Raw genomic sequence first — 72089 nt, 5'->3', positions numbered from 1 at the left:
GGCCTCTGAGCTCTGGGGGGATGGGGAGGAGGCAACTCCTCCCCTATGCTTTTTTATACTGGAGAGGGAGGCTGCAGCTGGACCCAGAAAAATCCCACATGCCAGGATTACTATTCCTCTCTTACAGGTATGGCTGGGAAACTGGGCAGACAGCTGGCCAATGGCCTCCTGGGCTGACCAACTTGTCCAGGAAACCAAGATTCCCCCCCCCATGCCAAACTGGTCTTCAGGGTCAGGTTTGGCAACTGGGCTCTGGGGGGTGGGGGGAGGAGGGAAACTCCTCCTGTATTCATACTGGACCCCCTGCAGTGGTGTCTTTTCTTACTATACTCATTTTTATAAGCGCGCTTGCGCCCGTGTGACAAATATACTTTTTGAGCATTATCTAAAAATGTTCTTCATTCTAGACGGTTCCTAGGAAAGGAAACAGAATACCAAAAATTTGGATGACAACACTCAAATAGATCTTTAAAGTCAGTCTTTATGGACGTGACTTTCTGTACTAACTCCAAGCCAAAATCACAAACAATTCATATATATGTATTGTATATAGCCCCTGTCATGTATTGCCTCTCCCCTTTCCGTGTGTCTCCTCTATCCCCTCATTTTTCAATCCTGATCCTTTATCTTCCCCTAATTTAACCCTTTTTACCCTCAGTTCCTAACTCAGTAGGCACCAAGATTGACCTCCTGCCCCAACAGACCACCTTCCAGCTCCTCAGTGAAAGACACCCTCTGGGTCCCCATTCTCATGCATCGACAAAGAACTACAACCAGCATGCCTGCTGACTCATGCTTGGTGGCCCCTCTCACCCCACTAAATTGTGGGCTGTTGCACTATACAGGAATCGGCCTCAGCAAAACTCTCAGCTCAAAGACACTATATGGTCTCGTAATGCAGCAAAGCATCTCTCAAACTCAATTTCAAGGCCTGTGAATCGAAAAGTACCTTGGCTTTTACTCCCCACAAGAATATATCAAAAGACTTAATTGGGAGTCTTATATTGCCTATTGGAAGCTCAATACCTGTATAACAATACATGTTGTTAAGATGTGTATTTCTAAATATACAAGTAGCCTCCTCCACCACTTGTTTTATTCAAATACCTTTTCTTTTAAACTCAGTTTTATTATTTGTTCTATTTTAATATATACATTTTTTCTCTATCCTTACCATTTTCGGTGCTGCTTGGTACAAAATGCCTTGACTGGGATAAAAGCTCAGAACAAAACCAGACGACAGAGACTGTGTGTGCAGCCTGTCATCCTTACTCAGAATAGCACCAGCAACAAAGTATGACACCATACGTTTTTGTATGGGCACAGTAAAAAAGGGGGAAACCAAAGACACAGAAACAAGATCTTATCTTCTAGGGATAAGAACTCACTTTTTATAGCAGAAGGGTGCCTCCCATCCTGAACATGTGTCATATGGATGCAACCAGTCCCCAGGAGATTGGACAGTGTTAGTCCAATCCCAAACCCCAGATCCCCGAGGTAGAAATGATACAACTCCGGGCAACACCACCAGGAACTAAGCTCCATTGGGAGATTTATAACACTACTCTGGCACCAACTTGTGCCAGTTTTGATATGACAACGAAGAAAGGAAAACTTAACCTAAGACCAGCTGTCCCATCACATCACCTAACTCTAAATGGAAATCAGAAGAGCTATTGTCCTTTGAACTGTGAAAAATAAGAGCACCAACAACAGAAAACTGACTTTGACAACTGTGACTGAACAGAGCCTACCTTGGGACTAATAAGGAAAACCCCACCTAGGCTGTAGTCCAGGACACATAAAAAACAACAACAACAACAAGATGTCTTATTGCAGAGGTCCAACTTGGACAACAGAGACTGAGCAGAACCTTTGGATCCTTAATATCCTAGGCTTCGGCTAAAGGACTTAACGAAAACAGGGAGCAAATGTTACAGAAGACAGAACACCACAACAACGATGGATAGGAAGCTCTAGAACCTAGAGACTCTATCCTAGACCCTGGCCTACAACCTGCTCAAATACCAAGATCGCTAGCTACAGTGGCTTTATTTTCTCACATACAACCGAGAAGAAACTTCCCTGGCATCACAAAAAAGCCTTTGGGATGGGGTAATGAGTATACATGGAGCCAGGAGTTGATCCCATGATGGTATGTTTCAAGGATGGAGAAACCCTGAATCTCTTAGGCCACGGGAATTCCCTTTCTTCTCCAATGCTTACTGTGCCTATGAAAAAAAAAAAAAGTGAGGGAACGCCAAACCCTACCACTCCAGCACCCATATTTTTTCTTGTTTTGTTTTGATTTGTTAGTTTTTGACTTTATTTTCCTTCTCTTTGTTCTTCCACTTTTCTCTTTCTTTTTCACACCTGTGGTTTATTATTTAGAGATTTATTTTTATTTGCCGGGTCCATTTTTTTTCTTTTTTCTTTTCTTTTTATCTTTTCTCCTTTCTTTTTTGGGTAGTTGTCACCAAATTTTTTTCTCCCCTTTTTCTTATCCTTTTTATCTCCAATGATGGTGGAATGGATGCTCAATCTACAACAAACTGTAAAGTGGAGACCAGTTGCACTGGCATACTGGAGGGTAGAGGAGGGAGATGTGGAATGCATGCTGGGAATAGGGATGGAGGGAGGACAGCACTGGTGGTGGGAATGCCCCTCATTCATTGTCACTATGTACCATAAATGATGCAGTGAAAGATTTGTAATGCACTTTGGTCACAATAAAAAATTTAAAAAAAGAATAGAAGTCTCTGTATTGCTGAACTATTTTATAATTATGTTTATGTTATTATTAAAAGTTAATTGTTAGAGATGAAATAGACTGTTAGAAATATATTTTACCATGTTTGCTATTCTTTTCAATTCAAGGTGACAAGCATTTCGTCAAATGCTGGGGATATAGAAAAATATTGAATCCAGTTACTGTGCTCCCCTAAAAGCCCAGAATATTGAGTCAGAGGGAAAGTGGCCATCAAATAATCCAAGAATAACACTGTATAACAGGAAATGATGCAGCATATGTGTGATATTCAAATACTTATTAATGGAGTGTCTGAAGGAATGCACCCCTCCAGAAAATTTAACCAAGAAAACATGATTCCCTTGTAGGTAGAAAATTATATCTTGTTATTGTAGACTATCTTGGAAAATTTCTGGCAAATACCTTGAAACCTCATCCCTCTATGAGCTTGCTAATCATTCCAGAGCAAAAAAAAAAAAAAAAAAGCTCTTCAGATTTATATATAAATCTATTTGGTAAGTCATTAGAAAGAAACAGCATCTGTATGTAGTCAACTTAGATGGAATTTACTAAAAATATGAAATATAAAAAAAATCTTTCTATTAAGGTTAAACAATCATGCTCAGAATAATAAACACTCATTAACAAAATTATTGGGAAATGGAGACTTAAAAATAAGATGAAGATTAAAGCCAGACCAAAAATAACTGGATGGTTACCGAAAGATTAAGAGGGTACTGGGTATTAGGAGTAAAGAAAATTAAGGTAAGATAATTCATGGAAAGGCAGCAAAAACAAAATTGTCTCTTATGTCATCTAATTTGAATTTACTATTATTTATTGCTATTTAAGGCTTATAATAAGAGCATTACAATGAAGAAATTGAGAATCATTAGAATAGAATGATGGTTTTTAATGACAACCCCTAATGAAAAGCAAAAATTTTAGGAAGAATAAAACTCAATTTATATTTACTTAAAATCTGTATTGATGTCCTGGTTCTTTTGAAGTTCACCAGCGTTCAGTATTTATAATAAAAATTATAATAGGTGCCAGAAAGATAGCATGGAGGTAGAGTGCTTGCCTTGCATGCTGAAGGATGGTGGTTCGAATCCCAGCATCCCCAAACCTGCCAGGAGCGATTTCTGAGTGTAGAGCCAGAAGTAACCCCAAGTGCTGCCAGGTGTGACCCAAAAACAAAACAAAACAAACAAAAAAGAATAATTATAATAAGAATTTACTTTGATTTCTAGCTTATAACTTAAAATTATGTTTTACATAAGAACAACTTTTGTTGGATAAAATTAATTTAATGGGGGAAATTAAAGAAAAATAGAAATTAAAAACCAAAATAATACTCATTAAAATTGATTTTATTTTTTAAAAGAAATATGTATTTAGTTTTATGTACTCAACTTGTGAGCAAAATATATGAAAATGTTGATGTATCTCTCTATGTAATTGACTACAGATACTTTTATTTAGATTTTGCAACTCCCTTGAACTTAAATGTTTCTATAATGAGTAAACATTTTCACAAATAGAAAAGTAATATAGTTTTAAAATAGACTTTCAGTTGCAATCTAGAATAAATAAATCATATGTTCAATTAAGCACCTAGTAGGAAACAAAATTATTAGCAGTAACCAGCCAGAGATTACAACAGATATGTCAAATCATACAGATTCAATAGATTTTTTCTTGAACTGTAATAATGGAATGTTTTGTAATACTGAAATTTTTTAAACATAAAATATTTATTTAAGCACCATGATTACAAGCATGATTGTAGTTGGGTTTCAGTCATAAACAGAACACACTCCTTCACCAGTGCAACATTCCCACCACCAATGACCCCCCCTCCTTCTTTCCCAACCCTTTCCTGTATTTAAGACAGGAATTCTATTTCTCTCATTCATTAATATTGTCATGATAGTTAGTGTAGTTATTTCTCTAACTACATCACTACTCTTCGTGGTGAGCTTCATTTTGAAATTCAATTTTAAGTGACCATATCATATCACTTATTAAAATTCCACACAATGTAATACTGGAATTTTAATAAGTGATATATGATCTTTGAAATTGGAATTCAAAGTGAATTTAAGTCTGATAGGAACATAGAAATTGTACTTGGCTGAAAAACAGATGCGAGTTGATAAACAAAAGGAATAATGACATTATCAAGGAATAATACTAATAAAAGAGCTGCAGTAACAACCAACAGTAATATTTACAGTATAAAAGCACTACAGGAAAGAAAATGTGGAAAGGATATGTATGTGAGTCTGAGCTAATAAGCAAAATATTGTAGAGGAGCTTCAATAATTTTTATGCATATAATAATTACACAATGTAAGAATTAATACTAAGAATCAGTATTAAATAAATTAATAATCCAATTAATATTAAAACTAATAGCAAAGGACATTAAATTGGAATGCTAACAAATAAATTGACTCATTCTTTGATTAACTATGATCTCAAAATCTTCTTGTATAGAATTTAACAAGTAGCGGGGCCAGAGCGGAAGCGCAGCAGTAAGGCACTTGCCTTGCCCGTGTCTGACCCAGGACGAACCTTAGTTCGATTCTTGGTGTCCCACATGGTCTCCCAAGCCAGGAGCAATTTCTGAGCGCACAGCCAGAAGTAACCCCTGAGTGTCACAGAGTGTGGCCCCAAAACAAAACAACAACAAATAATTTAACAAGTAGATTAAAATAATAGGAATTAGTTTATTAAATGTTGGTAGAATTGTCATTTTGGATGAAAGAAAATAATTTATATTTTTATTTTATATTCCACATCCTTTATGAGTATAGTTTAGTTATATTCTGTCTGAAACATTATATCTCATTATGAGAATTATCTTAGTAAAATAAGATCCACTAAATATAGAAATAGTGTGCATGGAAAGTCTGAGTAAACAATATTTTGGTGAGTATAATACATGTGAATCATAAGCATTTGAGGAAAATTATGTAGCCTGACTTAAACAGAATTATAGTGTAAAGGATAAAAGTAAGCAAAGAAAAATAGGTAAAATATAAAAACTTTTCAGTAGAGAGAACTATCAAAACCAGATTTGTCCCCAAAGTATTCATGATTATAGAAGAAATAATATTGAGTGAATAAACACAAAAGAATAACTAATAGAGAACAGTTCTAAATTTTATCTTTTTATAGATAAATTTATAAATAAACAACTGAACAATAGTTTATGTAAGTATTGTTGTTTCATCAGCATCAAGGAATTAATTATTGTAAACAATTCTGTACCCCAGATTATGCAAATTTAATAATGGGAATAGATTTTTTTAAATATCCATCTCATTAAAATTATTTTCATTCAATTACTCAGATCCTTGGCTTCTTTAAAATTCTAACACGGAATTATGATATAAGATGGTAGAAAAATATGTGAGAAATCCACTAAAAGAGCTGAAGTCTATCAGATGTATAGTCCTAGTTTTGGCAGAAAACAACTGTAATTTGGTGGTAATTTACTTCATTTATTCTTCTGTTACTTCATTTTATATTTTGTATTTATAAAGGTACAGGATTATCTTTAAAATTTGTTCACTCAAAAACTAATTCCAAATATATGCTTTTATCAATCTATAATATTGTCCTCTATTAAATATTTTAGACATATATTGTAGTCAATGTGACTTAATTAAGTCTCTACTGTAAAGTTTTATACTTTTCAGAAAAAGAAAGAACAGGTTTGGTAATTCTTTCCTTTATACTCAAAATACTCATGTTTTAAAATTAAAAAAAAATTAAATCACTTAAAACTGCATAAAATTGAGACTGCAAGAAGTCAGATTACCAGGTAAATTGAAAAAATTACCATGTAAATAGAACAAAATTGTTACTATTTGAAAAGTTTTATTAACTATTGAAAACATTCTGTTTGAATTACTTTACTTAGTGTGTACGTATAATGCACTTGCTTTCCTTTAGATTTCATGAATTATATGTTGCTGTCATTTGCATTTTAGAGATAGGAAAATAGATTCAGAAATATTAAATTACTTGCCCCTTCACTGCTACTAATTTAATACTTCCATTCAAAACAGGAGGCCTATCTAGGAATCAATATTCTTAATCAATACTTTCTCTGAAAATACAAAACCAAATTGGCTAGTATTTTCCAGTTTTACAAATGTAGTTAATATTCTTTTTTATTTACAAATTCATGTGGCTTTTTCACAATAGGTGAATAATGAGATGCAAGATTAATAAGGGAATTTAACTTTCAAAAATTATACTTATGATAAGCATAGTTTATTCATTGATTCCTTATATAATTAAACTTAAGTGGAATTTTTTTTGTCTTTTGGGCAACACCCATCGTTTGCTCAGGGGTTTCTCCTGGTTATTTGCTCAGAAATTACTTCTGGCAGGATCGGGGGACCATATGGGATACAGGGGATCTAACCAGGGTCTGCTGTGTGTAAAGCAAATACTCTATCCTCTGTTCTATTGCTCTGGCCCTTAAACTGACATTTAAAAAAATTACTATAATGGCACAATTTATGTACACTGGGAGGCTCGAGATATATTACAGAGGGTAGAGTGCTTGCCTTACACATGGCAAATCATAGTGATATTACCACTATCCCATACAATCCTGAGAGTATAATCAGAAATAATTTCTGAATATAGTCAGGAATTAATCCTAAGCACTGACTAGTGTAGCCCCCAAACTAGAAAGCAAATAAAAATGATAATTTATGCACACTTATTTATAATTAAATGTTTGGCAAGTATTATCATTATCATTATTATTATTATTATTATTATTATTTATAACTCCCATCCTGTATATGTCCATTCCAAAAAGTCTTTCTTATTTAGAAATTTCTTCTTACTACATCTCTAATCCTTTGTCAGGCAAACAATTGCATTCTGTCAGAATAGTGTGCATTTTATAGAATTTTAAATAAGTGTAATCAAGATATTTTTAGCCTGAATTATTCAACTTGGCATCATTTTGAAATCCATGTTTCTATATTATTAATAGGTATCTAAGTTTCATTGCAAGCAAACTTAATTGCATCGATATACTTTATTGCTTATTTATTAATTTATGTATTCACCTAGTTTTGAAATTTTCCAAATAAGTTTACTTAAAATGTGTTTATAGTATTTTATACTTTGTACATTACTTAAAATATTTATACAGTACTTCAAATATACCCTTGAATCTTTAGGTAAATTGAAGTAAGTAGCTCCTAGTATATATACATATATCAACATATATATATATATATACAGTTTTATACATATAGGTAATTGGTTTTAAGATGCTACCAAACTTTTTCAAAGTAAGTGCCCATTTTATATTTGCAGCATTAGTTTATGGCAGTTTTGATTCAAGCACATCTTAATAAACTGCGTATTTTATTCTTTTAATTTTATTTGTTATAATGGGAGTAGTAGTATCTTATTATTACTTTTATTTACATTTTACTAAGCAATTAAAATATTTACCTATATTATTTAAACACCTTGATTACATACATGATTGTGTTTGGGTTTGTCATGTAAAGAACACCACCCATCACCAGTGCAACATTCCCATCACCAATGTCCCAAATCTCCCTCCTCCCCACCCAAACCCTGCCTGTACTCTAGACAGGCTTTCCATTTCCCTCATACATTCTCATTATTAGGACAGTTCAGAATGTAGCTATTTCTGTAAATAACTCATCACTCTTTGTGGTGAGCTTCATTAGATGAGCTGTAACTTCCAGCCCTTCTCTCTATTGTGTCTGAAAATTATTATTGCAAGAATGACTTTCATTTTTCTTTTTTTTTTTTTTTTTTTTTTTTTTTTTAATTTTAATTTTTTTTTTATTTAAACACCTTGATTACATACATGATTGTGTTTGGGTTTCAGTCATAAAAGGAACACCACCCATCACCAGTGCAACATTCCCATCACCCAAGTCCCAAATCACCCTCCTCCCCACCCAACCCCCGCCTGTACCCTAAACAGGCTCTACATTTCCCTCATACATTCTCAATATTAGGACAGTTCAAAATGTAGTTATTTCTCTAACTAAACTCATCACTCTTTGTGGTGAGCTTCCTGAGGTGAGCTGGAACTTCCAGCTCTTTTCTCTTTTGTGTCTGAAAATTATTATTACAAGGGTGTCTTTCATTTTTCTTAAAACCCATAGATGAGTGAGACCATTCTGCGTTTTTCTCTCTCTCTCTGACTTATTTCACTCAGCATAATAGATTCCATGTACATCCATGTATAGGAAAATTTCATGACTTCATCTCTCCTGACAGCTGCATAATATTCCATTGTGTATATGTACCACAGTTTCTTTAGCCATTCATCTGTTGAAGGGCATCTTGGTTGTTTCCAGAGTCTTGCTATGGTAAATAGAGCTGCAATGAATATAGGTGTAAGGAAGGGGTTTTTGTATTGTATTTTTGTGTTCCTAGGGTATATTCCTAGGAGTGGTATAGCTGGATCGTATGGGAGCTCGATTTCCAGTTTTTGGAGGAATCTCCATATCGCTTTCCATAAAGGTTGAACTAGACAGCATTCCCACCAGCAGTGGATAAGAGTTCCTTTCTCTCCACATCCCCGCCAACACTGTTTATTCTCATTCTTTGTGATGTGTGCCATTCTCTGGGGTGTGAGGTGGTATCTCATCGTTGTTTTGATTTGCATCTCCCTGATGATTAGTGATGTGGAACATTTTTTCATGTGTCTTTTGGCCATGCGTATTTCTTCTTTGTCAAAGTGTCTGTTCATTTCTTCTCCCCATTTTTTGATGGGGTTAGATGTTTTTTTCTTGTAAAGTTCTGTCAGTGCCTTGTATATTTTGGAGATTAGCCCCTTATCTGATGGGTATTGGGTGAATAGTTTCTCCCACTCAGTGGGTGGCTCTTGTATCCTGGGCACTATTTCCTTTGAGGTGCAGAAGCTTCTCAGCTTAATATATTCCCATCTGTTAATCTCTGCTTTCACTTGCTTGGAGAGTGCAGTTTCCTCCTTGAAGATGCCTGTAATGTCCTGTAGTGTTTTGCCTATGTGCTGTTCTATATATCTTATGGTTTTGGGGCTGATATCGAGGTCTTTAATCCATTTGGATTTTACCTTTGTACATGATGTTAGCTGGGGGTCTAAGTTTAATTTTTTGCAAGTGGCTATCCAATTGTGCCAACACCACTTGTTGAAGAGGCTTTCCCTGCTCCATTTAGGATTTCCTGCTCCTTTATCAAAAATTAGATGGTTGTACGTCTGGGGAACATTTTCTGAGTGTTCAAGCCTATTCCACTGATCTGAGGACCTATCCTTATTCCAATACCATGCTGTTTTGATAACTGTTGCTTTGTAGTACAGTTTAAAGTTGGGAAAAGTAATTCCTCCCATATTCTTTTTCCCAATGATTGCTTTAGCTATTCGAGGGTGTTTATTGTTCCAAATGAATTTCAAAAGTGTCTGATCCACTTCTTTGAAGAATGTCATGGGTATCTTTAGAGGGATGGCATTAAATCTGTATAATGCCTTGGGGAGTATTGACATTTTGATGATGTTAATCCTGCCAGTCCATGAGCAGGGTATGTGTTTCCATTTCCGTGTGTCCTCTCTTATTTCTTGGAGCAGAGTTTTATAGTTTTCTTTGTATAGGTCCTTCACATATTTAGTCAAGTTGATTCCAAGATATTTGAGTTTGTGTGGTACTATTGTGAATGGGGTTGTTTTCTTAATGTCCATTTCTTCTTTATTACTGTTGGTGTATAGAAAGGCCATTGATTTTTGTGTGTTAATTTTGTAGCCTGCCACCTTGCTATATGAGTCTATTGTTTCTAGAAGCTTTTTGATAGAGTCTTTAGGGTTTTCTAAGTAGAGTATCATGTCATCTGCAAACAGTGAGAGCTTGACTTCTTCCTTTCCTATCTGGATTCCCTTGATATCCTTTTCTTGCCTAATCGCTATAGCAAGTACTTCCAGTGCTATGTTGAATAGGAGTGGTGAGAGAGGACAGCCTTGTCTTGTGCCAGAATTTAGAGGGAAGGCTTTCAGTTTTTCTCCATTGAGGATAATATTTGCCACTGGCTTGTGGTAGATGGCCTTCACTATATTGAGAAAGGTTCCCTCCATTCCCATCTTGCTGAGAGTTTTGATCAAGAATGGGTGTTGGACCTTATCAAATGCTTTCTCTGCATCTATTGATATGATCATGTGGTTTTTATTTTTCTTGTTATTGATGTTGTGTATTATGTTGATAGATTTACGGATGTTAAACCAGCCTTGCATTCCTGGGATGAAACCTACTTGATCGTAGTGGATGATCTTCTTAATGAGGCATTGAATCCTATTTGCCAGGATTTTGTTGAGGATCTTTGCATCTGCATTCATCAGTGATATTGGTCTGTAATTTTCTTTTTTGGTAGCGTCTCTGTCTGGTTTAGGTATCAAGGTGATGTTGGCTTCATAAAAGCTATTTGGAAGTGTTTCTGTTTGTTCAATTTCATGAAAGAGTCTTGCCAAGATTGGCAGTAGTTCCTCTTGGAAACTTTGATAGAATTCATTAGTGAATCCATCTGGACCTGGGCTTTTGTTTTTCGGCAGACATTTGATTACTGTTTTAATTTCATCAATGGTGATGGGGGTGTTTAGATATGCTACATCCTCTTCCTTCAACCGTGGAAGATTATAAGAGTCCAAGAATTTATCCATTTCTTCCAGGTTCTCATTTTTAGTGGCGTAGAGTTTTTCAAAGTAGTTTCTGATTACCCTTTGAATCTCTGTCATATCAGTAGTGATCTCTCCTTTTTCATTCCTGATACGAGTTATCAAGTTTCTCTCTCTCTCTTTCTTTGTTAGGTTTGCCAGTGGTCTATCAATCTTGTTTATTTTTTCAAAGAACCAACTTCTGCTTTCGTTGATCTTTCGGATTGTTTTTTGAGTTTCCACTTCGTTGATTTCTGCTCTCAGCTTTGTTATTTCCTTCTGTCTTCCTATTCTTGGGTCCTTTTGTTGAGCATTTTCTAGTTCTATTAGCTGTGTCATTAAGCTACTCAGGTAAGCTCCTTCTTCCTTCCTGATGTGTGCTTGCAAAGCTATAAATTTTCCTCTCAGTACTGCTTTCGCTGTGTCCCATAAGTTCTGAGAGTTTGTGTCTTTATTGTCATTTGTTTCCAGGAACCTTTTTATTTCCTCCTTGATTTCATCTCGGACCCACTGGTTATTGAGCATGAGGCTGTTTAACTTCCAGGTGTTAAAGTGTTTCTTCTGAGTCCCTTTGGAGTTCACAAATAATTTCAGAGCCTTGTGGTCAGCGAAGGTAGTCTGCAAAATTTCTATCCTCTTGATCTTATGGAGGTATGTTTTATGTGCCAGCATGTAGTCTATCCTGGAGAATGTCCCATGTACATTGGAGAAGAATGTGTATCCAGGTTTCTGGGGATGGAGTGTCCTATATATATCCACTAGGCCTCTTTCTTCCATTTCTCTCCTCAGGTCTAGTATATTCTTGTTGGGTTTCAGTCTGGTTGACCTGTCCAGTGTTGACAAAGCCGTGTTTAGGTCCCCCACAATTATTGTGTTGTTGTTGATATTATTTTTCAGATTTGTCAGCAGTTGTATTAAATATTTTGCTGGCCCCTCATTCGGTGCATATATGTTTAGGAGAGTGAATTCTTCCTGCTCTACGTACCCCTTGATTAATATAAAATGTCCGTCTTTGTCCCTTACAACCTTCCTGAGTATAAAGTTTGCATTATCTGATATTAGTATGGCCACTCCAGCTTTTTTATGGGTGTTGTTTGCTTGGATAACTTTTCTCCAGCCTTTTATTTTGAGTCTATGTTTGTTCTGACTATTCAGGTGCGTTTCTTGTAGGCAGCAGAAGGTTGGATTGAGTTTTTTGATCCATTTAGCCACTCTGTGTCTCTTAACTGGTGCATTTAGTCCATTGACGTTGAGAGAAAGAATTGTCCTGGGATTTAACGCCATCTTTATTTCAAAATTTGGTGTGTCTTTTGGGTAGTCTTGTCTTAGATTAGGTCTTTCAGTTTTTCTCTTAAGACTGGTTTTGTGTCTGTGAAGTTTCTGAGCTGTTTTTTGTCTGTGAAACCATGTATTCTTCCATCAAACCGGAAAGTGAGTTTTGCTGGGTATAGTATTCTGGGTGAAGCATTCATTTCATTCAGTCTTGTCACAATATCCCACCACTGCTTTCTGGCATTGAGCGTTTCTGGTGACAGGTCTGCTGTAAATCTCAGGGAAGCTTGCTTGAACATGATTTCCCCTTTTGATCTTGCTGTTTTCAGAATTCTGTCTCTATCTGTGGGATTTGTCATTGTGACTAGGATGTGTCTTGGGGTGGTTTTTCTGGGGTCTCTTTTGGTTGGTACTCTTCGGGCATGCAGGATTTGATCACATATATTCTTTAGCTCTGGAAGTTTCTCTTTAATGATGTTCTTGACCATTGATTCTTCCTGGAAATTTTCTTCCTGGGTCTCTGGGACTCCAATGATTCTTAAGTTGTTTCTGTTGATCTTATCATAGACTTCTATTTTCGTCTGTTCCCATTCTTTGACTAATTTTTCCATTGTCTGCTCATTTGCTTTAAGTTTTTTGTCCAATCTCTCCTGCTGTATGGAATTGTTATGTATCTCATCTTCCACAGCACCAAGTCTATTCTCAGCTTCTGATACCCTGTCCCAGAGCTTATCCATTTTGTCATTCACTTCGTTTACTGAGTTTTTCAGGCCTGTTAGTTGACATGTTATTTCAGTTTGGAGTTTTGTCATTTCTGCCTTCATATTTTCTTGGTTCTTATTAGTGTTCTGTTCAACTCGATCCATGGTTTCTTGGAGTCTGTTGAGCACCTTCCATATTGCTAGTCTAAAGTCCTTATCTGAGAGGTTGATTAGTTGGTCAGTCATTATCTGGTCCTCAGAATTGTCATCTTCATTCTCTATGTCTGATGCTGGCCTGCGCTGTTTCCCCATTGTCACATTTGTATTGTGGGTTTTTCTACGTGTTGTAGTGGTATTCATTGTCTATATGATGTAGGCAGCACACTCCTCTGGCTCCTCCCTTTCTGGATGGGCTGACTTGCCTCTAAGGGAGGGGAGTCCTCCGTGGATGAAGCCTCACACTGGGTCAAATCTTAGGCCCGAGCATGTAACAGAGAAGACAGTCCAGAGAGAAATGTTTGCTTCTGTGATATAGCGCCGTTCTTAGTGTGATTTTTCCTTCTTGTTGCAATGGAGTTCTTTCCTTAGAAAGAGTGCACGGCCGCGTAGCGAAGCGGAGCGGCCGTGCTCCTCTGAGCCTCTTTTTGCCCCACTCGCAAGAGTTTCACGCAAGAGGACAGTAGACAGACATAGACAGGTCACACTCACAGTCTTTCACAGCTGAGCCCCACTGGGCCGGTGTACTTTCGCGGATTTTCCCCGCCTGGTGTCACACACAGGGAGCCAGCTTTTGCAAAGGATAGCCGGTTTTTATGCTCTGAAGTCCCTCCCTGAAAATGGCGTCTGGGCGAGCGAGGTTTCTGGAGGCTCTTTTTGCCCCACTCGCAAGAGTTTCACGCAAGAGGACAGTAGACAGACATAGACAGGTCACACTCACAGTCTTTCACAGCTGAGCCCCACTGGGCCGGTGTACTTTCGCGGATTTTCCCCGCCTGGTGTCACACACAGGGAGCCAGCTTTTGCAAAGGATAGCCGGTTTTTATGCTCTGAAGTCCCTCCCTGAAAATGGCGTCTGGGCGAGCGAGGTTTCTGGAGGCTCTTTTTGCCCCACTCGCAAGAGTTTCACGCAAGAGGACAGTAGACAGACATAGACAGGTCACACTCACAGTCTTTCACAGCTGAGCCCCACTGGGCCGGTGTACTTTCGCGGATTTTCCCCGCCTGGTGTCACACACAGGGAGCCAGCTTTTGCAAAGGATAGCCGGTTTTTATGCTCTGAAGTCCCTCCCTGAAAATGGCGTCTCGACTTTCATTTTTCTTAAAACCCATAGATGAGTAAAACCATTCTGAGTTTTTCTCTCTCTGACTTATTTCACTCAGCATAATAGATTCCATGTACATCCATGTATAGGAAAATTTCATGACTTCATATCTACTGACAGCTGCATAATATTCTGTTGTGTATATGTACCACAGTTTCTTTAGCCATTCAATGTTGAAGGGTATCTTGGTTGTTTCCAGAGTCTTGCTATAGTAAATAGTACTGCAATGATTATAGGTGTAAGGAAGGAATTTTTGTATTCTATTTTTGTGTTCATAGGGTATATTCCTAGGACTGATATAGTTGGATCTTATGGGAGCTCAATTTCCAGTATTTGGAGGAATCTCCATATTGCTTTCCAGAAGGGTTGGGCTAGATGGCATTCACACCAGCAGTGGATAACAGTTCCTTTCTCTCCACATCCCCACCAACACTGCGTGTTCTCATTCTTTGTGATGTGTGCCAATCTCTGGGGTGTGAAGTGGTACCTCATAGTTGTTTTGATTTGCATCTCTCTGATGATTAGTGAGGTGGAGCATTTTTTCATGTGTCTTTTGGTCATTTGTATTTCTTCTTTGTCAAAGTGTCTGTCAATTTCTTCTCCCCATTTTTTGATGGGATTAGATGTTTTTTTTTCTTGTACAGTTCTGTCAGTGCCCTGTATATTTTGGAGATTAGCCCCTTATTTGATGGGTATTGGGTGAATGGTTTCTCCCACTCAGTGGGTAGCTCTTGTATCCTGGGCGCTATTTCCTTTCAGGTGCAGAAGCTTCTCAGCTTAATATATTCCCATCTGTTAAACTCTGCTTTCATTTGCTTGGAGAGTGCAGTTTCCTCCTTGAAGATGCCTGTAGTCTCAATGTCCAGGAGTGTTTTGCCTACGTGTTATTCTATATATCGTATGGTTTCGTATCTGATATCAAGGTCCTTAATACATTTGGATTTTACCTTTGTACATGATGTTAATTGAGGGTCTAAGTTCAATTTTTTGCAAGTTGCTAGCCAGTTGTGCCACCACTTGTTGATGAGGCATTCTTTGCTCCATTTTGGATTTATTGCTCCTTTATCAAATATTAGGTGATTGTATGTATGGGGAACATTCTCTAAGTATTCAAGCCTATTCCAATGATCTGAGGGCCTGTCTTTATTCAAATACCATGCTGTTTTGATAACTATTGCTTTGTAGTACAGTTTAAAGTTGGGGAAAGTAATGCCTCCCATTTTCCTTTTCCCTAGGAGTGCTTTAGCTATTCTAGAGTGTTTATTGTTTCAAATAAATTTCAAAAGTGCCTGATCCACTTTAACGAATGTCACAGGTATCTTTAGAGGGATCGCATTAAATCTGTACAATGCTTTGGGGAGTATTGCCATTTTGATAATGTTAAACCTGCCAAATCATGAGCAAGGTATGTGTTTCCATTTATGCGTGTCCTCTCTTATTTCTTGCAGCAGAGTTTCATAGTTTTCTTTGAATAGGTTCTTCACATTTTTTGTCAAGTTGATTCCAAGATATTTGAGTTTGTGTGACACTAATTTGAATGGGGTTGTTTTCTTAATGTCCATTTCTTCCCTATCATTATTGGTGTATAAAAAGGGCATTGATTATCGTGTGTTAATTTTGTAGCCTGCCACCTTGCTATGAGTCTATTGTTTCTTGAAGCTTTTTGGTAGAGCCTTTAGGGTTTTCTAAGTAGAGTATCAAGTCATCTGCAAACATCAAGAGCTTAATTTCTTCCTTTCCTATCTGGATTCCCTTGATATATTTTTCTTGCCTAATCGCTATAGAAAGTACTTCCTGTGTTATGTTGACTAAGAGTGGTGAGAGGGGACAGCCTTGTCTTGTGCCAGAATTTAGAGGGAAGGCTCTTAGTTTTTCTCCATTGAGGACAATATTTACCACTGGCTTGTGGTAGATGGCCTTAACTATATTGAGAAAAGTTCCTTTCATTCCTATGTTGCTGAGGGTTTTGATCAAGAATGGGTGTTTGACCTTATCAAATGTTTTCTCTGCATCTATTGATATGATCATGTGGTTTTTATTTTTCTTGTTGTTGATGTTGTGTATTATGTTGATAGATTTACGGATGTTAAACCATCCTTGCATTCCTGGGATGAAACCTACTTGATCATAGTGGATGATTTTCTTAATGAGGCATTGAATCCTATTTGCCAGGATTTTGTTGAGGATCCTTGCATTTGTGTTCATCAGCGATATTGGTCTGTAATTTTCCTTTTTCCTAGCAACTCTGTCCGGTTTAGTTATCAAAGTGATATTGGCTTCATAATAGCTATTTGGAAATGTTTCTGTTTTTTTGATTTCATGAGAGTCTTGCCAGGATTGGTAGTAGTTCCTCTTGAAAGGTTTGAAAGAATTCATTAGTAAATCTATATGGGCCTGGGCTTTTATGGGGGGGCAGACATTTGATTACTTTCTTAATTTCCTCAATAGTGATGGCAGTGTTTAGATATGCTATATCCTCTTCATTCAATTGTGGAAGATTATGAGTCCAATAATTTATCCATTTCTTCCGGGTTCTCATTTTTAGTGGCATACAGTTTCTCAAAGTAGTTTCTAATTACCCTTTGAATCTCTTCCATATCAGTAGTGATCTCTCCTTTTTCATTCCTAATACAAGTTATCAAGTTTCTTTCTCTCTTTCTTTATTAGTTTTGCCAGTGGTCTATCAATATTGTTTATTTTTTTAAAGAACCAAATTCTGCTTTCATTGACCTTTTGGATTGTTTTTTGTGTTTCAACATCATTTATTTCTGCTCTCAGCTTTGTCATTTCCTTCTGAATTCACATTTTTGGTTCCTTTTGTTGAGCACTTTCTAATTTTATTAGCTGCATCATTAAGCTATTCAGGTATGCCCCTTCTTCTTTCCTGATGTGTGCTTGCAAAGCTATAAATTTTCCTCTCAGTACCACTTTTGCTGTGTCCCATAAGTTCTGATTGTTTGTGTCTCTATTGTCATTTGTTTCCAGGAAGGTTTTGATTTCCTCTTTGATTTTATCTTAGACCCACTGGTTATTCATTATTAGGCTGTTAAACTTCCAGGTATTAAAGTTTTTCTTCTGTGTTCCTCGTAGTTCACATATAATTTCAGGGCCTTGTGGTCAGTGAAGGTAGCCTACAAAATTTCTATCCTCTTGATATTATGAAGGTATGTTTTATGTGCTAGCATGTAGTCTATCCTGGAGAATGTCCCATGTACATTAGAGAAGAATGTGTATCCATGTTTCTAGGGGTGGAGTGTTCTATATATATCTACTAGGCCTCTTTCTTCCATTTCTCTGTTCAGGTCTAATACATTCTTTTTGGGTTTCGGTCTGGTTGACCTAATCAAGTATTGACAATTGACAATTGACAATTGAGGTCTCCCACAATTATTGTGTTGTTATTGATACTATTTTTCAAATTTCTCAACAATTGTATTAAATATTTTGCTGGACCCTCATTCGGTGCATATATGTTTTGGAGAATGATTTCTTCCTGCTGTACATATCCCTTGATTAATACAAAATGTCCATCTTTGTCCCTTATAGCTTTCCTGCATATAAAGTTTGCTTCTTCTGATATTAGTGTAACTCCACCCTGGATTTAGGTGTACCTATCTGAGACCTGCCCATTTCTGGGAGGGGTCTTGGGAACTGAATATTAGGTGTGACCTTACCAGCAAGACCCCACCCATTCCTGGGAGGGGTCTTGGAATAGGTAGATAAACCCTTGAGTCAGGGGATTAGCTCTCTCTGACCTGCTGCGCTCTCTGGATTTTGGGTAGTTGCCTCTTTTGGTCTTTGACCAGGATGGAGGTCAAAGGAAGATGGCTGAAAGGAATTAAGATGCAGGGTAGCCTAGAATGGTTGAATGCTTAATTGGTTATGATATTGGCCACACATGTGGTGAATAGGGCATGAATAAAGCTGATGCTTCCTGATGCCTGCCTGTGAGTAAGTCTTGATTCCGCCTTTCACCTGGGCCTGGGACCTGCCGGCTGGATGGGGGTTGCAGAGAGCCACGTGGCCTGGGATGCCATCCACCTCCATCCAGCTCCATCTTTAATTATTTAATACTACATCTAGTATGGCTACTCCAGCTTTTTTATGGGTGTTGTTTGCTTGGATGATTTTCTTCCAGCCTTTTATTTTGAGTCTATGTTTGTTCTGACTATTCAGATGCGTTTCTTGTAGGCAGCAGAAGGTTGGATTGAGTTTTTTGATCCATTTAGCCACTCTGTGTCTCTTAACTGGTGCAATTAGTCCATCGACTTTGAGACAAAGAATTGTCGTGGGATTTAGTGCCATCTTTCTATCGAAGTTTGGTGTGTCTGTTGGTCAGTCTTGTCTTAAAGTAGGCCGTTCAGTATTTCTTTTAAGAATGGTTTTGAGTCTGTAAAGTTTCTGAGCTGTTGTTTGCCTGTGAAACCATGTATTCTTCCTTCAAATCTGAAAGTGAGTTTTATTGGGTGCAGTATTCTAGGTGAAGCATTTATTTCATTGAGTTTTGTCATTATGCCCCACCACTGCCTTCTGGCATTGAGTGTTTCTGGTGACAGGTCTGCAGTAAATCTCAAGGATGTTCCCTTGAATGTAATTTCTCTTTTTGATCTTGCTGCTTTCAGAATTCTGTCTCTATCTGTGGGATTCATCATTGTGACTAGGATATGTCTTCGGGTGTTTTTTCTGGGGTCTCTTTTTGTTGGTACTCTTCGAGCATGCAGGATTTGATCTCATGTATTATTTAGGTATGGTAGTTTCTCTTTAATGATGTTCTTGACTGTTGATTCTTCCTGGAGATTTTCTTCCTGGGTCTCCGGGACTCCAATGATTCTTAAGTTGTTTCTGTTGAGCTTATCAAAGACTTCTATTTTCATCTGTTCATATTCTTTGAGTAATTTTTTCATTGTTTGATCATTTGCTTTAAAGCTTTTTTCTAATCTCTTCTGCTGTATGGAGTTGTTATTCATCTCATATTCCAGTGTACTAATTTTATCCTCAACTGCTGTTAACCTGCGGGAAAGCTCATCCATTTTTTCTTTAATTCATCTACTGAGTTTTTCAGACCTGTTATTTGACCTGAAATTTTAGTTTAGCGTTTTTTGATTCATATCTTCATATTCTCTTGATACTTATTAGTGTTATCTTCTATTCTTTCTTTGAGTTCTGTGAACATCTTCCATATTGCGACTCTAAACTCCTTATCTGAGAGACTGACTAATTGGTTGGCCATGTTCTGGTTATCAGAGTTGCCATCTTCATTTTCTATGTCTGACGCTGGCCTGCGTTGTTTCCCCCATTGTCACACTTGTATTGTGAGTTTTTCTACGTGTTGTGGTTGTATTTATTGGCTATGCAGCCACGCTCCTCTGGCTCCTCCTTTTCTGGGTGTATCAATTCACCTCAAGGGAAGGCTAGCCGTCTGCAGATGAAGAAACACACAGGATAAATCAGGCCGAAAATGCTCACAGCACAGGAGACAGTCAGATAGAGGTGCTGGCATCAGATTTTCTGCAGAGTTCAGCGGCTTCTCTCTCTCTGGGCATATCAACTCACCTCCTGGGAAGGCTAGCCATCCACAGATGAAGCAACACATAGGATGAAATCAGGCCAAGAATGCAGCACAGCACAGGAAACAGTCAGATAGAGGTGATGGCATCAGAGTTCCAGCAGAGTTCAACGGCTTCTCCCTTTCTGGGTGTATCAACTTACCTTGCAATTAAAAATATTAAGTCAGATCAGAGAGTATGTAGGGTACTTGCTTTACATGTGGATAACTCAGAATCAATGCAAGACACCACCCTTTGCACTGTCAAATATAATCATCAAGCAGAGTCAGGAGTAAGCTCTGAGCACATAACTGTGTTGTTTAAAACATCTTTCCATATATATTCAATATCTCTTATTTTATTGCCTATAGTATATTTTATTTTTAAAAAACTTAGAACTTCATATTTTATTTATAGAATGTTTCACAATTTTATTTTATAACCTATTTAAATTTCTTTATTTTTTTTTAGATTTGTATTTAATCGCTGTGATTTGCAGTGCCATTAATAAGAGTTGATGCATACAATTTGTCCACACCACATCCACCACCAGAGTTTTAGCACCCCTCCTCTAATATCCCAAGATCTCCTGTGACTTCCAGACCTGACTCATTTGGCAAAGATTTCTTAGGCTGACTGAGGGTCAGTTGTCATGAGCCACTTATTTCCGTATTATTTTTCTTTGTATTTCATATATGGAAGATCATTTTGTATTTGCTCCTTTTCCTGACAAACTTTACTCAGTATACTATTTCCATCTGCATGGCAAAAAAATTGCATGATTTTATTTTTTCTTAATAGATTAGCAATTAGAATTTTATCTTTGAAGCTTAGGAAATTTAAGGGTCCCTCGTGGATCTATGTTTTTGTCATTTGGGCTATTACTTAAAGTGAGTCCCCCAGGGACAGAGAGATAGTACAGTGAGTAGGACATTTACCTTGCATGCATGTGATCTGGGTTCTATCCCTAGCATCCCATATGGTTACCAGCCCATCACATTCCTGTGTATGGAGATAGGAGTAAACCCCGAACATCACTGAGTATGGTTCAAAAGAAAAAGGTGGGGACAAAACGATCAAGTGAGGACCCAAGGATGTCATGCTGATATAATTCTGAGGTGCTGTAGCCACTCTGTGCTTGGGCTACTCCAGAGTCACTTTCAGTGGAATTGGAGAGGGGGAGGGGGCTTGAAGTCTATATCGAGGCATGACTATGAACCATGAAATGCCAAATATAGAACTGGGGTTAACTGCATGCAGCCATCAGTATATCTTTAATGGTGAAAAGTCTATTCAAATCTTTAACAAATTTTAAAACTTGATTTTTATTTTGAGATTTCAGAATGGCTTGTAATTCTAATTAGAAATCTAATATATATATATATATATATATGACTTTAAAATCTAGAATTGATTTTTTTCAATCTAATAATATATTTTGAAGGCAAAATTTTATGGGTTTTATTAAGTCTACCTTATTTTCATATTAGATAGCATATTATAGAGATGTTGAAGTAAAAAGTTTTGCCTAATTCAAGACTTTCAAATTTTCTTGTATCCTTTACTGTAGAAGTTATATAATTTTAGGTTTTGCATTTAGGTCTAAATTGTTTTGTACATAAATTTAAATTGACTTTTTATCATACTGATATCCAATTGCTAGACTATAACCTATTGAAAAATGAGTTTGTATCCAGTAACTTGTGTTTGTCGATTAAAAATGGTTTCTCATTGACCTTTCCTTTCACTAATTATATCTTGATAAATGTATCTTTGTAATAAATTTTGAAATATGGTAGTAATTTTGAAATCTGGTATTAGTAATCCTACTTTGCTCTATTTCAAAGTTATTTAGCTATTGCATGGTATTTGTTCTGTCACATATATTTTTCGAATATATTCATCACATTAACAAAAGGTGGGCCAGAGTGGTGGCATGAGCAGTAAGGCTTCTGCCTTGCTCTCACCAGCCTAAGACAGACCATGGTTTGATCCCCCAGCGTCCTATGTGGACCCCCAAGCCAAGAGCAATTTCTGAGCGCATAGCCACGAGTAACCCCTAAGCATCACTAGGTGTGGCAGAAAAAAAAACAAAAACAAAAATGAAAACAAACAAAAAGGTATCTGCTAATTTTTTGATCAATAAATTGGATATATTGTTGAAATTTCTAAGAATTGTTTTCTTAACAATACTGGCTCTTATGTATTATGAATAATAGCAAAATCTCCAATTATGATTTTAATTTCTCTGATAGATTTTTCTCTTATAGATTTTCTTCTGACTTACCCCTAAATAGTGTGTATAGCTGATAATATTCATTGTAAGTTCTATTATTTTAATCATTTCAACTTTGAATTTTCATTATTAACAAAATATATGCTTTCATTAATATATTGATTTATATCTTACAACATTAATAAACTCATATATGCATTAAGTATATGATTTCTAATTTATCTAATTTTCTGCATACAAAATTATGTTTTCTGAATGCTTCATTTCTATTATGTATGTCAGAATTCCTTCCTCATTTTCCTGTATTTTAACTCTGGTGGCCAAACCAGATGGTCAGAGCTTAATCTTAGAGATGGTCATAGCTTAATCCTAGTTCTGTATTCAAGTCACTTTGCACAGTGCTTTGAAGACCATATTTGTCACCAGCAATTGAACACAAGTTAGCCATGTGCAAGGCAAATACCCTACCTGTGTATTATTTCGCTAGGCCCCAAACTTCCCTTTTATATGGATACATATATTATTAAAATAGATTTACATTAATCTCCTAATTTTAACTTAGTCCTATATTTAAAGGCCCTATCTCCAAATATAGTTTTAATCTGAGGTAGAGGATATTGTAAATGATATTAAGCAAATAATATTAAGAGAAAACAACTCGATCCATAGAAGGGCTCCCACCTTTTCCATAAAATCTTAGAACTTGAATCATTTTGTTTGACTTCATATTTCTATGTATTTCTACAAATTGAAAAAAGAAAATAAAGTGGATATAACCTAGGGGCAAAGTAGTCTCATGAGCATTGAGTTAAAAAAAATGTCAGATTTAAATACCCAAGTCCAAGTCAACAGCAATAGATTCAAGAGACCCAAACTATAACAAGCTAAACACAAAATGGACCTGCTACACTAGTAGTCCTGTGGGCTAAGAGTGAAAGTATGGGATGCATACTGGGAACTATGGTGGAGTGAGGTCAACACTGGTGAAAATGTTCCTAATTCACTGTCACTATATGCCTGAAATACAACTGTGAACAATTTGTAATTCACAATGGTCTCAATAAAAATTTTTAAACAAAGAAGGTAATAAGTTTATGGAGATGCAAATGATATAGATAATAAAAGGTGAGCTAGAGTAGGGTCCAGGTAGCAGTGTACACCCCTAACCTAACTTAATATTAGAGTTGGGCAATAGTCACAGAATCCAGGACATGAGTATAGTAGTCCTTCAGATAGAAATGTTAAAAATTAATGCAAGCAGCAGCAGCAACAGCAACAAAGCAGGGCATTTAGTACATGTAGAAATAAGAGGGTCAGGCGTATCCATAGTTCTGATTTGCTTCAGTGCACCATAAAAGAAAGAAAATAAAGATGAAGAGGTTGAAAAGGGTGAGGTTTGCAAGGTTTTCTAGATCATGGTAAAATTATTTAGTTCTTCACCTTAGCTCATGCAGTATTATCACATAGTGCAAGCAGGAGTATAATATGGTCATATCTGAGGTTTGGCAAACTTTTCTGGAGATCATATGAAGAATGTATTGGAAGAGTTAAATAATTGAGAGTTGTTTAGAAATAAAGTACACAGTGACAGTTTAGAGTTAGTAATGATATAGTTACAAAAATCATGATTTAATTTCTAGGTTTGAGACATTAAAACAAGACAAATATCTTCCTATATCTGCCAATTATCGACTATACATACTTAATCAATAAATCTTATTCAGCATCTCTTCTATGGTAGGTAGTTGAGATAGAGCAAAAAGCAGATTAGCATAGAATTTATTTTTTTAGTACCAAACCAAAGCCTCTAAAGGTTCAAAAAGATGCACATTGAAGATAACAGAGAAAGAGGAAAATGAAGATGAAAAGAAACATGGAGACAAGAAATCTACGTTCCCATGAAGTACCAGCATATGATCTTGGTTTGATCTTTTAGGTCTTCCCTTTATATATACAATCATGTCTTATTAGTTCATGTCTATGTCTTTAAATATTTTCCAATTTTGTTTTGATAACCTTTGGGTAATATGTTTTAATTATTAATTTATTTCTGTTATTTATTTATTTATTTTAGTTTTTGGGTCCACCTAGTGACGCTCAGGGTTTACTCCTGGTTGGCTCTGCACTCAGAAATCATTCCTGGCTTGGGGACCATATGAGATGCCAGAGGATCAAATTGCGGTCTGTCCTAGGTTAGCGTGTGCAAGGCAAACGTCTCACGGATTAGGCCACCACTCCGGCCCCTGCTGTTATTATTTCCGTTTTATATTGTTTACTCTGTAGTTAGTCAAAGAAAAATAAAACCATGAAAGAGTCCCAGGTAATTAATAAACATTTTATAAAAATTCTTTTTACATTAGGGCCAAAGTGGTGTCTCAAGCGGTAAAGCATCGGGTAGCCTATGACAGACTACTGTTTGATCCCCAGCGTCCCATATGGTCCCCCAAGCCAGGAGCAATTTTTGAGTTCATAGCCAGGATTAACCCCTGAGCATCACTGGGTGTGGACCAACCCCCGCCCCAGTTTCTTTTTACATTAAGAAGCCAGAAAGTAGAACATGATCCGTGAATATAATTAATAGTCCTATTTCTGGTCATACTCAATGAAACAAGACAAAGTATTTTATTGATCAGGTAAAAAATTCAATTATAATCCTGGGGTTAACCAGTAAGCAGATCAATCCAGAAGACAATTTCTAAACCATATAAAATGTAAAATATATAGTTTATATATTCTTTTTTTGTTTGTTTGTTTTTGGTCCAATCCAAACAGTGTGCTCCTTCTGGTGCACTTGCAGGACTATTTAGAGTGCTGAGGATAGAATCCAAGTTAGCCAAGTGCAAGACAAACATCATACCTGTTGTACTAACTCTCTAGCCCCACTTAAATTGATAAATTCTTATAATCTGCTGTATAAACACAGAAATCTTTGAAGAAATATGATTAGGACTTGCTAATTATTGACAGGAAGAAAGCAATTTGAGAGTCCCCTTTTAAGATTGCAGATGTTCTGACTCACAAACTCAAATTTGAACCAAGTATTTTAAGAATTTCACTCTTTTCTTTACTAAAAATCCTCTACACATCAAAACTAAAAAGGACATTTTGATATAAAGAAAATTTAAAGTGTGCTTTTATTTTTAAGTGTGAACTTGTTATTTACAAAAGTCAGAAAATTATGGATTTTGTTTTGGAAATGTTTTTACAAAAAAATGATTTTCAGATAGTATGAACATAATGTAAGAAACTAAAAGTTGAAAAGTGAATTGGGGTCAGAGGGTATTCAAGGTAATTTTTTATGTCTAAAAGGAAGTTATTCAATACTTTTCAATTTTTAAGTATTTTTCTGCTCAGTATACTCATTATAATTTTTAAAACAAATCAGTCAAGTTTACAAGCTACATCATGGATGAATCTTTCAAACTTTATTTAGTGAAAGAAGCCAGGCACAAGCAAACACATACTATATAAGTCCATTTGTGTGGAATCCAAAGCAGGCAAGTCTAATCTATAGTGATGGCAATCAGAATGTGGTTGTTTCAGATGGAAATTGAGTGTAACGAGCCACATGGAGCCACATGGACATATAAGAGGGTTCTGGGAATGTCCTATTGCTTGTTCTAGATTGCAGTTACACAGATGGACACAATTGTCCAACTGTCTTCAAACTGAAATAAATTTTTTATTTTATGAATGTACATTATATTTGTTTTTAAAAATTTATGTTTTAGATTTTCAAGTCTTAAAAACATTCTGAAAATATTTATCTCAGCTTGATGTACACATTAGACCAAAACAGCTTAGGATTTTAAATAAATTTCATAAGTAGTATCTGTTGCATTAAATAATTAACGATGAGGCTGGATGGTGGAGGATGCCATCCAGCCAAAGGTGTAGATGTACACTTTCCTGTGTATAGGGCTTACTGCATCTATCTTTCAAGTTCCAGAACTATCTCAACCCCCTCACCCACCCATTACCCTTATCTCTTCATCCCTTAGTCTCACTCCTCTCCTTCTAGTGTCCAGCAGGATTTTAAGAATCAGGAAATTAGTTTAGCTTTTTTGAGAATTTTCAGTTATTTATAGTCTACATATGAATGAAATAATATGCAAATTTTTTCATGCTTTTTCTTATTTTACTTAGTATACTCTAAGTTTCACCCATTTTGCCTCAAAAGGCATTATTAATGATATAGTAGAATTCCTTTTTTTTGTTTGTTTTTGGTTTTTGTGTCACACCTCGCAGCGCTTAGGGGTTACTCCTTGTTTTATGCTCAGAAATCGCTCCTGGCAGGCTCGGGGGACCATATGGGATGCCAGGATTCGAACCACCATCCTTCTGCATGCAAGGCAAGTGCCTTACCTCCATGCTATTTTTCCGGTCCCAGTGATATAGTAGAATTCCTTTGAGCTTTATCCAGTAATCTGTTAATGGATATATGGACTAATTTCATGTTTTGATTATATTGCATAATGCTGTTGTGAGCATTGAGGTGCAAATATTGCTATAGATTAGTGATTTTATATTTTTATCAAGACCAATGTGAATTACAAGTCTTTCACAGTTATATTTAAGGTACATAGTGACAGTGAATTAGGGCCATTCCCACCATCAGTGTCAGCCTCCTTCCACCACTGTTCCCTGCATGCATCCATATCTCCACCCTTAGCCCTTGGGACTGCTAGTAACAGGTTCCTTTTGTTTATAGCTTGCTGTAGTTTGGATATCTTGATTCTACTGTCATTGACTTTGGATTGGATATTTACATCTGATCATTTTTTATTTCTACTCAATGCTAATGAGACCGGCTTTGGCCCTAGTACCATTCACTTTTTTTCTCAACTTGTAAGAAGCCATGTAAATATGATGCTGAACAAAATGATTCATGTCTTATGGTTATTTTAAAATTAAAAGAAAGAAAGCAAAAGAGAAAAGGGGTTTGCGCAGATATGGCAAGTTTTGTTTTTTGTTTGCTCGTTTGTTTGTTTGCATAGGCACAGTAAGTATTGGGGAAATTAGAAAGAAAATTCCCTTGGCCTAAGAGAGACAGTGTGTCTTCGCCCCTGAAGCATACTGTGGTGAATCTGACTACAGGCTTCGGACATGTTAATTGTCAAACCCCAAGATCTTTCTTTATGGTTCTAGGAAACATTTTGCTCAGTCTTGGTTGTCCAAGTCAGTCCTCTCATTATTTTTGCCCCCAAATGCACCAATAATATAATATGGTATTGTTATTTTTTACATAGGCACACTAAAATGGGGAAATCGTATATATAGATACAAGTTCTTATCTAATAGGAATAAGAACTCATAAATTTTATAATACAGGGGTGCCTTCACCCTGAACATTTGTCATAGGGACTCAACTTATACCTCATGATTGGACATCGACCGTCCAACACCAAATCCCGGGTACCAACCTGAAAACTAGCACAATTTCCTGCAGCAGCACCAGGAATCAAACTCCCCCACAGGGAGAGTCCCTAATACCGCTCTGGCACCAACTTGCACCAGTGTAGATTCATATAACACTTTGATGATAAGAAAACAGCAACAACTTGTTTTCTGATTTCATCTCACCATTACGTGATGAGGCAGGTTACCTTACCTCATCACGTAATGGTGAGATGAAATCAGAAAACACTCTATCCTAGAATTTGTGCAAAAACCAAGATTACATAATTACAGACGACTGACTACAACTGCCACTGAGCAAAACTTTTCCTGGGACCATAACGAAAGACTCTATTCTATACTTGGTCCTAGGATCTGTGCAAAAACCAAAATATCTAATTACAAAAGACTGACTTTGTCAACAGAGATTAGTGTTTTCATATTCTAAAGACAAATTTCTATGAGTGGCATCACTGGATCATGTAGTACTTATATCTTTATTCTTTTGTGAGATATCCATACCAATTTTCATAGTCACTGACAGGGTATTGGGCACTTTTCACTCCACATTTTTACCATTATTTGTTTCCAATATTTTGAGATGTGTATTTTTGAGATATTCATGTATTTATATAAACTGTGTATTGCTTCCAGAGTTTAAATCCAGAGCCTCATTAAATATAAAATGTCTATTTTATTGTCTTTGAAATACAACCACTATTACAATAGTCAGAAAGATATACTACTCTTTTTGCTTTTTTTAGTGGGGGATGGCTAAAGGACACAACCACCTATGCTTAAGGCTCATTCCTGATTTTGTACTTAGAGGTCACAATTGGACAGAATTTGGATACCATACAATTTGGTGCTGAGTATTAAATTTGATAGACTGCTTCCAACTTAAGTGCCTCCCCACAGTGATATCTCTCTGGTCCAGGTTCACTACTTTTTATAAAAACTTGCATTGTGGAGCAGAAGAAATAATCCCTCAGAAAACAAAGAACATGACAAGCAACATTATTAACCAATGCTTCTTTACTATATTCTTAGTTTTCTAAGTTGAGGTATAATGATACTAAAAGGCAAATTTACAAAATTTTCAGCACTTGATTTTTATCATTTACATTTCTATCTTGGTTAGTAAAACACACTTCTTGAATGCATAAAGTTCATTAATCATGAGCACCTATTCTTTTTTGCACTAAATAGGCATCTTGTAAATGCAGTTTACATTAGCCATTAACTAGATGTCAGAACAAACACATAACCAGCTGTCTTCCCAAGAAGCTAATAGTTTTGAGTTGACTCAGAACAAGCAGTGTAAACAGGATGGCATATAATGTGTGATACAATATACAAAGGACAAAATATGTATGAAGGGTAACTGATTAATAAAACATGGTTGTCCTTGATTTCATTTGTAAGAAACTTAAGACATTTATCAACATCTGTCTAAACCCAGTTCCAGTCTTTTGGACTCTGTTGTGGATAAGCTGATTAATAAAAGATGATGCCTTAGGAAGGAAGCTTAGATCTTTGTAAGCAATGACAAAGTGAAAGGCAGAGTTGAATCTACATATGAAAGGACATTATAAAAGTAAACTCATTTACCATTATATGCCTGGCTGCCACTTTGCTATAACATTTCATTTGCCTCATATTGGCTTAAATCTGGAAAAATAAGGAATTTTAAAAAATTAAAATTTAAATGTGGAATTAATTTACAAGACAGATTGTAGGATTGTTGTTTTTCTTTTATTTTCTTTTACCCTGTAATATAATCTGATTCCCTTGTGGCTTTCTCCTCTTAGTGTTCTTAACTTTGCAGCTTTTCGTGTTTGTTTTTCATTTGTATGCTTGATCTTTTAGTATTTCCTTTCCTGTTGGTAAGAATAAAGGACCATTATTGAACAAGTGCTTCACTTTGAGGAGGAGAGACAGTTGTCCAATAAGTGCTGCCCTCAGGAATCAATGGTTTCCACCTACTATCAGTCATTCCTTGAACCACGTTGCATAGATATGGTAAGTATTAAGCAATCAAAACTAAATAAAGGGGACTAATATTTACTTATCCTTTTAAGTACATTTGAGTTTAAAAATGCCTGTGTAGAAATTTATATCAATATGCATGTATATATGAGAGAAATGATAATTATATTCATATTTGTTCCCCGAATTAACAGTGTCATGTGAAGTTGTAATGCAGCCAATATATTATTGCTCTTTTGTGGAGGGTTGCATGTGTGTGTTCTTGTTGAGCAGTTGCTGACAGGAGCTGGGGAACTGAGACTGATAAATCTGCAGGAGGGCTGTGCAGACATAACCTTTACTATATGCAGGGAAAAACCACCATATAAAGAGAATCAAGCCAGACCAGGCAAAACTCAAAGAGGGCTGTCCGGTAATATACCACATGTGGTATTATTTAAAGCTGAATCCTCCTGAGATGAGAATAGTCCTGCTAGTGGAATATTGTGATCCATAGTGGTTGCCCTGGTGGTGTCAGAAAAAGACCACACTCTAGAGATCAGATTTTCCCTGATCGGAAGGATTTTTCATTCTCAGTCAATGTGTAAGGTTGTATGGTATTCAAAAAACAAGAACTCAGAATTAAAGCAGGGTATTCCTTACATCATATATATATATTTTTCTATGCCTGCCATATTATTAAGTTCTTGTGACTCAGACAGTTCCAAGATTTTTGCTCATACACTCATACTATGAACATATAAATCTCTTGTGACTCTTCTTATTCTGTGGGCCTAGGAGACAGTTCTTGTAGCATGTCTGGTTTCATGAAAGTATTTTGAGGGTAGTAAGAGAGAACATTGATTTGAGAAGAGCTTGAATTCTACTTTTTGTGGAACCACGTGTTTGCATTAAAAATCATATGAGGTGGGGCTGGAGCAGTGGCACAGGTGGTAGGGCATTTGTCTTGCATGCACTAATCTAGGATGAACCAGGGTTCAATCTCCCAGTGTCCAATAAGGTCCCCCAAGCCAGGAGCAATTTCTGAGCGCATAGCCAGAAGTAACCCTTGAGCATCACCAGGTGTGGCCCAAAATCAAAACAAAACAAAATCATATGATGTATAATTATCATGTAACATACTAATTTGAGGTCTATAATATAAAGATGTTATATTTGCATATATTGCAAAATGACTAATCTAATGTCTTGTTAATATCCATCATATTTACATTTGTGTAACATGTTGACAATACAGAATAGCAACGGTAGGAATAATCTCTTTATTTATAATAATTTCTAATAATAACCTATATATAATAATCTAATGATAATAACATATTATCTATATAATAATCTAATCTATAATAATCTCTAATATCTTTATTTTTCTGCTCTATGGGAAAGTTGTATTTGTCTTCAGTCTTAGGAAAGGGTACAATGATAGGTGCCAGAAAAAACAATCTTAAGATAGATTTTAATTATTATGTAATAGCAGTTATAGACACAAAAGTATTCTATGTGTGGCATCTTATATCATACTTTTCTCTCATTTCAATCTAACTTCATAGATTTTTTGGACATTCTAACTACACTCCCAATCCAGAGTCCTTGCTTAAGCTGTTTATTCTGTTTCCAACTCTTTGGCCATAGATATATACTCAGCTAATTCTCTCACTTTACTCTGATGAATGCACACGTAATAGTTTCTCATTAAACCAGCACTAACTACTTAATTTAAATGTGTGAACAACTCTTCCTCTTTCCAGCTTTCCCAATATCAACATTGCTGTTCCTTATTTTTCCCATCCTTATTTGTTTTTAAGGACATTAATCATGTTGTGATTTGTTTTACCATTAGCTTTTTTGTATTTATTGCTCTTTTATTTTTGACTCTCTTCTAGAATAGAAACATCTTGGAAGCAGGGATTGCTCCCCATCACACTATTTATATGTTTAAAGACTCTCTAAGCATGACCAGGCTCAGAGAATGTAATCACTAAATTAATACGTTGGATAAATGTGTTTTCTTTGACGATCAGTAAGAAGTTTTCAATATTGATGATTTTCCATGTTATATAATCATCTTAGCATGCTGAAGTTCTGATCCTCTGTAAATTATATGGCATCTGGCTTATAATTGTGTTCCTTCATAGGAACATAATACTATTTGAGTAAAACTTTTATTTTCATATATGAATTAAAAACTTGGGGCCGGAGAGGTGGCGCTAGAGGTAAGGTGTCTGACTTGCAAGTGCTAGCCAAGGAAGGACCACGGTTGGATCCCCTGGCGTCCCATATGGTCCCCTCAAATCAGGGGCAATTTCTGAGCGCTTAGCCAGAAGTAACCCCTGAGCATCAAACGGGTGTGGCCCAAAAACAAACAAACAAACAAAAAATACTCACTAGAAATCAAACATTTATGAAGTTAATTTGGCAAGACAAATGAAAAAAATAATAATAAAAAGGGGTCTGAGAGGTAGCTCAGCAGTAGGGCATTTGCCTTGCATGCAGCTGACCCAGGACTGACCTCGGTTTGATCTCCGGAATCCCATATGGTCCCCCAAGTCAGAAGCGATTTCTGATCGCATAGCCAGTAGTAACCCCTGAGCGTCACTGGGTGTGGCCCAAAAAAACAAAACAAAAAATAATAAATAAAAAATCTCTACCTCAAGAAAGCAAACAGAAATGTGAATAAACTTTAATTCAGCATTGAAAGGACAATAATAAAAGCAGATTTGAAGAGGAAATCTGTTGCTTTAATATAAATTAAAAGTCCTAGAGTTAGTGTAGGGATGGTGAGTCCTTTCTTTGCTAGGCCCAGATCCCACGGCCCCTATGGCCTGGCGGGACTGTAGGTTTCATGATGAGGGCAGAAAAATTTACAAAGCCGTCAGATGGAGTTCCAGGAGCAGCCAGCTTTATTTCACAGTCCTAACCTAACATATACATTTCCTCTCATGACTTCTATTCTAGCTTTTCCAAGCAGCCTCTTCTCTGCTCCTACTCTGGCTCTCTCTGCCTCCTTCTCCCTTTCAGCTGCTTCAAGGCTTTCTTGTAAACTGACTCCCTTTGCTAATGCTACTGCTGCTGCTTCTTTGCTGATGCTCAATTGTTGATGCTGAATCTGATGTTGAATCTGATGCTAAATCTAACCATCCTTCTTATCCCCACCTTCCCCCCAGTCAGCCTCCTCTACCGGTCCATTCCAGGTGTGGGTGGTTCTGATCATTCAGATGGGATAAATAAGAATTGGGAGCGGGGATACCCACAAAAGTCCAATGAGAAGAGATACATGGTCTGGGTGATGGAAATCAAGAAAGGTTTTCAAAAAGAGGTTACTGACCAGATTTTTCTAGATAAACCTGACTTTGAAGGACACATAGAATAAGGAAATCCATTTTAGAGGAGCAAACATCAACTATGAAGTCAGCAAGCAGTGTGGTGTTAATTACAGGGAATTTAAATTTAGTGTTTATATGCATCAAAATACAAGAAAATTAGTTTCTCGGCCGGAGAGATACATACAGAGATACATACATACATACATACATACATACATACATACATACATACATACATACAGAGGTAGGGCGTTTGCCTTACAAGCGGCTGAATTCCAGCATCCCATAGGCTCCCCATGCCTGCCAGGAACGATTTCTGAGCACAGATCCAGGAGTAACCCTTGAGTGCCACCGGGTGTGCCCCCCCCCACCAAAAAAATAAAAAATGGAAAAGGAAACAAAAGAAAAATAAAGAAAATTAGTTCTTTTGGGGAAAAATACTAGTAATAGCGATAGTGATAACCTAGCAGTGGTCCTCAAACTATGGCCCGAGCGCCACATATTGTATTTGTATCTGTTTTGTTTCTTCATTGCAAAATAAGATATATGCCATGTGCATAAGAATTCGTTCATAAGTTTTGCTTTTACTATAGTCAGACCCTCCAATGGTCTGAGGGACAGTGAACTGGCCCCCTGTTTTAAAAGTTTGAGGACCCCTGTGAGGGACGCCATGTGCCAAACAGGGTTCTAAATCCTTATACATCAGCACATTTAATCTTCCTTACCACTTTACCATATAGAAATGGTTATTTTCTTTTCTTTTATTGTTGTTGTTGATATGTTTAGGGGCCCACACCCAGAAGTGTTCAAGGGCTACTTCTAGCTTTGTGCTCAGAAATCACTCCTGATATGTTCAGGAAACTATATTGGATACTAGGGATCAAACTCAGGTTGGACATGTGTTGAAGGCAAACACTCTACCTGCTGTACCCGGTTCCATAGACACTATTGTCATTTCTATTTTTAAATTGGGAAAATTAGAAACAGATGGATAAATATATAAAAGTACCATGCAGGATTTAAGAAAATAAGACACCATTTTATATTTTGGTTAAAGTTTTTTTTTGTTTTCATTAAAGCAAAATTGAAATTTCTGTGAAACAAAACTAAAACTATGTTGTAGCTGAACAAAATGGATCAACTGAAAGAAAATTTTTTGAATTGTATTTGAAAATAGTACCATTTAAAACAAAAAGTTATTATTGATTGAGCATACCATCATTTCTAGTCATGTAAGTAGAAAGGACAAATATTTCTATTGTGAGTGGTAAGCCAAAAAAGTATGAATGTGGAGTGAGTTTGCTTTTTAATATTTTACAGAAAGTTATAGTAAAACATTATAAAGGCCCATTGGATATTTGTTTTCCCTCCTGTAGTAACAGTCTTAAATAAAGATAATTACTTTTAAACAATAAATTCCTTCAACAACGTATGTTGAAAACCAATAAAAAATACCAGTGGCTTGGAAGAGTTCCTCTTGGGGGCTGACTGGCATGACACAGTAAGGTCAGAGGGTGAAAGGTGGAAAGTGCAGCCTTGACTTTTGACAGAATATAAAGTGTAGACTCAGATTTTAAGTGGGCTGTATTTTTAAGCCAAATTTAGTTTTCTTTTCCCTTTTTTTCTTTTTGTAAAAGTTAATTATCCACTGACATGGACAGTCTCAAAAATCCAAGTCAATTAGAACATTTTGTGCATAACTTTTCCAAGACATGCCCTTAGCATTTATAGGTGGTGTACTCTGGATAAAATCTCTTTGCAAGGAACAATAAAAAGCTGAATAATGGAGACCATGAGTTTAGGATTGATGTAGTAAAAGAAGTTCTCAATATTTGGCACTTCCTTTCTGATGTAAAGTGTATGTTATTCTCATTTACTGGGTGATGGCCAAGTGGAATAAGAGAAGTGTGTGTTAATCCACTGCTGCTCTAAAGAGACAGTAAAAAGCATTTGCTCCATTTCCCAACTGGATTCTGTAGCCCTTTCAACTCACAACTATTCTTTTTCCAGATTAGTTATCTGCCATTTTATTTATGTCACTGCCACATTCAATTCACACATTATAGCCTGCTGTATAATGTAGTTTCTCCCTAGAATACAAATGACAATTTTTTTCATAATTGAATGTTTTAAACTAAAATCTTTCAATCCATCAAGATGTCTTATTTTCTTTCTTTTCACTACTTTATTTCTATGTTATTGAAACAAAAAGCTATGACTAATGTATATAATCATGCTCATCATTCTTTATGTATTATTTATTGTATTATTGAAATAACATCTAATTCCTAAAAATATGAAGTATACAATGTATATTTGTTTACTATAGGATCTATCAGGTATCTGTAGGAACTCTTCATCTTCTATATAGCTGAAATAATGTACCTTTTGACTAACACTTCCCATTTTCTTCACCACCATGCTTATCTTCCTCAAATCCAATCCTGAACAAGTATTTGCTTTTATAATTTTAATACTCCCACAAATCTATTTGAAACAATCTTCTTTTAACAGTTCAGGATTTTCTACATTTCAAATATTTTTTATTTTTATAAGTTTATAAGTGTATATTTATATTAAAATGTGGGTTTTGAAAACTGTTTTTGAGGAAGTATTGACAAATCAAAATGACTAATTGGATGTAGGTGGTGAAGGGAGCATTCAAGACCCATTCTAAAGTTTCTTATTTAGTCAAGTTTTATGAATGGTGTTGCTCTCAAATCCAAATAAAATGGGACTCTGGGAGAAGACTATGAATGGTAAGTTGCTAGACTTGAGGAACTTTGGTATTTTCAGAAAGAGAAAGTCAATACATTGTTGAGTATTTAACTTTGAAACTTATGAGGAAAGTGAACTGGTGATAGGTATAGTGGACATAATATTAGAGAAGTAATGGAAACCAAAGATGTGAGTAAGCTTATTTAACTAGAGAAAGGATAAGAAGAGAAAACAATATCCCAAGTAACCCAAAAGTATTGAGGAGATTAAGATAGATGGGAAGAAAAGAAAACACAGTTGAACTGAGAAGGAGTATCAAGAGAGGAAGTAGTAAATAAGCATATTATTGTTTATTGTTATCAATTATTATTTATTATATTTTATATAATTATACAAATATTGTGTTTATTATAGTATAATATTGTCTAATAATCATTATTAATAATAAGAAGCATCAAGAGAGGAAGGAGGAAAATATTTTATTCTTTTTTATTGTTATTATTGATTAATATTCATTATGAAATTATTAATTACATGTGCCAACTTCTGTTACTTCCATTATATAGCTGAAAAGAAAGGTTTTTAAAGTTTAAATAAATATGTTATAAAAGTAAAAACAATACAGCACAAGAAGATAGCATCTTTAGTTCTAGTAACATGTCTTCAAATGTCTTGCATTCCATTTTACCTCATTAATAATTAAATAAAAAAATTACCTTTGGGAGTAATGTTGAGTTTTAAAGGTAAATTTGTACTTTTTGTATTGAGTGTATAATTCATATATTTAATTTTTATTCTAGTAACAGTTGAATAAAATATTTAGTAAAAGGGGGAAAATAAAGAAGCAAAGCACCACAAATGCATTAATATCTATTAGCTATATGAATGCTACATCGGTAAATCAGATTATTACTTTACCCAACTTTACTCCTGCCAAAGAACTTAAAAACTATTTTTAATTCCATAGTATTTAGTTGTTTTATTTTAAAGTTTAGAAGGAAATTTAGATTGAATTAAAATAGAACTTATTTCTGTCCACTATTTTTCCTCCATAATGAAGCTACCAAAGTTTTCACTTCTAATATTTTATTTATATTTCCAGGAAATTATGAGAAGTAAGTCATAAGTATATAAAAAACTACAGCAGAATTTACAGCAGTTCATTGAGTAGTGATATGCACTGATTATTGAATGGCAATTTATTTTAGTACATTTTGGGGAGGCCATCCCCAATGATGCTCAAGAATTAGCTAAATACTCCAGATTTATTTTTGGTGGTATTCAAGGAACTATTTGGGATGTTGAAGATCAAACCCAGGTTGGACATGTGCAAGCCAAGAAGTAAAATAATATTTTGATCTGCTTTGCTTACATGTGCTTTGAAGGGATATGAATAAATGCCTTGAATACGCAGGCTGAAAATGTATAAATTGTGTGCCTACCCTGTGCTCAGGAATCCAATTCTCTCTAACTTGTGAACCCTCAGTTCTTCAAGTCCCTTTTGGCCTATGCATCCTCAGCGCTGAGTCTAAATAAACACATCTCTGTCCTCTTCACTGAGTGCTCTGTTCTGCAAAATTACCAACCACCTAATAACTCTCACTCCATCTGCATAAAGAGGAATTTTGACCCATTTGGAATCAGAAGCCTTTCATATCTAAAATCTAGGACCCATAATGAAAATTAGAATATGGGTTCTCATTTTTTTTTTGTTTTGTTTTTTGGGCCACACCCTGTGACGCTCAGGGGTTACTCCTGGCTATGCACTCAGAAGTTGCTCCTGGCTTCTTGGGGGACCATATGGGACGCCGGGGGATCAAACCGCGGTCCGTCCTAGGCTAGCGCAGGCAAGGCAGGCACCTTACCTCCAGCGCCACCGCCTGGCCCCGGGTTCTCATCTTGACCTCAACTTTCCACCCATCTTTGCTGGATGGGACAGATTCCACACAATTCGTTTTAATAATCTCCCCCAAAGAAGAACCAAACTGCACTTCCAGTAAAGGAACGAGAAATAAGAAATTAAAAATTTATGGAATACTGGGATTGAACTCTGGTCATCTATATGCAAGACAAATAAATGCCCTGCCCACTATACTATCAGTGTGGCTTCATCTACTCTACCTTACTAATAAAATAGATTTTAAACAAGTGTTTTAAGTCATATAAAATTGCAAAGCTATTTTTTTGGGGGGCACACCCAGTGATGCTCAGGGGTTACTCCTGGCTATGCGCTCAGAAATCGCTCCTGGCTTTGGGGACCATATGGGATGCCAAGGGATCAAACCGCCTGTCAGTCCTGGGTCAGCCATGTACAAGACAAATGCCCTGCCATGCACCACCACTTCGGTCCCACAAAGCTATTCTTGATTGAGTTTCAGGTATATAAAGTTTAAACTTTCACCAGTGTCCACTTCCCCTCACGAAAACTTCTTCTTCACCTCCATTCTGCTTCTCTGTGAGATGCTAGTTTTTCAAGAAAAAAAGAAGAAATAAATATTTTAAGTCAACTGAAAAGAAACTGGAAAGAAAGAGAAAATAGGAACTATTAACTTGGGCCGAAGAGGTGGCACTAGAGGTAAGGTCTGCTTTGTAAGTGCCAGCCTAGGACTGACCGCAGTTCGATCTCCTGGCGTCCCATATGGTCCCAGAGCCAGGAGTCATTTCTGTGCACATAGCCAGAAGTAACCCCTGAGCATCACTGGGTGTGCCTCCCCCCCAAAAAAGAAACTATTAAATTATTCTTCCTAAATACAATCTTTTTTGGGGGGGGCCACACCTGGTGATGCTCAGGGGTTACTGCTGGGTATGTGCTTAGAAATCGCCCCTGGCATTTGGGGCCATATTTACCGCTAGTGCCACCACTCTGGCCCCTAAATACAATAGTTTTCTTAAGAATTTTTCTTTGGGCTTTTTTTTCCTTTTTAAATATATTTTTATATTTATGTAAAATACTTACATTCAAATATTTATATAAAATATATAAGATATTTTATCATCAAATATCTTTTTAAAGATAGTTTTAAATGGTTTGAGATATACAGGTATAAACCATGATTTTTTTGCTTACTGTAAGTAATAACCATTTTATGTCTACATATTTAAAATATAAAGGCTTGTGTAACCTATTCCAATCAAACTATTCTATGATGAATTTTTAGTTTGTACAGTTTGTATAACATTTTGGATTAGATAACTGGAAATAGCATTAGTTGGTCAAGGAGCATAAAATTTTAAGTTATATTTATTAATGAATTGTTTTACAAATTGTTGTACTAATTTCTATAATAACTATAATATGGAAATTTATATTTGCCAGTGTTGAGTACTCTTAGTTAACAAAATTTTCGAATTAAATATGCAAATGATTGTACCTTATTGTTTGCATTTATATTTCTATAACATATTTAGAAACAACCTCCTTCTGCCCACCATGTGAGCTGACAAGCAGAAACTATGAAAGTGAATGGATTTCATGATCCCTCTGGTTATAATTAAGTCTTTCCCCATTGCCCACCATAACAAATTAAAATTCATAGTTCTTGTCTTCAAAGTCCTAGACCAATTCTAACTTCTCTTGTCTTGAAAACTCCTTTTCAATATGTAACAAGTTTTCTCATTCTCATGAAGGATCCACTTAGAACATATAGTAAACACACATATGAATGCTCAGAGTCACACTGAAAACCCCCATTCTTAGTTCTTCTTTGTGGCGCTTCACAGTATTCTAATACTCTCTGTTTTGTTGCTTCATTAATTCCCTTGGCTTCCTTTCTTACAAAGACTTTGTTGCCAGGAATAGTCAGATGAAATTTCAAGCTTACTTAGGAGAATATTTCTTCTAGAAAAATATTACACATACAAAGCAAAGAAATATTTCTATATAGTGCTAAAGTGAAAAAATACAGCAAAAAGTGATAATGATAGATTGTTTTAATCCAGTCTACATATATATTACACATTTTTGGAGAAATAAGAGCTTTTCAAAATGAGAGAATCCAGGTAGATAGATGCTCTTGTTTTCACCCTCTGTAGATGGAAATGTAAAAGTCTGCATGAAAGGATTAAGACATTCTGAGAGCCATGGAAGTAGTAAAGAATGAAGTATGACGTTCGGGTGAGACAAATCAACCTGAATGGATAAATGAGAGTTTCTTGTGTCTGGAGCTGCATCCCAATGGTCTTCAGATGGATATGTAAATTTTTTTCGTTTATCGTGTTATGGTTAAAACAGCTTCAGATGGATAAAGTACCCAAGACCTGTCATTTAGCATAGTATTAAAAATTCCATACACACACTATTTTTAAATACATATAAGATACCTATCATGGTGTTAAGTTCTTTACATCATGTGGAAAATTTAACTCTCCTGTCACCTTCCCATATGCACTGCTATGGTTCAGATCATTTTAGATATCAGTAATTTATTCTGAAGTCATATTATAGACATTGGTCTTTATTGATTGTACAAATATGTAAGCTTCTCAAATTTAGCAATTATGTCTTTTCTGAAGATAATACTCATAGGAAATAGAATAGGATACAGGGTCAATTCTGTAGCTGCTTAATACATGAAAAGAGAAATAAAGATTAACATATCTCATTTTTAGCTTCTCTAACTTAAATTTAAAAGTAACCTTCATCAAACCACCATATTTCTCTACTGTCTCTTGCTGCCTCCATTCTACTCAATCCCCAATATGCATGTGATAGTCCTTATAGATATAAGGTCTTTATTAATAATTTAATATTAATAATATTTTAATTGAATCACCATGGATACATAGTTACAGAGTTGTATTTGACTGAGTTTCAGTCATCAAGTGTTCTAGCACCCATCCCATCACCAGTGCACATTTACCAACCCGTGTCTCAAGTTTCCCTCCTCATCCATCAGCTTTCTTCTATGGCAGATGTTTTTCTTCTCTTTCTTCCTCCCTCCCGCCTCCCTACCTCCCTCTTTCTCTCTCACTTAACCTCCAACCTCCTCCCCCCTTCCCTTCCTCCATCTTTCTTTCTTCTCTCTTTCCTTCTAGGTGTTATGGTTTGTAATGCTGTTATTGAAGGGTTATCATGCATATCATTTTATCTCCTTTCAGCATCCAGTTCTTTCTGAGAATCATCAGTTCCTATTATCATTCTCATAGTGGTTTCTTCTCTGCTCTACCTCCACTACCCCCTTTGTGGCAAGTTCCAATTCCAGTTATCATAGACCAGTTCTCCTAGTCCTCACCTCCAATTTTCAGATAATTGGCAAATGCTACAATCATTAACTATTGCTTTTATTCCATTGATATACACTTTTAAAGAAACATATATTTAAAACTTAATTAATCTTATTAATCTTATATAGCCACAATTTTTGTCACTGATTGAATAGGTCAATTACACCTCTGATGATGTCTTCAGCATTTTATTTATTTTAAAACCACCACATCTTTTCAGGTCTTTGAAAATGCAAAGGCCAACTAGAAACCAAAAAGATATCTTTAAAACATACATTTTCTTAGATTGAATTAATGCATTTAGATGTAGGTTTTTGTTTCTCCTAAAAATTCCTATCCATATTCAGTGACAACAAATAGTCTTCTTTGGTCTATTTGAGGACTGGCAACCTCTTCAGATTTCTTTAAAAAATAATTGTTTTCTCCCCCCAAGGCAAAACAATACTTTTTATCTGCTTTTCAAATCATACATTTCCAAGACCACAATTTTTCTATTCTGAAATGATAGTAGTGAGGTTCTTGTGTCTCTGCTGTTGTCAGAAACTTGGGGGAAGTAAGAAAACCCACACTAGACAGGAACAAGCTTAATGACATAAAGGCACTGTTAACTTGAATAACAGCCAAGAAACCTCCCAAACTCCAAAGTGGAGATGGAACTTTCTCACTTACAGCTCCAGGATGCTAATAGAGGACTAAAGAAAGCAATCTGAATTTCCTTTCACGGGGCACAATACAATAAGTGTCTTAAAAGAAAATGTAAATAAAACTGGAGGAAATTTTAGCCCGGTGGGATGATGTCAAAGATCCTTTCCACCTCCCATAAAAATCTATAAAACTTATTAGATGGGGAACCTCATATTGTTTGCTAAAAGTTTTATTTCACACAGGCTTTCCAAATCTTAGAGCTTGCCACCAAAATACCTTAGTATAAAGACAAGACATTTAGTGCCAGAGCAATAGTACACAGGAGTAGGACACTTGATTTCCACATAACCCATCTGATTGCATTCCAAGGATCCCATATAGTCTTCCAACACTGCCAGGAGTGATCCCTAGGTACAGACCTAGGAGTAAACTTTGAGCACTGTAGGGTGCCCTATCCTTAACATAAAATAAATATTAAGACAAAAAATTGATCTTATACTTCTAAAGAAAGGCTTATTTAATGCTGTGGTCTTCTGCCAACTCTAGACTAAACCATATTTCAAGGACCATACATTGGTTTTTAAAAAGCATTGAATAGGGAAGAAAAGATAAAGCTAATTTTGCTTTAAATTGAAAAAGTATTCTATTATTTTAAGAAGTAGTATTGTTCCGGGAAGATTTACAGACACACACCCAGGAGTAGACATGACTTAGGTACTTGGCTCTAGCTCCAGTTCTTGGCTCTGTATCAATTCTTTACCTCCACCCAAATCTCTATAGTTTTTTTTTCCAGTTAAAAAACAGGCATTTCCATATGTTACACCACCCCATTTCCTTTTCTGAACCAAGAAACAACTCAAAGTTTATCTTGATCCTTCTCTCATACAGCCAGTGAGAGAAAGAGATTCTTTAAAGATTGGAATAACATAGTAGAGTGAGTATACACTGCCAAGAAAATTATTCGTTTGCTCATTTATCAGGATGTCCACATGTATCTCTGTATCTTACAAATGGCATATGTGGACATCTTAAAATACTGTTCCAAGTATCTTCTAAATTATTAAAAAAAATTAATTCAATCAATTCCAAACATATTTTTATTAAAAGAAAACCTATTTCCTTCTGTTCCATCCTTGAATTTTTGGTGTTGAAAAGAATTTAAAAGGACACTATCCTTCTTTGTTTTATAAATAAGAAAACTATGAAACCAAGCATGTACCAGTAGATGCCACAGAACTTACCAAATACAATCTAAATAATCTAAATCTTTTCTAGTTAAAAATATTAATAAAATCTTAATTTTTAGCTTTTTATTTCTAAGCTTAGTTTTTCCAGATATCTATTTTTTCAACATTTGTATGTCTCTTAATTTACATAATGTTATTTCCCCCTTGAATTTGATTTTGGTTAGCTCTGGTTCTTGGTTCTCTCTCTCTCACTGTCTCTCTTTCTTATTAGCTTCTACAATTAATTGGACTCTAAATTTTCAAATCATTTGCTCAAAAAATTTGTCTCATTTCTATTTTTCTGCACAACCTATGCTTCTTCATATACCATTTCATGTTCTTTCTGTCTATATTTTGTCCTTCAATTCTATTTCTTTTATACAATTTTAACCTTCCTTTACTTTTTGATCTTCTTTTAGTCCTATTTCAAAATCTCTCCTATGTTTCATTGTCCTTTTGAATGACATATGAGTGTCTGTATTTTTGTGTGTGTAAAATTGTTTAAATTATTGTTTCAGGGCACAAAAATAGGGGAAAGATTTAAGGAAACACCAAATATTCTGTTTATAGGAAAAATGTTTTTCATATTCTTATCCCTGGGGATGTTAATCAGAAACTTTCTTTTTTAATGCCCATTTAATAAATACAAGTTATGTACATATGTTTCCTATATAAAAGTATCCTGAATGTGTGCTGTATGTGTAAAATATTTCAATGTTCCTAAAATATTCTAAAACTTATTATGCAATTAGTTATAAGACAGTACAGGATTTCTTTCTGAGTTTAATTTGGATGTATTTTAAGTGCAATAAACACATGCTAAGATTTTTTGAATGTAACTAAATTGTTATCAACTGCATAAATGACTGATTTTTAAGTTACATTAGAGCAGCAGAATAAAGATACTCTAACAATGAAAATGCAAGAATAAAAATGCAAGAAAATCTCAATATCTATTTTATTAGTATTTTAAATGGTTTTTAATTTTTAAATACAATTTTCTTGGTGATAAATGTGGTATAGGAACACTGTATCCCTAAAATATGTGAGCATTGATACTCTTACAAATCATTGTTAGCTAAAAATACATTGAATACTAGGCTTTAAATTGGATTAATGCATATTACTAAAATTTTATTTTATTACTGAAGTACATTAAAATTCATTTTGATATAAAAATCTTTAACTATTTATAAAGATTTATTCATCTATATAGAAAAAATGTTTCTATTTTTTTATAACTTAAGCCTTTTGCCCAGCTTTATAGTTATAACCCAGTGTTGGAAATGAGCCAATGTATATATCTAAAAATCAAATTTTACTTACTGAGAACAAGTATGTGACAAAATATTTTAGATAAGAAATTATTCAAGCAATTTTGTCATTTTTAGTTTAAAAATTATAAACCATTCATAAATGCTAAAGAAAATAAAGCTATAATATGCATTTATGATATTTATGATGAATTTAAAAAAAATTTTTTTTGTGATTTTTGGGTCACACCCGGCAGTGCTCAGGGGTTATTCCTGGCTCCATGTTTAAAAATCGCTCCTGGCAGGCTTGGGGGACCATATGGAACGCCGGGATTTGAACTGATGACCTCCATGCTATGTCTCTGACCCCAATTTTTTAAAATTTATTTTAGAAAAGTTGTTACAGAAATGTTTGTAGTTGGGTTTTAGTTATAGAGTCTACACCATAAAATGTACGCTGTCGGCATTGTGAAATTTGCAGGTGTCACAGTGTTGCATATTTGGCATAACACTTTTCCTCCTTTTAGCACCCAATGCGATCATTTCTAACTAGATGCATTGGTTATCCTTCTCTGCCTAATTGCACTTCCACATTAGATCTTGAGGCTCTAGCTCAGGATATTGAAGTCTATTCCATTGATCTGAGGTTTTGTCTTTATTCCAATACTATGCTGTTTTAATTACTGATGCTTTGTAAAGTTGGGGAAAGTGATGATGATGTGCAGGGGATGTGCTTTGATTTCCTCGTGTCTTCTTTAATTTCCTGAAGTAATGTTTAGCAGTTTTATTTGTATTGGTAATTCACCATTTTGTGAAGGTGATTCTAAGGCACTGTTTTACTGAGGCTCATGTGTAATGGGTTTGTTATTTTAAAAAAAAATCATTGAATCACAGTGAGATAGTTCATGATTGACTTTCAAGCATAAAATGTCCAACATCCATCTCTTTATTTTACATTTCCCACCACCAATGTCAGTTGTTTCACTCACACTTTCCATTCTAAGACAGATATCATTTTACCTCCTTCCATCACCCAATTCATTTATAGAGTGATCATTCCCATTTATCATTGCAATGATTATCCTTTATCTTCCCTAATTGCAGAATATTCTCCATTCTCTTGTTCAGTGTCATGAAGTTTCTCAAATAATTCTGATTATCTTTTGAATATAGTGTCTGTTGTTACATCTCCCTTTCATTTATGATTGGTTTATTAGGCTTATTATATTATTTGAACCACCTCTGCTTTATCAATTTTATTTTTTCAAAGAAACAACTCTTGACTATATTCTTTACAATTGCACTAACCACTTTTGCTGTGTCCCACAAATTTTTATAGGTTATATTTTTTTAAACTTTAAACTTTGTTTCCAGGAATCGTTTTACATCCTTTCTTACCAACTGGTTGTTTAATTGTGACCTGTGTAATTTCTGGGTGTTATGAGTTATTTCTTCAGTTGTGTTTTGTAATTATTTTCATTTAGTATATTTTGGTCAGAGAAGATAGTTGAAACAATTCCCATCTTCATTTTATGAATAAATGTTTGCCAACCAATATATTTGGAGAATGTAACATGTATTTGAGAAAAAATATGTATTTGGCTTTTTGGTAATGAAAAGTCCTCTGAGATCTACTCTTTGCCTCTCTTCTATTTCTTCCATCAAAGCCTGTATTTTCTTGCTGAGTTTTAGTCTGGTTCAACTATAAAAGAGTGTTAGAGCTATGTTGAAGTTTCCAACTACTGTTGTGTTACTATTAATATCTTTCTTCAAGTCTATTAATTTTTTATGTATTTTGATATTCCCTCTTGGGGGCATAAATATTTAGGAGTGTTATTTCTTGCTGATGTGCCTATGCCTTGATTATTAAGAAATGAGCCAGTCTGTTCCTTATAATCTCTTTGAGCCTGAAGTCTATGTTGTCTGATATTAGTATAGCTGTTTTCTTGAAGGATGGTGTTCTAATCTTTGGTTTTGTGTCAGTTTTCTCTGACTATTCAAATATGTCTCTTACAGAACTAGAGAGATAGCACAGCAGTAGGGCATTTTCCTTGCATGCAGCCAATTCGGACAGAAGGTGGTTTGATTTCTGGCATCTGATATAGTCCCCTGAGTTTGCTAGGAGTGATTTCTGAGCACAGAGCCAGGAGTAACGCCCAAGCACCACCGGGTATGACATCCCCCCAAATCAAATATATCTCTGCAAAAAGTAGATCTTTTGGGCTCAATTTACTAATCCTTTTAGCTATTCTCTCTCTCTCTCTCTCTCTCTCTCTCTCTCTCTCTCTCTCTCTCTCTCTCTCCATAATATATGTCTATATATATTAATTGGTAGACAATCCAATGAACTTAAGAGTTATTTTTATGGAGTTTTCTGCCACATATTTTTCAAAATTTTTCTGGGTTTTGTAGTTGGTCTTATTATATAGCACACCCCTAGTTCTTGTAAATTTGGCTTTGAGTCTATTATGTTTCTGAGCTGTTAGTTATCTGTAAAGTTGTGCATTGTTCCTACAAATGTGATTAAAAGTCTGACTGATAAAGTATTCTTATTGAGGTATTAATTTCATTGACATCTTTCCACTGTATTCCACCACTTCTTTTAGGTTTGGAGGGTTTCCTTTGTGAATCTGTTTATCTTAAGAATTCTCTTTTGCATGTGACTTCTTTCTTTGATCTTGTTGCTTTGAGTATTCTATCTCTATCTATTTATTTTTAATATTATAATTACAATGTTTTTTAGAATTGTTTTGTTCGGATCTCTTTTATCTAGTACCCTTTAGGTATGTAGGAGATAAGTCCATGAACTTTCCAGTTCTAAAACTACTCAGCAATGACATTTTCGATTCTTGCTTTGTTCCTGATGTTCTGGAATGCTGGCGATTCTTATGTTATTCATCTTTAATTCATTCCAGTCTTCTCTTGTCAGCATTACTTTCACTCTTCTCCATCTTCTATTGTCTCGAGGTATTATGAAGCTCCTCCTCAAGCTCACCTGATTCTGTCCTCAGCAGTTGTTCCTCTGCTGTGAGTTTTTCATTTTGCCTACAAAGTTTTTCAGATCTGTTATTTTGGGTTAAAATTTTCTCATTTCTGTTCTCATAACTTTCTGAGTCTTGTTGGCTGTTAATTATATGGTTTCTTTGATTTCCTTAAAATTCTTAATCATTTTCTTATTAAAGCCTTATTAGAGAGGATATATAACCGACTGATACTAACTGGGTCTTCAGAGCTACTTATCTTCACTCACTAAGCCTGCTGGGATTGGTATTGATTTTGAATCATGTCATTTATAGTCTGAACATATTTATTTTGTGGTGTGGTGTAGCTGAGATAAATGAAGAAATGAATTGCTATGGAGCAAAATCAGGTTCTGACCTTGGTGTTAAATGATGTTTCTAAAGTCACACAGAGGACCCTAACTGCATTTTCTGACATTTTCTTGTGACATGTTTCTATGTATACCCCATTTCTGGTTAATAGAAGTCTCCTCAACTTATTCTGGGACTTATCTTTCCCTGGGGATGTTGACTTGTCTGTGAATCACAAAGAAAACTCCACTACAACTTTGTCTGCCTGCTTCAGATTTTTGGTATAATGTCTCCAAGAATCTAAGTCACCTGTCTATATGAATAGAATTGTTTATGTTCCAGGGGTCTCAAACTCGCAAACGGCCCTCCGTACAACATTGTGTGGCCCTGCCTTAGAGGAATCTTTTTTGTTTTGTTTTGTTTTAGTTGTTTGGGTCACACACCCCCAATGTTCAAGGCTTACTACTGACTTTGCACTCAAGGATCACCCCGACTTTGCCTCTTGCGGCCCCCAGGTAAATTGAGTTTGAGACCCTTGGAACAATTATTGACTTTGTGTTTTTCTTCCTGTTTTCGGCAAGATTTTTTGTTTTACCCATCCGGAGTTACTTCTAACTTTAAAGACTGCCATCTATGCAACTGTTTAAAATATGGTAGGCATTGAAGAAATTTAAAAAAAAGCTCTCATATTTATGGGGTTGGAGCAGTAACACAGCAGTAGTGCATTTGCCTGGCATGTGGCTGATCCAGGATGGACCTTGGTTAGATCTCCAGCATCCCATATGGTCCCCTGAGCCAGGAGCAATATCTGAGCACACAGCAAGGAATAACTCCTGAGTGTCACAGGGTGTGCCCCCCCCCCCAAAAAAAAAGCTCTCAAATTTAAGAAGTCAACCTATTTTTTAAAAAATCTCAATTTATATACTCACCTGGCAGGAGAGACACTATGATCATGAAGGTGGTTTCCCCAAAGCGAGGCTCATTCATTGCACTCTGAGTGTGCTGGCCCCTCTGATTTCCTCAAATATGGGGAACTCAACTGCATGATTTGTGGTAGTGGGGGACTGCATTCGCACTAAATAAAAAAAAAGACTCAATTTATGTTAGGCAGAACAAAAACATTTTTAAAAATGTAAATTATGACTTACATATTTTGTCTTTTTTAATGAATAAAATGTATTATTTTATTTATTCTGATTTTATTCAATCAAATTCACATGTGTACCTTCCACACATTCTTTAACTTCTAATCCAACTTTATTCTACAAAGCAAAAAAACTGAAGTTAGTATGAGATCATATGGTTCAGTCTTTGTTTCAGAGAGATCTCAAGCATTGGACATCTTCACGATCTTCTTGATTGTTGATTCTTTTTGTATGTAAATTTTGCTTAAGTACTTCTGAGGAAATTGCTGTCTGTTCTAAGCATGAATCTATCTTCCATCTCTACAGTGTTGCTTTATATTTAGAAATACAGCAGGCTGAAGAGTCAAAACAAAACTATTTTAAGGGTAAGAATCTAGGCAGATAAAAAAACATTGTTTACTTATTTAAATTGTGCACATCTGCATTTATTTGTTTTCATTTTTTTTAGTTCTGTGGGTAGTAGCTCAGGAAAAAAGACACAGATATTTGATTTGGGTCTCAAAGAATTAACAGCAGTAGAATGGCAGATGGAAATATGCAAGCAAAAGAGTAACAGGAGATCAGACTCCATGCCTTGGACAATTAATATATTTGAAGGGCTCTTGAGATTCTTGTATTATTTTCCCTGTTAGAATAGTTTCTCCAATAGATGGAAAAACTATAGTAATTTTAATGACTCATTATTCTTTTGGTTTCAGTAATTTATTGTTGCTCTCTGGGCTAGCACACCATCAAGATATTTCAGCCTTTTATCATACATGCTTTAATTACTGTCACTTGTCATCAAGGTCTTTGATAAGTTTTTTATTTAGTTTTGAGAGAGGTTATTTTTACTCCAGTTGAAAACTGCTCATCATTTATTTTATACCATGTTTCTATAGTAATGATGATCTGTCACCCAAAGTGGCCAAATCCCCAAGATATACATAGACAAATTGTATCATCTTATTATCATACAGAGTTTTAATGAGACATATGGTGTATTTTTAGTGTTATAATATATTTTCAGTCAATATTGAAAGTTTCAGGTGAGTCATTACTGAGACCACTGCTCAGATTTCAGTTGTGACATATTAGTAAATATTCACATAGGTATTGTGAACAATGAAGGAAATTTCAAAGATGAAATAAGTTTCTCAGTAAAGATGTTTGTGTTTTATTGGATACTCTGGCAATAATTCAGAGCACTCATGATGAACACACAGAATAATTTCAAAATGTAGGAAAACTGAGATACACTAAATTATTTTATTATTACACTAATCTTAGGTTCTCTGGTTCAATCCATGTTGAGTCAACTAGTATAGCTTGGAAGAAGCTTCTATTCTTACCCTGGTAAGTATAGAGAGGCATATAGAAGATCACCCACTGACAAAATTTCAGGCCATGGAAAATCACCCATTTATTGCCTACATACCAGTATACCTATTTTGATATGTAAAGACATGTGGAAAATATGTTTCTTCCAAAGGTAAGACACAGTCTTCAGTCTTCCTGGCCTGTCTTCTCATAATCTCTGGACATTTTTACAGGCAGAAAAGGTAGCAACAAACTTTTCCTCACTTTAATGAAAAAAATCAGTATAAACTGGTCACTTGGAGACCTTGACTGATCAATAGATCTTTGGTTTTGTTTTTGGTTTAAGGTCATACAAGTGTTGTCAGGGATTACTCCTGGTTCTCTGGTGTCAAACCTAAGGGACCATATGAAGTGCCTACAAAAGAGCCCATGTTCTATTCCTAGGCAAGCACTCTACTCACTGAGCTCTCCTTCCAGTGACTCATAGGTGATTTTTAACATTTTTAAGTATACTTCTCAAATTGGGAACATAATGAACTAATAATAAAATAGGATAGAATGCCAAAAATTCAAGCCCTATTTTTAAATTATGAGTTTTTGAAAAACATTTGTCTTTGTATTTTACCCCAAATATTTGACATCAATAAACATTAATAATTGGAGCTGACTAAATTTTAAGTCTATTTTAAACAACCTATATCTATTTAGTTCAGGCTAATCTGCTCCTGTACAAAATAGGGATAGAAATAAACTCATTGCACTATCAAACTGAGTGCCAGAGAAAAGAGTAATGGCTAAAGAATTTGTTATATATCTACACAATGGAATGCAACACAAAAGTTAGGAAAAATGAAGTCATGAAATTTGCTTATACATCAGACATATGGAGAGTATTATGTTGAGTGAAATGAGTCAGAGGGGGAGGGATAATCATAGAATATCTCAATCATCTGTGGGATATAAGAAAAAAAGATAATAGAGTAAAATATCAAAGACAACAGGAAAAAGGCCAAGAAGAGCAGTCTATTTATGGAGTAACCAGTCTCACTCTAATCAAAATATTTATTCTTTGCATGTATTTGTACCTCCTGGAAAGGAAGAACTCAGGATTGGCACCTACCTCTACCTATACTCTACCCAATTAAAGTTCTCTACCTAATTAAAGTTCTCAGGTCAGAGAGACTTCTTCCTATTTAGGATCCACAGCTTTTCTGTCTGCCTACTGGTACCTTATGCCTGTTTGAGGGCAGCTTCTGGTGGAAATTCTTGAGCCTGTTTTATCTCCCTAATCTGATGTGGATTATTTCCTCTGTCAGCATTGCTTCCAAACTCAAGGTCTCCAGTCTCCCTAGAATTATGTATGAGGCTTTTACTATACCTGATGCCATCAACAGATATCTTCAAAAATGGGTGAGATGTTTCCTGAGAGGTTTTGGTGGTTAATCAAGTGTATAATTCCATGTCAGATAAAGAATCTAGTTTCTGTTTGCTCAAGGCTATGATAATGGCTTGTTTTATGATTGAGGGACACCAACCCTTATTTAAGTATCTTGCTACCTTTTTTTTGCCAAAAATTAACATACTATATACAGAAGTGGTTATTTTTATATTAGTCATTTTAGATGGGATACACAGGCCAAGCCTTCATGAATAGTCTCCTACTCTGGAAAACAAAAGCTATTCCTAATAGTGACAAAAACTTGAGCCAAAGGCCCTTAGGCCAGGAACTCACAGCCCACCACTGACACTAGACCAGATGAACCAATTGATGAGATTACTATACCTGATAAAATAAATAATGAAAATGAGCTGATCACAGCAGCCTCATTTGCTGAGTCTAATAATGGCACAGTAAGAATACACTCCACCTATTATCCCACCGCAGCTCATCATAGAGTGCCATAGACCATGCTACCACACTCCCTCCTATCAAGAAGACAAACAAACCCCAGCCTATGTGGATTTGAACATGGGCTTTCTCTGGCAATTTTAAAAAGCATTTTGAATTGAATTTCTTACTAACTGGAGTGAAAGTGTTATTTGGATGTCCCAGTATTTACATACAGTGGCGAAGACATGCTTGAATGCTTTGCAATCTATTTGCAATATATGCAGTGGAGAATGATTTTCTGATGAAGCTTCATGGAGCCAAAGAGATAGCACATTGGTAAGACATTTTGCCTTGCACGCAGCCAAATCAGGAAAGACAGTGAATCCTGGGACTTCATATTGTCCCCCAATGCTGCCAGGAGCAATTTCTGAGCACAGAGCCAGGAGTAACCCCCAAGTGCTGATGGGTATGACCCAAAAACCAAAAATAAATAAATAAATAAATAAATAAATAAATAAATAAATAAATAAATAAATAAATCAAATAAAACCAAGCTTCACACTCTAAGTCATGACAGAAGGATGAGTTCTGGAGTTCAGATGTCCTATGAACTTTTGATAGGGAAAAATCCTCATTTAGACCTCTATAAGCAGTCAACTGCCTCCTGGATTCTGTCTGAGATGTGATAAAAGATACCACTGGGTAAGAGATTGTTTATTTTCTTCTTATCATGTCTCAAGAAACTGGGGAAGATGTCAAACTCCAGCTCCATAAGTTAAGTCCAGATGTTTTAATTGTGGAAAACTGGTACATTTTTGTAGATACTACAGGATTTCCCCTGGATCTGTTCCCATATAGCTAAAACCCTACTATCTAACTTGGTAAACTGGGTGAGGGTCCATCCAGTTCAAAACTCCCCAAATCAGGGAACATTGTCATCAGTAATTCCTATTACTGATCTGGACCAAGAGACCTTCATTAATAAACTCAGTAAAACCTGAGACTAAAGAAATTTGTGCTTTAAATATCCCCTTTCCTGAGACTGTAACTATAAGACCAGACCAGTGATTTTACAATTTAAGATCTGGCATAAAGGGGCCAATCTCTCCAAGCACTGCAGACTTGCTAGGAGGGGAGAAGCAACCTGACTACCAAAGGTATTTTTGTTCACCTGGGAATTATAGATTCAATTATGTTGGAGAAATATTACTTGTTATTTTTGTACCTCTTTTTAAAAAGGGGAAAATGTGGATCAAATTTTATCATTGCCTTTTGTTATGTTTGGCCATTCTGATAGCCCTATATCTACTGCTGTTCCTCTTCCAATAAAACATTTTTTCTGGATTCTTTCCGATCAGTGATTTCTATAGGTTTCTACAGATACAGAGGGAGTTTCTCAGAAAAGCCACCGTTGGTAGAATAAAGTTTAGGGGTCTAGATCTTTGGGGAGGTGCTCCAAGTTTTTAGCTCTCCCCCTTTATTGCCAGCTCTCCTACCTGAAGTGGTCTCTGTCAGGTTCAGATTAGTCACCAGGTGCTACATCTCCATTATCACTCCAGCTCAAGAAAGCCAAGATTACCCACCAAAGAGTCAAGGCACTCACCATCACTGAGGTCTTCTTGAATTCTCAGGTCCTGTGTTCATGTTCAAGAGCCAGTTGCTGTTTTGATATAAAATATAAAGTCTATTGCCATAGTGTTGGGGGAGGCCTTCCCTTGGCAAGGTGCCTCTGACCCTTCAGCTGGCATGTTTGAATATGCAAGATAAAGGCAGAGAAATAATCATAAGCAGTAAGTTAAAGTTTCATCAGAGACAGCTCAGTTTATTCTTTGTCCCTGTCCACCATATACCTTTCCTCACATGGCTTCTATGCTCAGCTTATTCCAAGTAGCTTCTAAGCTGCTTCTCCTCTGACACTCTACCTCTTTCTCCCAGGAGCTCTTTATAACCCTTTCAGCTATTCTCCATGCTCCCTTAATGCCTTTCCCTCCCCCTTCCAGCACCTTTATTCTTTATTCCAAACTGCAGACTCCTTCCAGGTGTGGGTGGGTCTGACCATTCTGGTAATATTAACATTTCAATAGAAAGTTTAGGACATTGGGAGAATGGGTATCTCACAATCCATGACTTTGGCTAGCCACTTTTCAGACTTCCACAAGACCACCTTGCCAGCTGAAGCTGTGTTACAGATTCTACCCGCCTACACACACACACACACACACACACACACACACACACACACACACACACACACACACACACACATTATTTCAACAGACTTAAGGGGACATGTATATTTCTTTTAGTGTATTTCTTTAATATGTAAAAGTCTTTATTTAATCTCTATAAAATGTAAAATTCTTTATGTGTACTTCTTTATTGAGATGTTGTTTTACACCCCCCTTTGGACTTATAAAGTAGAAAATTTAGGCAATATCTACTGGGAACTCTGCTGCTGATAGATCCATGTAATAGGAATTGTTTAGCGTATTATTTAAACCACCTAATGCATCAATAGTATCCTGATGCATTAATTATTTTTTGAATAGACACAATAAAATGGGTGAATCTTAGGGAAAGAGAGAAGTTTATATCTATGAGGGATAAGAAATCCAAAGTTTTATGTTGCAAGAGGGCTTTCCAATCATAACATTTGTCATAGTGACTTGATATAGGCTTCAGTAGCCCATCTATATCCATTCAACCCTGAACCTTGAGTTTTATCTTTAAAATTTATAGTTTCTGCATCATTACCAGGAATCAACCAATGACTATAGCAGGCTTTTGTGTTGCCCTTGCACCAATTTGCAACAGGGTGTTCTCCTTTCCCACCTGACAATGACTTGGAAACATCAACAACTTCAACTTAGGGCAGGTTTCCATGCCATATAACCTAATGGCAAAATAAAAACAGAACATGCTTATGACACCCTGATCGATATAGGATCTGTGCAAAACCCAAGAATTCTAAATTTAGAAGCCTTCCTACGACAACCATGAGGGGAGTTTGCATTGGGTCTAGAAGAAATATCTTGGGGTTAGACAAATTTCAACTGCTGAAGTTTTTAGTTGTTCTTATGGCAAGATGTTGCATGTGTAAGGGTGTCCTAACACGTGCTCTTAGGATAAAGATTTTTTTTTTATCTTCCCAACTTTTACTACACCTATGCAAAAATCCTGCTACCCTTTATCATTCAGATAAGGGTTCCAGCATTTTATCGAGATTTTTAGGTTATGATTTATTTTGTTTTATCTTATATTCTGCTTTTTTTTTTATAAAATAAGGGGAAGTTGTTGAAGTAACCTGTTTTTACTCTAATATAAATATTTATTCTTTGCATATCCTTATCTCACCTGGAAAGGAAGAACCTCTGGATTGGTTCATTACCTCTACCAGTTCTCAACCCATGGGAGTCCTACTCTTCCCAATAAAGTCCTCACATCAGAGAGACTTTTCTCATTTGGGCCTCATAGTTATCCTGTCTGCATGACAGGATACCCTTTTGCCTGCTTGCAGACAGCTTTTGGTGGAAGACCCTGAGCCTCCTTTATCTCCCTAATATGGTGTGAATTATTTCCTGTTGTTAACATTGCTTCCAGATCCACATTCCCCAGTTCCCTCTGGGATTGGTTTATGAGGCTTCCACTACAGTCCATAGTATTAAGCTTCCCACAAATAATGAGATAGTGCAGTTAGGACAGACAGGGACCATTATGACAATGATAGTTGTACAGGAATTGGATGCTGTAAAGAGATAAGGTGATACACGATACTTCTCATTAGCAATACTGCATACCACAATGTTTAAGAGGAAGAGAAAGTGAGATGTATAATAGAAGGAAGAAAACTCTCTGACCCTTAGTCAGGCAGGGGTGCAGGCAAAAGAAAAACTGGGGACATTGGTGGTGGGGAATGTACACTGGTGAAGGGTTTTGTACATTGCATGACAAACACAATGATGAAAACTTTGTATTGGTGCAAAAAAAAACCCACAGCTGTATTATTAACAACATTCTATCCAATTAAATTAATACTAAAATAAACTTAGAATCACATAACATATCATAAGAGGACTCTAGCAATGGAAAATATTACATATTAATAATGTATTTTATTTATAAAACACATGTTATTAAATATACAAATATATTATTTCATTGATCAGTAAGGAACTGAATTATTTTAGATGAACTGAGATAGTCCTACACATTTTTGGAAAAGGAAAAGATAGTGAACGAGATATATCTTTTGCTATCACACTATTTACAGATCTCTTTAAAACTAGATGCATAAAATAATTGTGCTGTGATTAAGGCAACATAAATAATTCAGTAATAAAAATGTGATGGATCGAATCCTGGTGTCCCATATGGTCCCCCGTGCCTGCCAGGAGCTATTTCTGAGCAGACAGCCAGGAATAACCCCTGAGCACTGCCGGGTGTGGCCCAAAAAACAAACAAACAACAACAAAAAAAATGTGATGGTTCAGACAAGGAAAAATATAGTATCTAAATATATACATTTTCCAAATAGTTTATTGAAAGAATTGGAAGGAACATAGCTTTAATAATCAAACACTTTAAATGACTTGACAATTTGTCAAGATAAATAATCAATTTGACTGTAGACAGAGACAATTCTTCATGAGGATAAAAATTATGTGGTTTTAGGGGCCGGAGAGATAGCATGGAGGTAAGGCGTTTGCCTTTCATGCAGGAGGTCATTGGTTCGAATCCCAGTGTCCCATATGGTCCCCCGTGCCTGCCAGGAGCAATTTCTGAGCATGGAGCCAGGAATAACCCCTGAGCACTGCCGGGTGTGACCCAAAAAACCACAAAAAAAAAAAAAAAAAGAATTATGTGATTTTATGTAGTCACATATTCATCTTTCAAAAAACACAATTAATAGGCTGATTAAATTATATAAGAGAAAGAATTGAGAGGTAACCTCCAAAGGATGGGGATGAGATGATAATTATATTATGCATACCAAAAATAAGAGGGAAATGACTTCAGTCAAAAATCTTCCAGACAAAGCAGCAATTATTTAAGTCTTTTCTTATACCCAGAGTTCTTGTGGCCCAGAAAACTTTAAGGTTTGAAAATGATATGAAAGAAAATAAGCCCACATTTAAGAAAAAGGGCATGAATATAAAATGTGTATATTCAAAATTCTTCTAGCAACAAAGTACTCAGAACAGGAGCCAATGGTGAAAGTTTGCCAGAATAGGACTGCTTAAGACAACTCAGTGTTGTGAGAGCTGGATGTGAGTGTGACATGGTACATGTACCTGGCAGGATTTGCCTGATGACTCTACATTATGTCCTTAAGAGAGGAGGGTAATCTTTGAGTGAAGGACAAGGGAGGCACTTCGTGAAGCTTATCAGCTGAACACTGCTCATATAATTTGTGCCTATCCTAATCATCTACACCAGAGAGGGAAAGGTAAGCCAGGAACTCAGATGAGTCTCTGCTTCTAGAAGCCAAAAACTTTGTTTCTTATATCAGCTTGTACTTTCTCCTGTGAATTTCCTAGAGGAACTAGATGGCGGACTATCCAAAATATCAGACTGCCAACTGTTATAACCATGTCCTCTCTGATCAAATCTAAAATATGGAGATGTAAGTGCCCAAAATAAAAGGATGATACATCTTATTTCAGGGAATATGTGAGAATAAGATGAAGAGAATGGGGGCCGGGCGGTGGCGCTAAAGGTAAGGTGCCTGCCTTGCCTGCGCTAACCTTGGACGGACCGCGGTTCGATCCCCCGGTGTCCCATATGGTCCCCCAAGCCAGGAGCAACTTCTGAGCACATAGCCAGGAGTAACCCCTGAGCGTTACTGGGTGTGGCCCAAAAACCAAAAAAAAAAAAAAGATGAAGAGAATGGTCATAAATGTAATAGGGTGTCTAGAATAGATATTCTTGACTTTTGATCTAAGGGAAATTTTCCATTGAGTGTTTCTGAGGAACCCATATTTTTATGTTTTAGCAAATCTCTTTTATATGTGACTTAATAGACAAAAATGTTTTCTATCCCTTTTGTGTTTGTTCTTCTGTCTTAAGGTTTCTGATTGAAGAAAATCTGTAAGAAAAAATTCATATTTTCATAGTATTTTTACCATGGAAAAGTATATAGACTTTAATAGTCTTAAGGATAATTATGTGTATTCTTTTATGTTACACCAAACACTGGTAGGAAATTACTTAAATATAAGTTACAATATGAAACATGAAGCCTTCTCAGTAAACTTTCTCTGTTTTATTAAAATTAATTATTCTATGTAATAATTTAAATTGATATTTTCCCCTTGGTAATCAAGTAGTACCATTCAATAGTTATTAATAAAGCATTGTTTTGTAGTGACTGCTTCTTTTCCAAATGTTCATGCATTTTATTTTATGGTATTTTAAAGTACATATATTGAGCCAAAGAAATATTAAAGCATTTAAGTTAATTTCTTGATACCACTGACCCTGGTTCAAGTCTGTGGTACCAGATATGCCACCGAGCACCATCAGGGCCCATTTCTAACCATAGAGCTGAAGTAGTTCCTAAGTAATACCAGGTAGGGCCCAATTTACATTCCATTTACATTTTATAACATTTCATAAGGTCAATATTAATCCCACTATAATTTTTTTCAGCATTAGAAGATGATCAATATAAGTCACAATGGGTAACTTCAAAAATTCTAACTTTATATGAGAACTAAGATTTTATATTTGACAAAAACATGACATGCTCATTTCATTTATCTTCAATAATCTCTCTCAAAAACTTAAGTATGATATCTATGTAAGTGTGACACTCAACTGCTTAAGAAAACATAAGAATTTTCTGGAAAAGAGACACATAATTCAGTTCACAGATTATGACCATTATTTTTGAACCAAGGTAAGCCTATCATGCTTTCTGCAGCTTCTTAACCTGGCATCAGATATAGGCTCCCACCACTAGGGGTAACTCCTGAGTGCAGAGCACAGCTGGATATAGTTCCAAGAAATATGCCACCCAAAACAAATGGTTTACTCATAGTTATTATATTGTACAAAATATTAAAATACATAGACTACAGACTGGGATTTAATAAATTTGTGCTTTTAACTGAATCATAAAGTCCCATCTCCATAAAAGTTGGAATTTCATTTTATGGTAAAAGTCGGAGAATAATGCAATCAATAATTAGTCATAAAACTTACACTTGTGCATTCTTAAGAACACTACAAAATAAGTTCCTCGTGAAAAGACCATGTTCCACAAGGGGGCATAATAAAGCTTTCGAGGGTGATGGAAATGTTCATTATCTTGATTGTGATGGTAGTTTTATGGATGTATACATATGTCAAAACTTATCAAATTTACACTCAAAATATGAGTAGTTTATTGTGCACCAATTTAACCTCAGTAACTCTGTTTACACACCAGTTAAATTAATTTAGAAAAACAGACATTTGATCCATATGAAAAGTCATACTTTATAGAGTGACATGTAAACACATCTTCCCCAGCTTCACATGTTATATAATTTTTAGCAGAGATGCCTTCTTAGAATTACTACCGACCAGTTTTTTAAGTAGATCACTACTTAAAGTCTCTGACTTTTATGTGACCATTGATAATCCTCAGGGTGTATAAAAAATAGTAGAAAAAAATCCTTGCAAGTTATACTCATACTAATTTATTTTTCCAATAAAATTCAATTTTTACCTTTCTGTTGAATATATATATACATATACACATATATACATTCATCCTTTTACACTGATAGCTACTATAAGATTTACTATAGCATTTAAATTGTGTATTTCATTAATAAATGTTAAGTTGTAGGTCATGCCATAAAACAACTAAAATTACAAAATGAGCCTTCTGGCCATATCTACAGGCAGATTTATTTGGTCTTTATTTCCCAAATATAATTTGTGTTTACCCTGACATCTTTAAGTGATGATGCAAAGGTGTTAGACATTCCTCAGACCAAGAAGAAGCTATAAATAAGAGGCTGCAGAGGCAATAGAATATATCTCATACCACCATTTCTAACCATCATTGTTAATTGAATTAACACATGTCTTCTTTGCACACTATATTAGAAGGCCATTGCAGGCTGTATAACTTAGGAAGGGGTATTTATATATATATATATTATAAGGCCACTACATGTTGTCTTATTTAGAAAGGGAAATTATATATATTTATACTATATTTATATAATATATATTAGTAGGTCACTGTACATTGTCGTAGAAAGGGGAACATATATTATGAAATTATGTGAAGAGAGAGTTGAGTTAGCACTGGCCAAATTTCACAAGTGTATGCAAGAATGTGAGTTCATGTATACACTAGCACTACTCAGGGGTTAGTAGAGAAAGTATAGGATGCATGCTGGGAACAAGTGAGAAGGGAAGTCAGCCCTGGTGGTGGAGAATTGCCCTAATTCATTGTCACTATGAACCTTAAATATAACTGTAAAAGAGTTTTAATTTACATGGGTCTCAATAAAAATATTTAAAAAATGTGAGTTCAGAAGAAAAAGAGATGGTATGGGTCTTAAGATGCTTGATTTGAATGTGGCAGATCTTGATTCTATCCCTAACACTGCATTTGGTGCATTCCTTAGCACTTCCACGAATGATCCCCTGTTGAGTGTTGAGAATAGCTTCTGAGCACCTTAAAGCATCTACCCAAAAAATAGTAACTCGTTTTAATTGATTTACTGTTGAACCAAGAGTACAAAAGGCATTGCCTTAGGTAAGCTGTTTTATACTTATCTCATTGCCATCTCCTTTCTCATCTGTTTAACCATGAAAAATTGGAGTTCTCTGCTTTGTACTCAGACTCTAACTTCTCCCTGGTTTACCTCACGCTGAGCAAAGTGAGGGAAAGATATGTTCAAAATCAAAATTTGTTCAAAAAGGAGTAGAGCTATAGAATAGTGGCTAGACATCTTACTTTCCACACTAATGACCAGGTTCAATCACCAGCACAACATATGGTTCTTTGAGCCTTACCAGGAGTGAGCCATAAATACAATCTAAGGAATAAGTTCTGAAGACTACTGGATATAGCCCAGACTTATTTTCCAACCACATCTCCCAAAATCTATGTCTCCACGTTCTCTTCTATCTAAAGATCAAAGTATACACATATAGCAAACTACCTATATCTGTGCAGGGATTTCTAGTTCAATCAGGTCTATAATACACAATAACCATTTCATTATAACCACAGCTTTAGTTGGTCAGTAACTTGAAAAACAACAAGATTGCTATAACTATTTTGTGATGCCTGGCCTCAGATGGACCCCAAAGGAAAAAGTCAAATAGCTCAATGATAGCAAGTAAGGACATCATTTGCACTGGGAGATCTAAAAGGCAAGTAGAGGCACTTAAACAAGGTCATAGACCTTGTAGAGTAGAAGTAGGAACCCAGGAGAGAATTTTAAAAAACAAGTATTCCTCTTCAGTTTCTTTTAACTTCATAAAGAAAGTGGCATCTATTCATAAGAGAGTTTTTAACTCCAAAAATAATACTCAATGAAATGGAAGATCACCACATTTGATTTTAAGAATACAATGACATTACAAAAAAATGTGACAGTCTCTTTGATATTTACTTGCTGTCACATGTCCTTGCCAGAGCCAAAGTAGGACTTTCCATTAAACCTTTATGAATAATAAAACTTCCTTTACTCAACTGTTCAAGAATTCTAATCTAAGTATTTTACTTGCTACCTCTTACTTGCACTCTTCATATTGAATGTTTTATTTTCAGGTCCTCTCAGCTCTACTTCAAGACAACTCTCAATTAAATGTACTTTTCTGCAACTCTGATGCTGCTACTTGGTGAAAGCCCTCACCATATCTAATTCAAACCATAACAATAGCCAGAATTTTTATTCTCTATAATCTACATATTAAACAACTATAATTTAATATCACTTAATACATTAGAAAGATAGGCATGACTGCTTGTCAACCCTTGATGACCTCCAAAGTTGGGTAAGTAAAGTCCAAATGCTTTTGCTTGGTTTACAAAAATCTCCTATGATCTGCCCTGGACTTTACATACACTTATTTTAGTCATCATCTGACCTCTCCTCACTCTGCCTCACATACATTTACTTTCTTTCAGTTTCTCAACCATCCTTGGTGGTTTTCCCATAAATTTCTTCTTGTAATACTTGTACTATGTATGCTCATTTCTTATTTAAGAATCTATTTAAATGCCACTTTCTATAGCTCATCCAAACTCCTGTTCTAACGGTCATTCCTTGAGTCATGGTTAGATCCCCTTACTTATTCAGTCATTTGAAGTCAGTACTAATTAAAGATTTTTCAGGTAGCTTTCTGGATTAAGAAGGCAAATAAAAAGACTGTAACTGTGTCATACCAATATTATATCTTCCAATATTATATATTCTTTTATTAAAAGTTATTGATTTTTTGTGATTCACAGTACTGTTAATTGTTTCTCATGTACATAATTCCAACACCACATCTATCACAGTGTACGCATGTCCTATTCCAAGGATCCTATTGTCTCTCACTTCTAACCACACCACTACTGCCAACTCAAATGTGTGAGTCAGTTCTGTTATGTTGCATTGGACCTTTGTTGTTGTCTTATTTTTTTAACATTTTTCATTGGATCATAAATGAAAAGGGATAATGTATAAGTGATATATTAACCATAATAGATTAGTATGCACAATTTTATATAACTAAATTGTATCATCCAGAGAAAATAAAAATAATTTTAGAATCTCACAGCCATTCAAGAATTAATGGAACAAATAGCAAAAACACCAACAGACTTATTCAAGAATGAAAATTGAAACTAAACAAAAACAAACGTGCAGTTCCAGATATTTTTACTAGTGGTTTCTTAAAGGTTTAGAGTCAAAGGAGCACTGTAAAAACAGTGTTAGAGTGGCAATTATAGTTTGCATGGGCCCACCAAAGTCTGGAGGACAGGGAATGGAAAAACCTTGGCCTAAATACAAGGAGACCGTACCCCTGAACTTTCCTGACATAAGACCAATTCTAGGCTCCAGGCAAACTAGTTTGTCCAATCCAGGTCATTGTCTGTAGTGCCCATACAGTTTTATTTTTCAAACAGTCTCCGTTGTTGGTATCATGTTTCTGCATTGGAGATCCTGAAATCTGTATATCCTACATTTAAGTCAGGATGGTGCGGAGCGGTATCTAATTTCAACTCACAATTAAAGGGCAATGCAGAAAGCCCTGTCCAGTACGCAGGTCGTTGTTGTTTAAATCTTCTCAGTGTTAGGGGAAGACTCTTTTGAGTAAATCAATGTCAGAGCAGCAGTAGGGTCTTCCCTTGTAGAGGATTGCTTCCAAGTGATGTCATAAACAACTTTGGATATTTCATAGATGGCTTCCCTGGTTCAGGGGTGAATGGAGAATGCCCACACCTCTGAGGCCTGTGCCAGTTCATCATGTCAATGTTCAGGGTGTAAGGTTCCACTGCACCACAAGATTTGTGTGTTCCTATCTCTATTAGATAAGAACTTATTTGTATGTATAGTATTTTCCATTTTAATGTGCCCATGCAAACAAGGATTAATGCCACCTGGCATTATCAGTGCATAAGGGGGCCACAAGAACAAGTCCAACAATTTCTGTGACCTGATTCAAACATAAGCATTAAACTGAGGGACTCTTTCACCAACATTCTTTATTGAACAGTTCACAAAGAGGAAAAAGATAAAAAGTGGGGAAATAAACAATCTAATTTAAGACAGTGGACACAATTGTCACCGTTTAAGAAAATCTGTGTGTTCCCATCTCTATAAGATAAGAACATGTTTGTATATAATTTTCCATTTTAATGTGACTATGCAAAGGAAGAACAGTATTACATGTGAGATTGATGCCTATGGGTATGCTAGAACAAGTCCAACAATCCAATTGACTTGGTTCTTATATAAACGTTAAATAGAGGGACACTTCTACAAACTTTCTTATTTAACAAATAACAAAGGGAAAGAAAGATAAAGAGGGACTCTTTCACCAAAATAACTTATTGAACAGTTCACAAAGAGGAGAAAAGATAAAAAGTGGGGAAAATAAACAATCTAACTTAAGACAGTGGACTCAATTGTCACCGTTTATGGGAACTAATCAGAAACCTAGTATGGTTGCAACAACAGTTACACAATGAAAGAAGGAAGAGGCCAAGAGGCCGCTGAGAGTAAAAAAAGTAGATAAAGAGTACTGGCCTCTTCCCAGCCTGAGAGTCCATCCTCCCATTTTTATTTTAAATATATATGGTATGCTCCCTTGCGGTTTTTATAATGGAGACCAATGAGAAACAAAAATAACAGTGAATGTCATGACATAATGTCCCAACATACACCAGTGCTGCATCAGCCCATCATCCACCCCATGTGTCCCCCCTTAGTGTCAAGAGAGAAAGGGGGAAAGCCTGAGGACCATGATAGAGTCCACCTGAGCTGGCAACCAGAGAAGGCCTGGACTAGGGGAGAAATAGGGGAACGGCTGGGGGCCTGCCAAGCCTCCCAGCATCCCCCAAGCTGGGGAGTAGGCCTCCAGAATGGGGTGTCCCCTAACGCCATACCTGGGAAGAGCTGGCCTTCAGGATCAAGAAACTGGAAGCCAGCTATCTGCCTGGCCCCTCCCTCTGCTCCTTCCTCCTAGAGTAGGAATGGGGGGAAAGCCTGGGGACCCCTAATAGAGTCCACCTGGAACCCACAGCAGGCTACCTGAGGTGGCACTCAAGCTAGGCCTAGAGTCCAGGGGAGAAAAAGGGAACAGTTGGGGGCCTGCCAAGCCTCCCAGCACCCCCAAGCTGGGGAGTAGGCCTCTGGAATGGGGTGTCCCCTAACCCTATTTCTGGGAAAAGCCGGCTTCCAGGATCAAGGAACTGGAAGCCAGCTACCAGCCCACCCCCTCCCTCTGCTCTTCCCCCCCTAGAGTAGGGAGGGGGGAAACCTGGGGACCCCTAATAGAGTCCTCTTGGAACCCGCAGCAGGCCACCCAAGGTGGCACTCAGGCCAGGCCTAGAGTCCAGGGGAGAAATAGGGGAATGGCTGGGGGCCTGCCAAGCCTCCAAGCGCCCCCAAGCTGGGGAGTAGGCCTCTGGAACGGGGTGTCCCCTAACCCCATACCTTGGAAGAGCTGGCCTCCAGGATCAAGGAACCAGAAGCCAGCTATCAACCCAGCCCCTCCCTCTGCTCCTCCCACCCTAGAGTAGGGAGGGGGGAAGCCTGGGGACCCCTAATAGAGTTCACCTGGAACCCACAGCAGGCCACCCAAGGTGGCACTCAGGCCAGGCCTAGAGTCCAGGGGAGAAATGGGGGAATAGCTGGGGGCCTACCAAGCCTCCCAGCACCCCCCAAGCTGGGGAGTAGGCCTCCAGAATGGGGTGTCCCCTAACCCCATATCTGGGAAGAGCTGGCCTCCAGGATCAAGGAACCAGAAGCCAGCTATCTGCCTGGCCCCTCCCTCTCCCTTTGTTGTTATCTTGTTGTGTATATTTATGTCCTACAGGGGTGAAAGATCACTTTGTATCTATTAATTTTATTAATTCTGATTTTGCTCACTCATTATATTTTAAATGGTCTCCATGTTATTAGACATGCCTCACTTCCTTCTTTATAAATGGCAGTTTGAAATATACATAGCGGTTATGTAGTGGGTCCTCAGAAACACTGCAGGCAGTATTTATAAAGTGATTTAGTACCTAAATGCTCAGGATCATCTCAAAAATTATTAGTTACTTCATCACAATTACATGACAAATTTTTATTATAGCAATACATACTATAATAATTTGTCTTGATTTGCTAATAAGAAAACTAATGTCAGATTAGAAATATTAGTTGATCAGTATCACAAAGAAAGTTGGAAACACATAATGAAGTTAGCATAATAAACTGACAAAAATCAAGAATCAAAGAATTTATATTCCTAACTTGTATTGGCCATGTACTCTGCATCAACTTAAGCTGTCTTTTCTTGAAGTCATGACATTAATTAGTAGTGTACAATTGGGATATTATCAAAGAATGAAGGAACAGAGATGCTTCATTTACTATTTTATAAGCACATTCCCAGTATATGTCATTACTGAGGCATTTATTTACAGAAATCCACTCATAGTTTCTAAATATAGAAGTGCTCCTTTCTAACATTTGTCCTTTATTTTTATCATTATATCCCTTTTATCTAGTCAGTTGATTCTCATCACAGTTTGTAATTTTTTATAAAAGTATTCAGTATTTGAAACATAATTTTCTGAAAATTATTATCTCATAAGGTCATTCCTCAAACCTTTCAAAGTAAGATTATATAATTCACATCACAAAGTACAAGAAGAATCTGTTTGTGAGGATGTAGAGAAACAAAATCTTATTCACTGCTTGTGGGAATGCCATCTAATCCAGCCTTTCTGGAAAACAATATGGATATTCCTCAAAAACTGGAAATTGAGCTCCCATATGATCCAGAAATACCACTCCAAGAAACACAAAAACAAAATACAAAAATGCCCTTTGCTGCCTGTGTTCATTGCAGTACCATTTACAATAATCAGAATCTGAAAACAACTCAGATGTCTGGCAAGAGAGAGTGGCTAAAGAAACTGTGATACATATACAAAATGGAATACTATGCAGTGGTCAGAAAAATTAAGTCATGAAATTTTCCTATACATGGATGAACATGGATATTATCATGTAATAATAATATAATAAATTATATATAATATAATTAATACATTATTAATAATAAAATTATTATACTGAGTAAAATAATTCAGAGTGAGAGAGATAGACATTGAATAGTCTCACTCATCTGTGAAATTTAAGAAAAATAAAATACTGTATTGTAATTATAGAGACAACAGAAATGAGGACCTAAAGGACCAGCCCACAATAGGAAGCTTAGCACAAAGACTGATGAGTGCAGTTAGAGAACTAACTACTTTAACATCTATCATGACAATAGTAGTGAGAGAAATAGAATGCCTATCTCAAAGACAGGTTGAGGGGGAGTTATAGGGGATATTGGTGGTGGAAATTATGGTGCTTAAATAAAGACATATTATATATTTAAGATATTATTATAGTTTTAAAAAGATTATGTAATTCAGAAATGCAAAGCCATTCACAGGCACTTTAATATATAATTTTTGAAATTTCTATCACCTCCACCTTTTCACTTTTGAGACTGTGTTTTATGATATGCAATCTTGCCATAGGATAATGATTCCATACATATTAATGACTATATAGGTGAATATTAGAGGAGAATATATTGCAGACAAGATTAATACAATTTAAAAGGGTATAAGGATATATTTGGTCTCTTTATATTGTTCCAATAAATTAAAAATATGTGGTTGTAAAAAAAAGACATAGTTCTTTCCTCTACCCTACAACCATATCCTTTACAATATAATTTTTCTGATTCTTAAGCTAAAGAAGTGATGTTGCTTTCCCCTTCTGTAGAATCTGGAACATGTCTTGCTTTGAGTCACAGAACATAAAAGAATGGATCATGTAACAGCAGTTGTAAGCCTAGACACTAAAAAGTCATCATGTTGTCTCTGCTTCCATGAAAAGATTTCTCACTCTTTGAGTGAGACTGGGTGGGCTAATTCCCTAATGATAAGAGACAATGAGATCCAGGCATTTCCAGCACTCTAATTAGTAGTCAACCAATCACTAAACTTGTAATTGAGACCATCTTAGACTTAGCCAGACCCACTAAGGTACCAGCTGAGCCAGATGATTTTGTAAGTCCTGCCAAGATTTAGCTGACTTCCACAAAGAACGACTCAGAAGAAACCTATACTTGTGTTAAATATCAAATGTTGCTATCTTAAGCCATTATTTCCTGTCTGTTATGTGGTAGACCAATCTCTCGAGTCAGATCTTGTTTATTCTCATAGACAATAATGAAACAATAGAAATTATAGTATGATGACAAAGTGTAACTTATCACTTTAAGAGAGAAGAAAAACCACAACAAAACACTTTGCACTTCTAAGGCAGGAATTATGTCTTATTCACATTTTTATCCTTGATACCATGCAAGATGGTACATATAGAATGTTTAATAAATGCTTTTCAGTACAAATTATTTGCTAAATTGTGAGTATGCCTGATAATAAATTCTGTACAGAGATTAATGTGGTTATGTATCAGAGTTTTGGAAAGATCATTAAAAAAGAAATAGCCCTGCTAACAAGGAGAGATGATACTGAAGGCAGATGGAAATTAATAGTTTTGCTAATCAAGATTCATGTTTCTCATGCTCCTAGGACATTAACAGTCATTCCCTTTCAACCTTTGCACTCCAGGATCAACATCTGTGTGGATGTGGCAATAGAAGAAGGCTGAGTGGATGAATTCCTGAATTGTTCTCACTGATATTCATGGATATATTTCCTTGGATGATTCCAGTTCACAGGTGCACTGGCCACACACTAATTGAAAGAATTATTTTCTTAACATCCCAGTGTCATCTGCAAAGACTTTGAGAAGTATAATTGTTTGAGCCAGCTGCTAGGAGTTGTTTTAATTATTTTTTTACAAATCAAACAATACCAAAGTAAGGGGTGCTTATAATTATTTCCTTCTTTCCACATTCTTTTGGGAAAATGAAAAAAAGAACAATAACCTAGAGTTCTATGAGTCTAAGACCTTTGAAGACCAAAGAGTTGGTTTCTGTAAACAGAAACAAGTATGGCCTTTCCCTTTATTTTATCTTGATTCAGGCTAGGTTATTTTGCATGTGTCTGAGGGCACCTGCTGGGAAATGGGGAGCCAGAGTCTGTTTACTCACATTGTTGATAAGAGTTAACATTCTATGTGCTCCCTTAAATAGAAGATGCAAAAAGTTCCATGATTTCTATTTCTTGGGTGACTGCCAGATACATCTCTAAGGAATAGGTTGTAATAACTGAAAAATCTCCTTATAGAGTTAAATCACTGTTTAAAGATTTCCAATTTTTCAAAGACAGTATTAAATCACTACAAACCTAAATGTCACAGCAGCATTATACTTTTTCCTAAATATTTGCTTTCCCTCTTTTTTTTACATTTTTAATTTCTGATAGTGGCAAATCACAAGAGAAGAAGGAAAATAGAAAAAACTGAAAGAAAATGGAAAGAAAAAATGTAAGGGAAAGGAAGGGAAAGGAAAGACATCCTATAAGAACAACTGGGGAAGATATAAATTCAGTTATTAACACAAAAGGAAGGAGTTATTTTCAAAAGAATGAAAATTAAATTTAAAGAATTAGGATTAGAATTAAGAATACTTTAAAAATGATTAAATAGAATCTAGGCTAAGCTAAAATATCTTATAATGCAGAAATATATGTGTCTTTGGAAATACTTTAGAGTCAAAAATATACGAAGAAATTTTGAATAGTTTTTGCACACATATTGTTGAAATTACAGCATTAATACAACATCCAGCTGAAAACTCTAAGATAGTCGACAAGATGTGATACATAATTCCCTTACCATTAACTTTATTTTCACATTAAAATCAGCATCAAAGTAATGCAAATGTCTAGAGAAATGAAACACTTGTGCTACAAATTTTCACACACCAAATCAGAAAAAGAGAAAGTTATAGTCCTCTAGCTGATTATAAATCCCCAGACTTATAAATATAAAATCTCAAAGTATTAAATAGCAACTTAACCTTACGTTAAGGACTTTGACTTTTGAAATTCTCAACATATGTTTATTCTTCAAACTAAAAATTGCTTTTCCACTGGGTTTAATGTTAATATGCCAGTTTCTGCAAGTACTTAAGCTACTTTCTAAAATATGTTTAGTATTTTAAAAAAAATTACCTAGATCCATTTGGGTAACTAGATTCTAAGGAATCTCATTAAAGTGGAAAGTATAATTAAAAAAATTTTAGAGACAAACTATTAAAATGCATTTATATATTCAAAGTCATATAGGGATAAAAGCAAATACGAAATGGTAGGGAAAACATTCAATTTTGCCACACTAGGCACCTTTTCTAAAGGCAGTCTTTACAATTAGATTATTATAGGTGCTTCGTTCAATTTTAAGAGAACACCAAAGTCCCTTTCCCTATTTAACAATATAAGTTAATATTCATACCATCATTTTCCAGAATTTGGATATATTATATAAAAAGGGTGAACGACATGCTTCCACTTTTTGACATTTTTTTGTAATTGCTTCACCTAATGTCACTCTTAATCACCTCTCTCTTTACTGATCTTCCTGATCAGAAACAGATGTGCAACATTATTTTATACTTGCCATTTTAATGATGAAAAGCAAGGAAAAGGAATAGGGCAAGATGAGGTTGAAAGTCATCATATAGATATTGGATTTCCTTCTCTTTGTAGAAGGATTGAACATTTCACACAAAGGATTAGAGAATCAAATTTGCCTTTTGCTGAAGTTGCTTATGTTATAATTGCAAAACAATCGTAGTGCTCCCTACTCCTTGCTATATATACTTTCCACTTTAATATTTGGTAAGGACTATAACCCAATTTACTTTTTACACATAAAAAATGAGAATAATTCTATACTATCCCATACCCACCCCTCAAGAAGACTAAATGGAATTTATTATTTAACCTGAATATTACAGAATGTTTTAATCAGAACTTCAAATCTTTCTAAACTGTTCAATTACCTTGGATAGAGACAACCCCCAGAAATATCCTGCCACAGGGACGCTGGAAAGGAATGGATTAGGAGCAGGTGATCCAGATGTTCACATGTGCTGCAACCACGCCCTCCCCCCTTCCCAGGCATTCCTGGATTGCAGCCTATCACTGGGGACTGCCAACACAATAGAGAGGCAGAAGAAAAGGTAAAAGGACATTCAGAGGGTCTTTGAGTTATGATTCTTAAAAACCCCAAAGTATTGTGAAGGTTCTTCAAAGGGTTTCTGAACTCCAGGATTTAGTGCTCTGGGCAACGGCCCAGGTACCACAAAATCCCCATCTGTATGCATTTCGTTTGTTACCCGTATGTGTACTCCCTCCCTGACGTCAAAGCCATATTTGCTCAGCTTGTTGAAAATGTGTTCCTCGCAGGCCACATTCTTTCTTTTTCTGAGACAGTGAGTTTTCTGCAGAGCTGATGGCTCTCCTTGGATAGAAAGGACAGGGCAGACAGATTTTTATGTGTGGAGCCATATGCAAACCAGACAGAGCTTGTTTTCATCAAAAATCTCATTTTTGTTTTTGTTTTTGTTTTTGTTTCTTTGTTTCTGTTTGTCTTGTATCCAGCCAGAATTGTAGTACTCTCAATCTTTAGCTCTGGGAGTGAATGATTCATATAATAGTCATCTGCTTTCTCTTCATGGATCCTTTAGTAAAAAATTGGTAGCCTAGTTAACTAGCTAACTCTCTCTTGCTACTAGGTACATTTGAGGAGGAGGATCATTTTATTGCTATTCTGAAAATTGTCACCACCTTTACTGAGTCTCTGGAGTCTAAAAATAACCTTTACTCTTGCCAAATTTGATTGAGTACAATTGAGTATAAAAGGTTTTAAAAAGCAATAACCTTGACTATGGCTTAGTTGGAGTTAGTTTATTTACAACTACTCTAAATTAGGTGCCCAAACCATCATCAAACTTTGATAGGCATGAAATTTAAGTTGACATCTACAAAGAAGGATCTGTGGCCAATAGCTTTATTTGTTCCATGTAATTTATTGCTAAGATGGGAAGCAAAGCATGCCCTTTATAACATGTCTATACAGACTTTTCACATGCAAATCTGATATTGTTTATTTATTCTAACTTCCAATTGAAGAATGAGGTATAGTAAATCCATACAACTTCCTCAGATTTAAAGACCTAAATGATAATTAATTCAAAAAATCTATGCCTGAATGTTTCTAAAATAATGTTTTATAAAGGGTACTGAGTAAAATCTCTGGCATTATATAATTCACAAAATAATTTTATAACATCATAGATAACTCCCAACTGATAAAGTAGTTTTATTACCAGATATGTCAGGCAAGAAGAAAATAGCACTAAAAGCTCCTGATGATCCATTCATGCTGTAACTATTTTAGTGCAGTGTCTCGTCCACATTATCCCTATACCTACCTGTTACTCCTGAACTCTTTTTTCCCATTACAACTGGATCTACTTACCATAGGCACATTGTAGAAA

At 35.8% G+C, this 72089-nt stretch overlaps 1 non-coding gene across 1 annotated transcript; it reads left to right on the top strand.

The window, feature by feature from the left end:
• Nucleotides 1-48539: 48539 nt before the first annotated feature.
• On the top strand, nt 48540-48695 carry LOC126008095 (U1 spliceosomal RNA). The gene has a single exon (XR_007495504.1). It is a non-coding gene; the product is annotated as a U1 spliceosomal RNA (small nuclear RNA).
• The last annotated feature ends 23394 nt before the right edge of the window (nt 48696-72089 follow it).

Source organism: Suncus etruscus, chromosome 4 (genome assembly GCF_024139225.1).
Source record: "Suncus etruscus isolate mSunEtr1 chromosome 4, mSunEtr1.pri.cur, whole genome shotgun sequence".
Taxonomy (NCBI): domain Eukaryota; kingdom Metazoa; phylum Chordata; class Mammalia; order Eulipotyphla; family Soricidae; genus Suncus; species Suncus etruscus.
This window is presented reverse-complemented; position numbering and strand designations above follow the sequence as displayed.